The sequence below is a fragment of the Arvicanthis niloticus genome, chromosome 6 (genome assembly GCF_011762505.2).
Source record: "Arvicanthis niloticus isolate mArvNil1 chromosome 6, mArvNil1.pat.X, whole genome shotgun sequence".
In the NCBI taxonomy this organism is placed as follows: domain Eukaryota; kingdom Metazoa; phylum Chordata; class Mammalia; order Rodentia; family Muridae; genus Arvicanthis; species Arvicanthis niloticus.
The window spans coordinates 54,940,592-55,012,680 of NC_047663.1; positions in this window are offsets into that span (position 1 = coordinate 54,940,592).

Below are 72,089 nucleotides of genomic sequence, written 5' to 3' on the forward strand. Positions count from 1 at the left end.
TCTGAGGTTCAATGGATGGTTAGACAAGATGATTAGTTAATTAATAGAAGCTAAGAAAAATAAGGACTGAAGCCTGATTGCAAAACCTCTATCTATTTTAGACCGTAGTGTTGCTGTTATGCGGTGATGTCTTTGTGGTCTTAGGATGACTTAGGCCTGAAGTTTTCCATTTTCCTTGGCTTCTAAGAAAGTTTGCAAAGCAGGGAAAGGCTGCAGGACTTAGCTATATCTCCAAATATCCTCATTGTTTTTCAGACTCAGTTTATAATTTAGGAGGGTATAAAAGCTCAGATTAGAAATCTATTTTCCCTCTGAATTTTGAAAGCTATGCCTCCTTACATTTTGGCCTCTGATGTTGCTTGCAAGAGAACTTTCTGGTTTCTCATTTCTTACCCTTACAATGTGACCCATTCTCTTCTCTTTTCGGGACACACGTAGATCCTCTTCTTTGTTCTCAGAGGTTTTAAAATTTAAAAATGACTTTTTGTTGTTCTCTTTGTTTTACACTTCATGGGCCACTTTACTCTAGAAGCCTATTGGCTGTGAAGAATGTTTTACTAGAATTTTCTTTATCTTTTTTGCTGTTTGTAGTCCAGGCATTTTGAGAGTTCAATTTCTGTCCAATCCAAGTCTGAAGAATATATTCTTTTCTCCACATCTTTCTATTTTTCTTTATTCTTTTGAGACAGGATCTATACAATCCAGGCTGGCTTCAAACTTGCCATTTAGCCCAGGATGACTGAATTCTTGACCCTTCTGCCTCCACCTCCCTAGAATTATGAATAGTGTTTACCAGGCCTGGGGCATTTCCTCCATCTTGATTTTTTTTTAGTTCACTTCTGAGTTATTTCCTCAATCTTTTACTCAGTTGTTGAATTCTTCTAATTAAACATTTTCATTTTTACAAGTTCTTTTTCTTTTGGGGCTTGCTATGCCTTCTGTAATCTGGACTGTCTCTGTGTTCACTTCACTAAAGAAACAGATAAAGACACAAAAAAGTTTTTCTCGAGTCATCTCCATGTATTCTAGGTAGTTTACACGTATCTGTTTTTTAAAAAATATTATTTATTTATTTTTATGAGTACACTATAGCTTTTTTCAGACACACACCATAAGAGGGCATCAGATCCCATTACAGATGGTTGTGAGCCACCATGTGGTTGCTGGGAATTGAACTCAGGACCTCTGGAAGAGTAGTTAGTGTTCTTAACCGCTGAGCCATCCTCTCCAGCCAATATCTGTGTTTTTTTTTTTTTTTTAAATCTCTCTACTAGAAGTCTTTTTAATGTGTCTGCTTGTCTTTCTCAGTTTCTTTCTTTTGTGTTTTCAAATGCACCTAATGCCAAAATTGTAGCCCTATCTAGGCTATGTTTCAGGGGCACTAAATTCATTTACATTTTTGGGCAAACGCCATACCAGCCATCTCCAGTACTGCTTCATTATTCCAAACTAAAACTTTGTACCTATTAAATATAAAATTCTCATATTCTTTCTCCCAGCCCTTAGATAACTTACATCTACTTGCTTCATAAGTTCAACTATTCTTAGTGTCTCCTCTAAGCGGGGCTTGTGTATCCTTTACTCTTTTTGTGCCTGGATGGTTTCTGGTTACAAATTGTCCTTGATCTGTTTTAGCATTATTAGAATTTCATTTTACAATATAGGGTCTCACTACATAGCCCAGATTTACTTTGAACTCATAATTCTTCTTCCTCAGCCTCCCCTGGTGCTGGGATAAAAGTATATATGGCACTATAGTCAGGGTGAGTAGTACCTGCTTACATTTACATAGCCGTATTTTAAAAACACATTCTTCATTGGTTGACATTTGATTTGCTTCAATCTTTTGGTTATTGGCTATGATGCAGCTATAAACACAGGTATACAAATGTCTGTCCAAGCCCCTGCCTTCAACTTCTGATTTACTGTTTGAAGTGAGACATAAAAAATATGCTAGAGGTGGTGTGTATATGTATCTGTCACTTGCCAGGAGCACACAGTGGGGAGCCACATGCAGCAGGCTTCAGTTTTCTGTTCTGTACTTAGCAACTAGTGCAGCATTTACCATATATGACCCAGCACCGAGGATGATGTCTGGAACTTCCTGAAAGCATGGCAAGTGGACAACATCCTTTCTCTACTTGCAGATGCAATTTTTCCATATTTGGATATTTCATTGGTAATTTTAATTGCAATCTGAGAGACAAGGAACAGGAGTGGAAACAATCACATTTGTCCTCAAAATACACTGAAGGTTGAATTTGGATTTGCCTATGATACTTCTCCTCTCTGAGAACAGACACTTTAAAAAAAAATTTATGTATTGCTGAAATAATGAAACTGTGCTTTCACCCAAAGCAGTAACTTCTAAGCATGCTACAGGAAGGAACACAAAGTGACCTGAGAGCCCTTATGCTGCAGAGCAGTCTCAGTCTTGCTTGGGGTCTCCCATTTACAGATGCTCCATACTGGCCTTTTACTGAGTGATCTCCCTGGGTTTGCAGGTTTCCCAAGGCAGTTTCACTTCTGTATATGTTTTTTAAAAATTTAATGCACTTTTTGCTTTTTGAATAGGAAGACTAGTTTCTACTTGTGCTTTCTCACAGACAGGATCAATGTATCATTGTGTGGATTCTGCAGGCTTTTGAGCCAAGTTCAGGCCTAAGGTTGGTGGAGGGAAGGGAAGAGGAAAGGAGGGGAAGGGAAGAAAAAGGAGAAGGGAGGGGAATGGAGCCCCTGCAGCTGCTGAGGCCTCAGCCTCTTGGAGAATAGGAATGAGCCATTGCCATTCCCAGCACGGTGCCAGCTCTGCTGGGATGTGCGGATATGGAGGATGCTTGCACTGGCTTCTAAATCGTGTTCTTCCTTCTAATCTCCTTTTTCTGCTGCAGGGGATTTATGTAAAAAATCTATGCATGTCTACTTAAGTTCCGCTCCCATTGATGTTATTGGTATTCATTTATTTACTTTACAAGTTCCTAGATGGATTATGCAAGATTGGGCAGTTTTTTATTTTTTTTTTTCCTCTCCAAGTCTCCACTTTTACCAGCAGAACACCATCTGCCATCATTAGAGAGGTGGCTGTGAATGTGGTCGATGTCCTGCACAGCAGATTTGCATAAGACATTGCAAGCTCGGCTAATGAGTGTGGGCTGGTCCTGTATCAGACGGGGATTTTTTTTTTAGACCTGCCTAAGTCTAATACCCCTATTGAAAGCAGCAATGCAGATCCCAAGGGAAAAAAATGACCTCGGTTCCTTCCCCTTCATCCTTTGTCAACCCCAGGAAATCTAACCTTTTTAAACTCCATTTTATTTTAGCCTTACTAAGTTGAAATTTTACTAATGATGAATGCTCAGATCTTAATCTTGTTGTGTGGTAAGTTCTGGCAAAATGTATTCACTCACGCTACCTATCAACAGCTGTCAAGGTCTAGAATATTCTGTCACCCTAGCTGGTTCATTGTCTCAATCCAACCATGCCTACTCTACCTCTATTCTGATTTCTTTCTCTGGGAGATGCATGGCTCAAGTTTTAAACCTTCTAGGCTACAGACCCATTCACCCTTTGCTCCATTGCATCTTGCTTCTGTGGTCCATTCATGTAATTGTAGCTTGTGTTTTTAGCTGTTGCATAGCCACACTATTCTATAATATTTTTTTTTATTTCTCTTCCCATTAATGGACACTTACATTGCTTCTGGTTGGGAGCTGTCCTGAATGCAGCTGCCATAAATGTATTTGTTCAGATTTTATTAAATCAGTGCAAGTTTTTGTGTCTGTTGAGTAAATATCTGAGAACTGAATGGTGACCAGAAGGCCGGGTTGCCTTCACAGTGCCTGGTGTATTGCTTTCTAGTAGCTGTACCATTCATATTACTACAAACAGGACCCTGAAATACTTTCCAAACATTTAGTTCCAGTTTAAAATAGACAGTCATGACATAAATATTCATGTGATAATTAGTGTCTTAACTTTTGAAATATTTTATTATTTATTTATGTCTATGTGTTTGTGTCTGTCTATGTACATGTATAAAAATATGTGAGTGGAGGTGCCCACAAAAACCAGAAGAAGGTGTCAGACCTCCAGATCTGGAATTACAAGCAGTTTTATCCAAGACATTAACATATCATAAAGGATTCAGATATTAAAAAGATTAAGAAACTCATGTGATCACCTTGCCTACATGCGCACACACACACACACACACACACACACACACACAGACACAGATACACACAGACACAGAAACACACACAGACACCACAGATTCACAGACAGACAGACACACACACATATACACATAGATATAGACAAACACAGACTCAGAGACACACACAGACACATAGACACTGCAGATACATAGACAGACACACACATATATACAGAGACACAGACACACACAGACTTACATACAGATACACACAGACACATAGACACATACACAGACACAGATATATGTCTGTGTATATATATGGAGACAGAGACATACACAGATACACACATGCACACACACACACATACACACACACACACACACACACACACTCATGGCCACCCTAGGGAATGCTGAATCTAGAAGTCTGGTGTTTGTCTCAGCACTTCAGTACTATGGCTTTGCATGCAGAGCATGCACTGCAAAGGAGTCTTCGATGCTTTTATGAATGAGATATGAGCTCCATGAGATATGAATACATATCTCAGGGAGCCACCTGGAGGTATGGAGATCTGTGTGCTTATGACAGTGTTTTAGAAGAAGACAGCAAATGTCTTGTTCTAACAGAATAAGGATGTCACAATTTCATAACAGCTAGAAGCCAAATGTCTTGAGAAAGGCGGGCTGTCCTGTAATTTACTCCAAGATCTTACTTAGAGTTAATATTTATAAGATACATATACAGATGTCTTTTGTTAAAACACGTCTGTCAACAAGTAAGTGAAATTGTAAAATGTTTGTTATCTAGTGACAAGAAATACATTTTTAAGTTACCAATAAACCTTGAATAGCCTTGTATGGTCATACATATACATTTAGTTTATTAAAAAATGTATTTATTTTAGTTAACATGAAAGTGTTAGGTTTCATTTAGACATTTTCAAGCAAATTAGTTGCTCTCTCTCTCTGTCTCTCTCTGTCTCAGTCTCTGTCTTTTTCTGTGTTTCTGTGTGTGTCTGTGCTGATGAACATGCATGTGAGTGCACATACGTATGGGGCTGGTGGACAACCTCATGAGCCTCCTTTCTTGTTTGTAAAACAAGTCTCTCATTGGCTGGAGACTCATCAAGCAGGCTAAGCCCTGTGGTCAGCAAGCCCCAGGCATCTGTCTGTCCCTGCTTCTCCAACATTGGGATTACAAGTGCTTGCTAGCATACCAGATTTTCCTCTTTTTAAAAAATGGTTTCTGGGGATGGACTCTAGTATAATTTGAGTTCAGGCATGGTAATGCCTCCAGATGTGTTCTTTACATAGGATTGCTTTGTCTGGATGTGGATTTTTGGCTTAAGAGAATTTTTTGGATTTTTTTTTCTAATTCAGAACTGAGTGCCACTAATATTAGTGGAGATTGCATTGGGTTCATAGATCACTTTTGGTAGTACATTATTCACGGTAGTAATAGTTCAGATCCAGGTGCAGCTCATTTTTTGCTAAATTGATGCATATGTTTTATTTTATCTGTAAATTAAATTTCATTTAGATTATTCTCATATTTACAAACTATTCCAAATAGTCTTAAGTGTAAACCCTTTTACACATATGTGTCTTTTTAGTGAGTAAGAAGAATTCCTAAAAGGGCAAACTCTCTCTCTCTCTCTCTCTCTCTCTCTCTCTCTCTCTCTCTCTCTCTCTCTCCCCTCTCTTTCCCCCTCACTCTTTCTCTCTCTCTCATGAAGCAGCATCTTGCCATGTAACCCAGGCTTGACAGTCTTTCTGCTTCAGCCTCCTAAGTTCTAGGACTTTAGCTATTTACCACCATATCTGGTTCTAAGGGATGAACTTTTTAAAAAGATATATACACTTAAGACTGTTTGACATTACCATTTATGACCCTAGTGAGTATCACCATAGAACATTTCAAATACATTTCTGTCTGTTGTTTGGGATTTTCCTGTATGAAGAATTTATTTATTTATTTATTTATCTATTTATTTAAAGGTTATTGTTATGTAGTACCTGCTGACCTGGTATTGCTATCAAAACATCCTGAGCTCTGGGATTATAGGTTTCTACCACCATCTGGTTGAGAGAATTTATTTTGAAAAAATTATTATTGTTATTATTAGTTTTAGTATTTTGTTGTGCTGAAGATATTCTGGTCTTTTCCAAAGAAGGTTTTTCTGAATCCTAACTTATAAGTGTGACCATTTTTGCTCTTGTTAGGTTTAATTCATAATGTATTTGGTATTTACTTTTGTTAAAGCCATGAGACAGGGGTTCAACTTTATTTTTCCCCTTTGAAATCCTAATTCATGAAAGAGGAACGTCATTCTTGACTATCTTTCATGTCCTTGAAGTGATGCTAATTGCTATGGCAACAAGAGAACAACAGAGATAGGGATCTTGTTCTCATGTGGCTTATGTTCTAATGGACAGACACAGACTGTAGACTAACATTTAAAGAACATACTGATTTCATGTTCTTTAAATGTGTGTGCATGGTGCTTAGAGAAGCCCAGGTTTTGCATTTGCTAGGCAAGCATCCTACGACTGAGCTACATTCCAGTACAAGATTCTACTTTTTAAAATAAAACGCTTAGTAGAAAATCGATAGGTTCTGATGCTGGAGAGTGGCTACTTTTGATTGTTGAGGGAAGTCCTCTTTGAAAGCTTGACATTAGAGAATGAGATAGAGCTGGCCAGCAGATTCCTGAATGTCAGGTAGGACCATTAATGGGGCAGGATATAATGACTTAGCATCCTAACTTCCCCATGTTATTTCTCTGACAGGAAAACAGGAAGGACCATGAACACAGGCAGGTTTTTCTCTACCCAGTTCTGTCTGCTGTGTGCTCAACCCTATTCTTTGGCAATTGTTTCCTGAGTGGCCTAAATGTTCAAACTTCTCAGCCTTCATGGAAATTTAAATGGCAATCTTTAGAAAAATCTTTAAACTTTCAATTGGCATGTAAAAATTGTACATATATGTGGAGAATAGTTTGACATTTCAATTCGTGTACACAGTGCGACCAGATCTATCAAACATTTGCAATTTGTTTGTATTGGGAATATTCAAAATTCTTTAGAGCACCTATTTAGAACTATACAACTAACTGTGACCATACAGTGCATTAGAAGATTTTCCGTTTGCCTTACTGCTCCCCTGTACTCATGAGCATTGTCTTACCCGACCTACCTTCCCAGCCTCTATCTGTTCTCCACTTTACCTTCTACACATAAGTGAGAGCACTTGCTATTAACTGGGTGATAACCAATTTTTTTTGTTTGTTTTAAATTATAATATTTGTGTGTATGCACACATGTTTGTGTGCGTGTGTTCTCTGTATCAATGTATGTGTATCATATGCCTAGTGCCTGTGGAGGTCAGAAAAGTTCTGGAACTTGAGGTATGGATGGTTGTGAGCCATTATGTGGATGCTGGCAACTGAACCCAGATCCTCTGCAAGAGTAATAATTGCCCTAAACCATGAATTGTCTCTCCAGGTAGATCCTTCCTTTCTTCCTCCTTTCCTTTCTTCCTCCCTTTCTTTCTTCCTCCCTTTCTTTCTTCCTCCCTTTCTTCCTTTCTTCCTTCCTTCCTTTCTTTCTTTCTTTCTTTCTTTCTTTCTTTCTTTCTTTCTTTCTTTCTTTCTTTCTTTTTTCCTTCCTTTCTTTCTTTCTAGATGGCTTCTCATGTGACCCAGGCTGACATCAGACTTACTTTGTAGCTGAGGATATCTTTGAACTCTTGGCCTGCCTGACTCTACTTCCCAGGTATTGCGATTACAGGCATACACCAGCAGGCAAGACTGTTGAATGGCAATCTTAAAGAAGTTACATTGGAGGTTGTTGTTGTATATCTTCCCTTCCCCCCCCCCCCTCCTTTCCTTCTTCTTTTTTTGAAGCTGAGACTTGCTATGTAGCCTAGACTGGTCTTGAACTCATAATCCTCCTTCATCAGCGTCTAGAATTACAGGTGTGTACCATCATTCCTGGCCTGATATCATTTTTAAAAATAAATCTCAACTGGGCTTTTGTTGTGTTGAGTGGCAATGTCTTTCACAGGTGTATTCCCTGACAAGCGCTTACTTGTACAATTATCCTAGTTTACTAATTAAAGACAAAACAATTGGGACTTATTAAATTATCTTACAGACGCAGAGCGCTTAAAATGAAATACACCTGGCTATAAGTTCGCACCAGGGCCACACTCCGCACCCCACAGCATTGTTTAGAATAAATTACTTACTTAATCTTTTCCTTTTTCTCAAGGTCAACATATTCCTCAAAAAATAGGAGCTGATAGCAGCATGAGTAATTGCAGCCCAAGTGTGTAAACCATGGGTCATAGCTGTAAAAAGTTTATTCTGAAGCCACTGAAAAGCAGATTCAAAAGCTGTGTAAGTAAAATGCTCTTATAGGCCAGGCATGGTCACAAGCACCTATAATTTCTACATTCATGGGGCCAAGGGAGGAGTGTGACTTTAAGTTCGAGGCCAATGAATTTCAGGACAGCTGGGGTTACACTGACAGACCCCCATCTCAAAACAACAGACAGTACAAAAACAATTTACAAACAATTCTGAGATGTCTAATTTTGACAAATTCAAATTCTTGTATATCTAACAAAATAAACCCATTTGTAAAATGCAGTTGTCAAAAGGGATTATGCACTGTTTTCTAAGACCTTGCAACTTAGCAAAAATACATCAAAAAGCAACCAACCTTAGCCAGTCTTTCAGAGACTCAGCAGGAGCTGATCAGACTTACCTCTGTGGGGTGAATGAGACAGAGCTGGTGATGGAGAGGTGGGGGTAGGGAGCCTTTCCAGTTAGCTGAAGAAGGAGAGAGGAGGCCTGCAGGTGAGAGAGAAGCCAGCAAAAGCAAAGAACAGAGAGCTGTTCTAAAGTAGCTAAGACGGCAACTCCACTAGATCACAGCTATCTTTATTTGGGTTTATAAAGGTTGGTAACTAGGGCCTGAGGTTGTAGCCATCTGTATGTGGGCAAAGTGGCAATAATAAAAAATTTCTGAATGGGTGAAATGCACACTTGAACCCCAAGCCAAACACGTGAAACTGCCAATGATTGCTGCTTGAAACACATCTGCTCAGGTCTGAGAGTATGTTAAAGGTTGCAGTGTTTTTAATTGGACATAGAACGTTTTCTGCTATTACAGAAACAAAATGGAGACAATATTTTTAAGGTGTTCCTATAATTCCTCACTCAGCATGCATGTTTGGGTTGTTCTGTGTCAAAATGTTTGAGTTTAAAGTTGCTGCTTCAGTCACTGCCTTGAGTTTTATATATAAAAGATTACATGAATTGTGGTTTGGGATTAGGACAGGATTTCTAAGAGCTTCTGAAATGGTTTTAAATACACTCCTGTCAGGCTGTGCTACGTGTTTATATGAAATGACATCTCATCGTTGATGATTATAAAATCAACATATTGTTAACTATAAAAACTCTTGCCATGCAATAACAAATACTCAGTACAAACCAACCATGGGGTGGGTGAAGAGTGGCTACACAGTGAAGATCAGATTTCCTCAGCTACTCAGAGCTAGATAGCGGTGGCAATGGATAATGCTGCCAATCTACCTAATGCTATTGAATGTATACTTTAAAATAAATAGCATGCCGAATTTCATGAAAAATGTGTTTCAGGTATGTGAAGACCTCTCACTGTCACACAGTCAGAGCTGGGGACTACTCGGGTCCTCCAGGAAGGCAGTAGCTTAGCCAAGGTGTTGAGTGTTGAGGATACTATAATGAAGAACAGGGTCCTTGGTCATTTTTTCCATCTTAAACCACCTTCACATGTCCTTCTGAGTTTTTCTCTGCTTGGGTTGGGCCAGCAGATGCCCAGAGCACAACACAAGGCCACACTGTCATCTCTATTTTCCTGGATAACAGGTTGCAGCTGGCCAACTCCTTGTGCTCAGAAACCCAGATTGTTCAGGATCTTGGGCCAATCTTCCTGCTCTCCAAGCTAGCATCCCTTCTGAAATCGCAAAGACCTCTTTATCAGAAGATTGTGCTCAGTCTGGGAGTCTGTCCTGTCTTCATGTGGTCCTGATTCTCGTATGAGGACAGAAAAATCCAACCATAACATCTCTTACCAACCATTTTGTCAATCACGATTTTTCTTTCTTTCTTTTTTTTATTTATTCACTTTACATCTCAACCACAGCCCCCTCCCAGTCCTACCCTCACAACCCCCTTCCCCCATTACCCATCCTTTTTTTCTCAGAGAAGGGGAGATCCCCAACCTACCCTGGCACATCAAGCCTCAACAGGACTAAGTATATTCTCTCCCACTAAAGCCAGAGAAGGCAGCCCATCTAGGAGCTAGAGATCCAAAGGCAGGTAACAGAATTAGAGACAGGCTCCACCCCATTAGATGACACAGAGACCAAACCACACATCTGCTATGATTACTAGTTCTTACTCAAGCCTTTGCTACGCATTCTTTAATTTTCTGGACTTTTGTCTCTGATACTCTTAACTTCTAGAGCTTTTTTGGATGCTAAATAGCTGGAGTGAATCCAAAATGGTAGCTCAGCTGAACTATCCAAGGGTTTAATCTTTACTTCCCTTCTCAGTTCCACCCCATTACGTTGTCTCTTTATGTGAGTCTGAGGATTTTTTGTGATATGCATCGTATCCTTCTCTCTCGAACCTCAGCCTGTAAAAGAGTCTCCCCAAGGGTTGGTGTCTTAGGCTTTTCTTACTGTGAATAGACACCAAGACCAAGGCAACTTTTATAAGGACATCATTTAATTGGGGCTGACTTACAGCTTCAGAGGTTCAGTCCATTATCATGGCAGCATCCAGGCAGGCATTGTGCAGGAGGAGCTGAGAGCTCTACATCTTCATCTAAAGGCTGCTAGGAGAAGACTGGCTTCCAGGCAGCTAGGATGAGGAACTTGAAGCTCACACCCACAGTGACACACCTACTCCAACAAGGCCACACCTTCTAACAGTGCCACTCCCTGGGCCAAGCATATGTAAACCATCACGATTGGAAGAGCCTGATTAGGGTAGGGTTGGAATTATCTGTGAATGACCATTTTGTATTTGTAGTATATCTAGATTCTGTTTGCTTAGCATTGATAAAAATCAATAAACCTTCCAAGAAAGAAAGAAAGAAAGAAAGGAAGTTTTGGGGCATTTTGACAGTCAAGGAGTCTTAACTAGAAGCAAGGAAGAGGGGCATATAGAAGGGTTCTTCCTTTATGCTTGACCTCTTCGTTCCTTGTCTTGGTTGGGAATTGTCCTGTGTACATTCATATACTGACACTCTAAAACAGAGGGACCTTCCTGAAACATAGCTTGTACTTCCCAGAGGATAGCTAAGGGGGAAGATATGTATATATATCTTATAATATAGGTATTAGACCCTCAGTAATTATGGGAGCTGATCTGGGGCATGTTCTCTGTAGACAAGCTCAATTAGACAGATTGGATAAGATATGACAATGAGTTTAAGAGGGATATTATACAAAAGTTCCCATGAGTTTCCATGTCAGCCTTAGCCTTTAATTTATGCACAACAATTTTGGTCTTTTCTATCTTTCCTTCCTTCTTTTCTTTCTTCCCCCCTCTTTGTTTTTTGTTTGTTTCTTTGTTTGTTTCTCTTTTTCTTAGTAGGTTTATTGATTTTCAATCAATGCTAAAAAGACAGATTCTAGATATACTCAAGGCAAAAAAAAAAATACATGAATTAATTTTATTTCTTTCTGACCTAGAAAGGGAGACTCACTGGAGCTTGGTGAAGGATTTTATGCAGCTTTCTTTCCATGCACCAGAAGGCCAAAGAGCTAAGGAGTCCTTCCTGAAGGTGACTTCTTCGCTCCTTTCCCCAAAGCCCAAGCCACAGGGCTCTCAGGTTTCTAAGAGAAGCTGTGCATCCCAGAGCTTAGCCCAGGCACCCCACACAGCAGGAATTCAAAGCATGCAGCAAAGCCTGCCTTGCTTAATGCATTCAGCTCTTTTGTCCGTGGGAGCTAATATCCTTTTGGGAAATGCTGTCATTTAAACTGAAATGTGGAGGAAGGGGAGGGTTGGGAGGGAATGTAGCCTCATGCCATATAACCCCCTATCTCCAACCACTTAATAAGTTGGCTAAATGCCACAATCAATACAGAACCATCAGCCAGGCTCCAGCCCCTTGATGTCTCCCCAATCAATCAACAAGATTTAGTAAGCCACCAGTTGGAATCTATGTCACTTAAAAAGTGTGGGTTCCTGGACTAGTCCTACAGAGACTGAATAATTCCTCCTGGGCACTTTGATTAGCTTCCATTTGGAGCGCAGTAACCTATTGACAGAAGCCCAGCTGGTAGACCTCCCCCTGTATGCTGAGGATACACAGGCACTTAGCACAGGAACCATTCATGTCTACATTTTCTCATCCAATATCACTCTTCTATCAATTAATAGTACGTTCTCCCCGTGGACCAGAGACCTGTCAGATGCGCTAAGCTTATGGTACTCATTCTTTTTGCATTTATTATCTCCCAGGTTCATTATCATTTTAGTTTTCTAAGTAGTTTTGATTGGGCCTAAGTTTTCAGGAGGAAACAGGTAAGGTAAGGATGACCTTTCTCTCAGTTGGAGCCGAGTGATCCCTGTGCTGTGGTCTGTGATCTCACCTACCCACAAAACTATCCACAGTGACAGGGGCCAAGAAGGAGCTTGTGGGCTCCTGGGAGGGGAGCTACAGTCAGCTGCAGACACTCATCCTAATTCCTCAACGCTTTCAGTTCTACCATTAACACATTAATACTTTCACAGCTACTCCGATCTCTTCCTCTAGCCTCATTATGTCCACTGATATCAAAACCCCGTATTCACAGGTTATGGTGAGTCTGACACACAAGGTGCTTCATAACCCCAGTCTCTCTCACCACTTACCCCCAACTCAAGACCATCATTTGCTGTGACCTCTGGAATTTCAGATTCTTTACTTGCAAAATCTCTGTGCTCAGCCTCCTCTCTGGATACCCAATTTCTTCCTGTACTAAAGAGGACCTTGCCTCAGGGGACTATGAATTCGTTGTTCTTTGAATTTGTCAGCTCCAATCTTCTGTTTCGCGTTATTTGGCCATGATGGTCACTAATGATATTTCCAGCAACTCTGTTTCACATCGCTCTGACCACCACCTTTTACCTTCTAACTCTGCATCCTACATGCAACTCCAGCGATCCTTCAGGGTGACAGGAACATTATCCCGTATGCCAGTCTAATCCTGTCCCTGCCTATAGCATCTAGTCATAGCTTCCCGTGGAAGCCAGATGGAGGAAAGTAAGCAGAACAGCCGATTCGTGTGTTTCAACTTCTGGTTTCCAATGCAAAGCCATCGGCAGCACACTCTTGACTCTGTCATTTGTTCACCCTCTTTCCTGCCAGGTGACTATTTAATACCTTCCCCTCCAACCTTGCTGAATATCCTCATCCAGTTCGAAGCAGAGCTGTCCGCTGTGGAGCTGTTTGAAGAGAGGGTCTCCTCAAACGCCACCACCAACTTCATCAACGGACCTGCATCATATGATCTGCCTTCTGTTCTGTTTCTCTGGCTGCACTGGCTGTGCTCTCCCCACCCCACCCCCCACCCCCCAATAAATACAAGCGCACCTTGCCTGGCCTGCAATGCGAGCCCTTTTCCTTGCTGTGTTTTACAATATCATTCTGTTCCAGCTGGAAGAACAAAGCCTTCAGCGGCCTCTATTTTCTCACTGTCTACTATCTCCTTTCTCCCTTCGGATTCAGCAAGGGCCTTGACAAGCTCGTTTTCAGTGGGATGATTGGAGCAAGCGCTGAACTAAAGCTGGTTAAAGAGAGAAGTCGATGCCTCTCTTTCAAGGTGTTTGCTTCAGGGAGCTCAGCAGATCCTGTACACTGACGGTAGGTTAGTAGGTTTAGATTTAGTGAGTTACAGTCACGGGGAAAGAACCTGGAGAAAGCAGGTTAACGTTTATGTGATGCTCACTAGAAACTTTGCATGCTCGACACGCTCGACATCTGCCCCAGAGTTCAGATACAGTGAGACTGAGAAGTTGTTTCTACTAAGAGTTCTCGCCAAATGGAAGAGAAAGAGGTGAATCAAGTAGGACAAGCTGTCTGAGGGCTTAGTTAATCACTGACAAGCAGACAGCGCCGTTGACCTACCTTCTTTTGTCCTGGCCAAGCAGCTATTAAATCCATTATCACAGATACAGTTTTGCTTTCTCAGGTCTTCTCACTAGACATGAAGGTAAGCTCAGGACTGTGGTGATTTGAGGACACATATCTGTCTGCAAGGGGCAGAAACGAACTTTCTTCAAGCCACGGCTTCTGTCCATGGTCCACTCATGCTCTACTTGGTGTACTGTCTAGAGAAACCAATTTTTAAGATACTAGTAAGCAAAACTCTTCAACAATCTTGCACGCTGCAAGATGCAACTGTCAGCTGTGTTTGATCCATGGGCAACTGTCCTTTCAACTCTGCTGGCATCCTTAAGCCAGAGAATTCCCAGGATGATACCTTCCAGTTGCCTCAGCTCTGTATGGCTACCTAGGGTTCCTCAGAACCCCAGACCAGTATTATGCCATGCTGGCACACACCATAAATCCCAGCTCAAGTGGTAGCTATCTGTGAGTTCCCTTAGTCGGCAATGACATTTCCAGGACAGCCAGAGCTGCATAGTGAGACCCTGTGTCACAAAACAAAACACAAAGACCCTCCAACAAATCCAAGTTCCTGACAAAGTATATCTGCATTTGACCTTTGGTCTGTATGACCAGGTACACACATGTACACATAGCCCTGTACATACATGTGTGTGTACACAGAGAACAGAATACTTGTGACTTTTCATATCTCACAGCCTAAGGTCCCTTATCTAAGAAAGAGGAAGCAGATTTACAGTGATGTTTCCAGAGAACAGAGAGTTGAGCTCCTAAGAGACTCACCCTGGGTCCTGTGAACTTTGGGGTGCCTAGGAGCAGGGATGAAGAGAAGGGGAGATTGTATGGTGTTGATGACCTTGTGGAGAAGAAGGTCATTCTCTAAATGGAACCTCCATATAGTTAGAGGCTAGCCTTTGGGACTTCATCTGGCTCTGCTCAGTGGTGGGTATCACAGAGATTTAAAAGACATTGTATGGACAGAAGAAAGAATGCAAAGAAGGAAAGGAGAAAATATGAACGTGGGAAGGAGCCACGTAGATAGAGGGGATATTTACGGGGGCTGGTCCTGCATGTGGAGCCTTGAGAGGTGTATGACAAAGTCTATTGCTTTTCGGGATGGGGCAGGGTGATGGTGGTAGAAAGTAGGTCAGTCCCTTTGCAATGTAACACTGCCAGAGTGGAAAGGAAAACTTGAATAGAATTATTATTATTATTTGCTAGCAGACAATTAGGCAGGTTCTTGTTTTATTTTTTTTCTTCTTAAACATCTAAAGCTTCCCCCACCCCCCATCTGGAGAGAAACAGATTCCCCTTTGTGACCATTTCAGTTGTGAGCCAAAGAAGTCATTCAAGAGAAACATGAAATATTTCTTTGAGAATGAGCATATAATTTTAAGTCCGAAATGACTACATTAAGGTTTTATTTAATATTGTGCCTCCTTTGGACGAGGAAAAGGTCAGAGTGGCTGATGTGTGGTATGTGCTTCAGAGTTGACTCCCCTTTTATTGCATTGGGCATTGGCTCTAAGAGTTGCCTCAGCTCGCTGAATGTGATGTGACTGGGATAAATGAATAGAGGGTATACATTTCCCTGGCCTCTCTACGTGAAGCGTAGTGTAGGGTGGGCATTCGTTTTTCATCTCATCATGAATACAAACCAGAAGCACTCATTGTGTGATGTATGAGCAAGTCAGTTTCATCCCCTCTAAATGGAGAAAGAGACTTCCATCATGCTCTACAAAGGTGGGCATTTAGTTTTTGTTTTTGCTTTTCCTTTTATCCTTGTGAACCCTGGAACAGGCTATATCTACTGTATATCCAGTGACTCTTTGGGGACATCCTCCATGTTCTGTATATTATGTGACAGGAATTTCCTGGGGAGACACGATTCATCACACGTGTCTACTCACATCAGAAAGGGGACCAAAGACAGACCAGTGTGTCGATTGTACCAGTGTCCAATCTGGTGAACCGATAAGTGACTTATTTATATATTTATTTAATATGAGTACATTGTCTCTGTCTTTAGACACACCAGAAGAGTGCAGCAGATCCTGTTACAGATGGTTGTGAGCCACCATGTGGGTGCTGGGAATTGAATGCAGGACCTTTGGAAGAATGGTCAGTGCTCTTAACCACTGTGAGGAATTGTTTACAAGGAACGGTGATAACTCAAAAGCATCTATATGACCAGAAAGCCCAACCCAGCATGGATAAGAACTCCTGAAAACCTGTAACCTGGGAGCTCTTGGCTTGCAGGCAGCTTGACAATCTAAATCTCTCTTTTCTTTCTGGTCAGGGGGTTCTCAAGAATCTTTTAAGTTTCTGATTCCTTGAAATGTTTCTTTTTAAAAAAAACCTCCTTAGTCTCTCCAACCTCTTTTTATTTTCTGGAGGAAACTTTCCAATATGGATGGAAAGTTGCAGTAAATGCCATGTAACACTGCCAGAGTGGTCTTCCGCTAAGCTCACACAGTGAACTTATTGCTTGCTGTACAAGGAGACTGATTTCTTCTCACAGGCAGAAAGTGTTCACCCTCTGTTTCCACGTCACTGCTGCTTCATGTCCAGAGGAAGTGAGTCTGGCCTATTCATCTGCCCAGATGGGAACTTGGCCAGTGTTGCTTGAGTCCCTGCTCGCCTTTCTTTTGGATTTCTCTTGTGTGCACTCTTATTAATTCCATGTATAAAATGTCTGTCCTCTCTCCACCCATGGTACGTGTGTGATCAGTTGATCTCCAAGTTGAGCTGGGAGGCCATTTCCAGTGACTGTGGGGATGATCATTTGAAGGAAAGCACTAGGCTGCTTTTTCTCACAGGATGCACTGCTGACAAACTGAGTGTTATAGATTCCAATTTGGGTTTTGTTTCAGTTGATTACAACCTTGAAAGAGGAGGAGGTATAAGCATTGTAGGTGACTTTTTTGGGCTACTTTATTGGGTTCTTTTACCCACTGCCCTTCTCTACCCCAATCCCTTCCAACTTCTGAATCCTAGGTAGGTGAGAAAAAAGGTTAGAGGGAAAAGGAGGCATAGATCTCTTTAGACTACTTCCTGCTGATTAGGGGCATTGAGTTCCTAGGGAGAAATCCAATCTCCATCATCAGAATATCTCCAACCAGCGAACATCAATCCTGCAATCCAGCAATAGCAAAAGCAGCAAACATGACAGCAACAGCAGGAACCAGCAGCAGTGGGGGTAGTAGCAGGAAGAGCAGCTGCTGCCATAGCCCCTTCTCCATACCCTTTCAAGAGTCTCCAGAATTCCAAACGTAAACTATCTGCAGCTGACAAAATCATGCCCCCGTCAGACCATGAGACAAATCATAGATAGCTGCTGTGGACAATCTGAAGTAGCTCCATATTCCACAGTTGGAATTAATGCAAAAACATATTCACATAAAATAACTGGGTTTTTAAAGAAACCAAAGTTCTCACTACAAATCATTGGTGCATTGAAAGTCTAGAGTTAGTCTTCAGGGTGCTCATAGTCTGGGATTATAAACAGGTAGCCATTACCAATAACAGGAGGTAGCATTTAGTTCATGGCTGCTGTTATTGCTAATCAGGATTTAAACTGTATAATGTGAGGTCACACAATTCAGAGAGGAAAAAAAACTAGCATGCTTTTTTTTTTTTTTCATATGAATCTAGCAAGTAATACAGGTACATATGTATATATGTAAATGAATATGTTACATATGTATACATGGATAATAGTATAACATGAAGAAAAGAGAAGAAAGACTACATATAAAAGATTCTGCAAGGACCAAACACAGGGAATAGACATGAATTATGAGAGAGGATATAAGGTTAATTGTTTTTCCAATTTTAATTCTGTCATGGATTTTTCATTTTGGTGGTGGGTAGATACATAAAAAATACATTCAATGGTGAAAGTGTGTTCAAAAGAGCAGAAAGAGAGTGGGAGATATAGTTCAGTCTACAAGGAGCATCAGGGTGCATGGGAAGGTTACTGGGAAATATTGAGGGACTACTTGCATTTTGAGGCAGTCAGGGGATTGGGTATAAGTCTAGTTATTGAATCATCTCAACCCACAGTCACCACCACTCCTTCCTGACATTCCTTCTTCTATGTTCAGCCCTACTGTTAGCCACATTTTTATAGTAGGACTCATTGGCGCTGGTTAGGTGGGGACCTTCAGAGCCTCTGTGCTGGTTATCTTTTTGTCAACTTGACACAAGCTTGAGCCATTTGGGAAAAAGGAACTTTAATTGAGAGATTGGCTCCATTAGGTTGGTCATCAGCCAAACCTGAAGGGACATTACCTTAGCCAATGCTTGACATGGGAGGGCACAGCCCACTATGATAGTGCCGCCCCTGAGCAAGTGATACTGAACCATAAAGAAAAGCAAGTTGAGCAAGCCAAGAGGAGCAAGCCAGTAAATAGCACTCCTCCGTGGCTTCTGCATCAGTTCCTGTCTCCAGGTTCCTGCCTTGAGTTCCTGCCCTTACTCCCCTCAGTGAAACTGTAAGCCAAAGAGACTCTTTCTTCTCCAAGTTTCTTTTTGGTTATGATGTTCATCGCAGCAACAGAAGTGCTTATTATGACAACCTATAAGAAATAATCGGTTCACTATGTCTCTGTGTTTAAGCAATGACTCCTTCTCCTTCCCATCAAGGTGGTCCATTCTGTACTTTCTCTAGCTAGTATTCATCAGAGGCAGACAGGAAGATTTTAGACACCTCAGTAGCTCTGTGCCCCCCTCTGCCTCTATACTAGAATCTCTTTGATGGAACATTGACATTTTTTAAAAGCTCCCCTAGGAGTTTCTAATGGATGGTCAGACTTGCAAACTACTGATCCAGGCAGACTCAAACCCCATGAGTCATTAACCTTTACCAAGTTAAACAACAGACCTTCTGCGAAGGGAAAATCCTCTTAATTTGGAAGGGTTGTCAATAGTGTTATAGAAAGAGAGTGATTTTTTTTCTCTCATGGAATTTTCCAGCCGTGAGATAAACCAATGGCTTGTATAAATTTAAGGAGGGCTAGGACAATGCCCATGCTTGTTTTCTGGGCTCCCCTTAACTTCTGGCTACATGGCAGGTGTTCCCCCTAATAAGGACAGTACATATATTCAAAGAGCACAGGGTGGAGATTTTAGCACGCCTTGGGAGCTTAAGTCCAAGGAGATTAGAATCAGTTCACACCATTCTGGAGAGCCCACTGGAGCCAGTATTCTAGGTTGTCTGGTTCCAGATACCATGTTCTTGGACATGCCTTCATCAGTGGTGTGCTTGGAGCTGAGAATCTGTGTGCTATACTGGGAGCTGATTTTGAGGTTCATTATTATACAGTACAGCTTAATTAGTTTGAAACTCCTACGAACCACAGGGTTGTTCTCTGTATATGGGCTGGTCCCCACCTGTACTCTGCTGACATAAATCCATACTCCTCTCACACAGGACTCTGCAGTCCTGGGAACACTTGTCTGGGTGGGTACTGCACCCCAGGGGCAGTGTCCTTAAGGCTTCACAGGTAAGAAGATAAATGCACTGTTTTCCTGGCTACACCAGCTTTCCTCAACCACCAATTTTCTGCCTTTTCAACAACCAAATGAGCTTTGTCCTGCACTCAACCCAGGTTGTAATTCATCACATCCAATCACCTCCTTCCCTTTTGCTTTTTGCCCAGACAAAGAATGCAGCAGGGAGGTCATTAAACCCTTTTCTAGGGGTGAACTACATAGAAAAGCTGTGTGCAGCAGTAATGCACTCCAAGAATTTAAGGAAATTTGCTATGCTTGATCTCACTGCTATGAAGCCAAATGTGCCACTCTACAAAATAATACACAAAAAGTATTTCCAGCACACATATCCCCTAAGAGTCCCTGCTGCTCCCAACAATGGGAACTGAGCTTCCTGATTGAGTTCATATTTTTCTCAATAAGAGGAAATGTATAGACAATTTCTGTCCCTTTCCCCTGTTTCTGGAATCTCAACTTCATCCCCAGAATGTGCTCTGGTGGTTGTCTCCTACAGTTTAGTGTTTCAGCCTATTATCATATGTATTATCTACATTTCATAGATAAACACTTGAAAACTGTACAATAAGTGATCAGCATAGGTGAGGTTGTGTTTTACTTCTGTGTACAAGCAAGTAAATGTCTCTCTCTCTCTCTCTATGTATATATATATATATATATATATATATATATATATATGCAAGTGTTACATATCTGTGTGCATACACATTTGTATATTTGTACATGTGTATATTTGTGCATGTGTAAGCATGTGCAAGCAAGTAAATGGCTCTCTCTCTCTATGTATATATATGTACAAGTGTCACATATCTGTGTGCATACACACTTGTATATTTGTACATGTGTATATTTGTGCATGTGTATGCAGTATGTGTGTGTATATGTTTGTGTAAGTGCTCATGTTTGTATGTGTGTATATGTTTTTACATGTGTAGTCATATGTTTCTGAGTGTGTATTTCTGTGGATGTGTGTATTTGTGTGTGATCATATGTATGTGTGAATGTCTGAGAGTTTGCATGCATATTTATGTATGCTTTTGTGTACATATGTGCTTGTATATACAAGTGTGCATTATGTGCCAGTTTTTGTACATATGTAAGTGTATATTTGTATAAACACGAATGTTGTTGTGATTATGTATATATTTGTGTATCTGCATCAGTATGTGAGTGTAGGTGTGCATCTATGTGTTCTGTGTACATGTATTGGTAATACAGTAATTAGTGTATATATGTACATGTGGATATTAGTATGTTTGCATGCACATACATGAAAGCACACTTGTCCTTTTGTTTGTGTGCATGACCCTATGTGTAAGTGTACATGTTTCCTTATTTGAAGCATGAGTTTATTTGTTTAAATATGTATATACACATATGCATATTTGTATGTGTTTACTTAAGTTTATATGAGACTTTTCCTGCAGAGACATGATACAAGCATCTAGATAGGGAACCAACAGACAAAACCCACCTTGGTGAACCAGTGAGTTTATTGGGCTTACTCACAGAAGCAGGGATGACTCAAAGCCAGTTGCATCACCAAAAGTCCCCCTGTGTTGCCTGTAGCTTTTGCTACCCCGCCTAAGCTCTGTGAACAGACCTCGCTACCAGCCTCTACCCAGAGAATATTGGATCTGTGGATGAAAAACACGGACACACACAGTTGTTCAATTTCAACTTGCCTTATTGGCACAATTGCCGGGTACCCCTAATCTACTTTGGCGAGCGTGCCCTTCCCAGAACTCCCAGCTTAGCACCCTAAATCAGCACTCACCTTCAGTTTCTCTGCTACTTTCAGTCCCAGTCGACATCCCCAACTTCCCACCTGTAGAAGTGGCCTGTGGTTGCTCCATCCGAGATCTCACATGGCTGCTTGGCTTTTCTCCCTCCCAAGCATGGTGAAATCCCTCTCTCCTCTCTTATGTTTGCCAGCTTGCCTGTGGGACCTGTAAATTCTGCTTATTTTGCCCAGCTCACTGGCTGCTAGCATCTTTATTGATCAATTGAGACCCCTGCCCTCAGCACTGGTGTCAACTCATAAAAATTACAGTTTGGGGCTCTCTGCTGACAGATTGACATATTAGGAAGTCTCCTTACTTGGAAGTTCTTTTTGCTTCTATAGGCTTTTGGAGGAGGAATCTTGTGCATCTTGTCAGTTTTGGTGATTTCCTGAGACTTGTGCATTGTTTACTTTTTAAGTATTAAAGAGCCTCCTTTTAGAACTTTCAGAGTCTTAATGTGCCTCACCTCAGAATGAACTGTTTCAGCTCAGAGAAAACTAGATCACAATGTATGTGTGTACATGAGAATCAGTGCATATGCATATTCTTATGTATGCATATACACACATGCTTGTATGTATATGCACATATGTATACATGGTTGTGAGAATATGTTTGTGTTTATGATATTTGGCTATTTATGTACTGTCAAATGGCTGTGTGCATACATATGTATTGATACATATGTAAGCTATTATGTGACACTATTCCTGGAGAGTTATGAACAAGCACCTAGTCATCCCATAGAAGGAATTAATGACAGACCAAAGTGAGGATACCACCAAAGTTCAAGCAGGTATACCAATGAATAATACTGGGGCTTGTAACAGGAGTATGTGTGAGGGGTTACTTAAGAAGCAGAAACAACTCAGAGACAGCTATATCATTAAAATAAATCAGCATGGGTGATAGTTCATAAAAGCTGAAACCCTGGAGTCTTCTGCATGACTTGAAGGCAGCTTAACAGATCATAGAGTATCTCTTCCAGGTAGCTCACCTGGGTTCTCTGAGTTTCAGGCAACTTAACTAGCATGAGCCTGTTATAGACAATTTAGTTTGTCTGAGAATATTTCTTATCAGTATTTGCTGCTTATAGTAAAGCTTCAGAAAAGCATAGCATAGTGCATCTGATCAGTTTTAGGGACTTCCTGAAGTTTCTGAGTTGCTTATTTCCTGAGTCTTAAGAAGTCTCCCTTTAACATCTTGAGACCTATCAAGCTTCAATGAAGAATGAGATGTTTCATCTTGGAAGAAATCTCTACACAGAACTCTACCCCTTCCTCTAGCTCCTACATTCTTTCCACCCTTTCTTTTACAATAGTCCTCGCATCTTGGAGGGGTTGACATAGAAGTTTAACTATTTTCCTCTAACTCTAGTGAGGTACAAAACCCTCTGTCCTTGCATTTATCCCTCCATTTTCAGAGCATGGCACATTGGGGGGACCCAACCTAGCCTTTTGGAGCCATTGGAACCTAGGCTTTGGGCCAAAAGTCACTAGTTACAACACCACTGATAACCAAGAACTGGGCAGTGTATTACCAGAGATTTGAAAGTGGATATGTCTAGATCATCTGCTTTGTCCTCCCCATGGTCTAGGTCAGTGGCTATTACCAAGTGACAATTTTGCTCCTCCCCTTAGAGAATATTTGGAAATAGCTGAACATTTATTTTTTGGTTGTGACAGCTAGAAAATGGGTGATATGAGCATGTGGTAGACAGAAACCAGTGATTTTGACAGCCATCCTCCATGCATAAGATGGTCCCCTCTCAAATGAAGATCTAAATGTCAACAGATTAAGGCTCAGATAATTGTGCAAGAAGAGAGGCATGGGTAAAGTAAGGAAGAGAGAGAAAAAGAAAATTCAGATAAAAGATATGGAAGAAATAAAATACAGTAAGAAGCAGACACAGAATCAAGGTCCAGAAGTGGGGTGACTTTAAGAAAAAGAATACATGCTTCTTCCAGGCAATGTCTTTCCTTTACACTGATGCTGTATGGATAATGACATTTATCTTGGAGAAATTACATAAGACAAACCTCCCACATACAAAGTTACTGTATCTAAGGGATAGAAGACTGTTTACAGACTAGCATCTTGCTTTGACCCTCTCAAATCTTGCTTTGACTCCAATGGCCTTTCCCATTCCTCTGCTGAGTGTTGTAGGGTATGCTTACAGTGACACAACTCTGGCTCTGCACCATGCTATACAAGTCAAGATGTTGTGATTAGCATAGTGGGTAATACTTCCTGGAGGCCATTCCTATGTCAAGAGAGTCAGCAATATCTTTATTATACACTGAAGTAATCATGAACGATATAAACATGTCCCATTAACTCCAAGCTGTATTTCTAACTCATCTTCAATTATATCCCCTCAATGTTCCTGTCATTCCGTTAAAATAGGACAAGAGAGAATGTTTGATGGAGAGGGCCAGCCAGCACTGAGAATATAGACAGAGGGCTTGGGTAACATGCCAGCTCAGGACTGGCTCATGAGAGATCAAGGTGGTATTACCCCTACCGGAGTTGGACCATTCACAAAAGTGATCTCTCCTCCCCATGATCACTCATTGCCTCTGGAAGTTGGAGCTGTCTGGGGAAAAAGAAGGGAGTTCAGAGAGAAATAAGGTTAAAACCAACCTTGGAAAGAGTTCTATATTTAATTTCAAAACTCACATTGGGAGCTGGGGAACCAGCCTGGTTGTCGAGTATCTACCTAGCCTCTGCTGGGCTCTGGGTTTGATCCCTATCACCACAAGAAGGAGAACTTGTATTTTTTTAAAATATGAGGCAGGGTAGCACCTACGAGTTCTTTTCCACAAAATATGGGGCTCAAATCTCTTGCTTTGTCTTTGGGAGTAGGTGTAGCCTCCTTAGGAACAAAGCAAGGATTATCTGGGCCCAGATTCTCAGTTCTAAGCAGGAATGAGCCATTCACACTACACTATGATTCATGTGTCCACCAATCAGTATAAAATGTTCTGTACTCTGTTTCGTTGAGAGCATTAAATACATGTCTACTTGTACTTGGCTTTGGGGTTCCTGGACCTGAGACAAGGCTAGGAATGGTCTGATTCTCAGGTGCTTGGGCACCCAGGCATCGCTAGGAGCCATGGAAGAGCTGAGAACAAAGTAGGGGCCACGGGCTGAATTGGCCCGCAGCTTAAGGGGAGAAAGGGAGAGAAGCTCCGGCTGCACGCAGTGGGGAGGAGTCCTTGGCTTGGTGCATTGGGCCACCTGGCTGGGAATGCAGAGAGGTCTTCTGCAGGAGATTAGACAGGCTCTGTAGGCGAAGGCCTGTTCCATTAATCCCCATGGCAGATCGTATGGCAATAAAAAGAAGCAGTCCATGGTTTTAAGGCTTTTATTGTCATGGCAGAAAGTAGATGAGAAACCATACCTCAGTTTTTCAGGGCAGGCCTGAGGTTAAATACCTTTTGTAGGAAAGAGTGTCTGGGAAGGAAAGTTTAATTGGCTATACCCATCTGGCCTTTAGACGCCTCATTAATATGGAGATCTGTCTTGAAGCTTCCTGACTGAAAGACACCAATCTATGGAGGACTGCAGCCTTGCGTCAGGAGCCTAGAGTCTGGGGGTGTGGTAAAATGCCTGCCGTCCCTTAGGATCATCTGGGTCCCACCTGGGGCCTCTCAGAATCACTTGGGGGTCTCTGGTGGTTTCTAGCCTGTGCTCAACCAGAAACAAGCTGCCTGTCCTACAGGGTTGTTGCATCTCACACTCTGAGAGCTAAGTCTCCTTCAGCCTGGTTCAGATACTTCCATTGCATGGGCATTGAGTAGGAACAAGGAGCATTTCTCTTGCAAGAGAAGGAGTGTTGAAGACTGAGTGGGAATGGCTCAAGAGCCCTGGATCTCACTAAATGGAGACATCTTGGGCTCAAAAAAGAGACCAATCAAACACACTATTTTGTTGGGTATCTGTGTAACTTTTGAACTACAGCCAGAGCAACTGGTCCAACAACAGCTTCTATTCTGTTTTCTGCTTGGAGATCTGAGCTCAAGGGAAGGCAGGAGAGATGGTGTTATATCATTGAATGAATACACTTTCTGATTTCCTGTCGCCAGGAGGCTCCTGAAGAACATTATGAACAGCGAGGGGGAGTCTTATGGAGTTTGGAAGTGTTACAAGCTCCATGATAAAGTAGAGCAGCCCCTGGCAGCCTTTCCAAGGATGGTATGAAGCAGTTGGGCTCTGGTTTTTATCTACTGGGAGGAGCAGAGAACACTCATGCTTTGCAAATGGATCCTGAGACAGTGGAGTGCAACAGAAACTGCCTCGGGTTTATAAGAAGAAGATAGGGTGAAAGTTCCTAAGCGCTGGGGTGGTGTGTGCGTGCAACATAGGTGGGGAAATGAAACTTAGCATGGTCATCCTTTGTTCCTGAGTGGAGATGGATGACTGTATCTCTTCTGACTCAGTTTCCCTATCTGCATAGTTCATCCATTCAAACCATGTTTGTGGAGCCCCACTTTGTGGCAGTCTTCTTCCTTTTAAGGCACACAACATTCTCTGGTGGATTAGAGGATATAGTCTCAAAGGGCTTTCTAGGTGATGACACTTGCTTTGTTCTCAGTTTAAACCTCTTCCCATGAGTTTCTTATAGAATCTGTTCTACATTAGTCTCTTCTGTTGATGAACCTAACAAAAGTTGTGGTTAGTCCTCATCCCTTATTCTTCCTTCTCCTGAAGCATCACCCTACCCCCACCAGATTCCTGGAGAGCACTGCTCTTTCTGTGGCCCACCTACTGATTTCCTTTCATGTCACTGCATAGTCTGTAGGGTCAGATGGGACACACCAATCAAGCCCAAGTATCTGCTTTTGCCTTGCATGCTTGCACATCTAATCTGCTACTCCTTTCAGGTAACATTTGCCTATTAACAGCAATTTCCAGAACATTGATCTGAACATCTACTCTCAAGAAGGATTTGATAGTGCTTGAAAACTCATTGATTAGACAAAAAGAGGCGGGGAGGGCAGTGTCAGGGCACTAATATTATGGATCGGAGTCTGAGTTATTCAAACAGGATGACAGTGTTGGTTGATAAGGGATTGAGTGGGAGAATCATATTCTTTCAAAGGAATATTTATTATTCAAACACTTCCTTCAAACAAAACATTTGTTATTATTGATTACTTCCCAATAAACCCGATTCTTTTCTTTGAGACAGACATGTTATTTTGACATGTGATTTCTCTGACCTTTCTCTGCACAGTTATTACAATTTGAATGTGAAATGTCTCCCTCAGGCTCATGAGTTTCAGCATTTGGTCCTTAGCTGGCAGTGGTGTGTTGGGAAGCTGTGGAACCTTTGTATACTGGGCTGTAATTTGGGCACTAGTTTTCTCCTGGACAGGTATTGAATTCGGTGCTCTCTCCCTGAATTTATCTGAAAGTACTAGTGATTCCAGGCTTTTGTGTATACCATTGGATCACAGTGTTTGTATCACCTTGTGGGAGCTGTGCTGCTGCTGCTGCTGCTGCTGCTGCTGGAAGACCAGCTTTCCAGTTTGGTCTCCTTCCATGACTGACAGTTTTGTGATACCTTTATCTCCTAAGATGGTGTAGGTGGAAGAAGTAAGTCTTGAGGGTGAGTCTTGAGGATTTGTAGCTTGGCTATACTTCTAGCCCGATCCCTGTTTTCTAATCTTCCAAGTATGGGCAAGCTCCTAAAGCTTCAGCTACCAACCACTTTTGTCTTTATGCCTTCCTTGTCATGATGTACTGTGCTCTCTTGAACCATAAGGCAAAATAAAACCTTTCTTCCTTAATTTGAACCTTTTAGGTATGTGATCAAAACAATGGGAAAAGTAACTCATATAATACCTGAGAACTTGAACCAGTCCCACCGCATAACAAGTTAGGTTGTAATAGTTCTTCATGGCTGAGTAGGAGTCTACAATAAGGATCTAACAAAAACCATGTACGTGTTACCTCTCATTTACTTTCCTTAAAGTTTTGCCTTTGAAAATAACACTTCAAGGGGTGTCTTTTTGCCTGCTTGCTTTATGCATATGAAAGTGTTTCTCCAGGCTAAATGTGGCATCTCAGTATTTATTATCAGTCCTTTGAGATATGTTGTCTCCAAAGTGACAGTGGGTATCTACACTGAACATGGGTATCTGTGGGGTGTATAGATGAAGAGTGGAGATATGGATTTCTGTTGATGCCTCCATAAGCTCTCAGAGGGTATGAGAAGATGGGTTAGGAGCAGGTGTTCAGAACAAAGGAATAAGTGCTTGTTCAAGGTAGAGAGAATTGGGAGGATAGCTCTGTGAGTGTGACCGTATTTCTCTCTTTCTATTGTTGTAATAAAACCACTGGTTTAAGAAGAGAGGTTTGATTAGGTAACAGATTTGGATGTTAGAAGTCCAAGCAGAATTTGAATCTCAAATGTCCTTGTCTGATGGAGCTGGTTTGGGAGGTCCCAGGACATTTGGGATATAGGACCTTGATAGCAGTTAGGTCACGAGGGAAGAAAGACTTGAGGGCTATTTCTGGCTCTAGTTCTGATCTACTACGTTCTTTGTTTCCTGTGTGAGGAGTTGGGCACAGGCATCCATCACCATAGACAGAGCCTCAAGTCTGCTGAGTGTTCTCTGCAGTGATAGATTGAACTTCCTCAGAAACAGGAAGCCAGAATAAACCTTCCTCCCTTGTTTCTGTCAGATATTTGTCACAGCAATGCAGACGGTAAAACAAATACAGCCACCCTATTTGTTTGGCCTCTGGCAAAAGCCTCATGGCAGACAGAATCACACAACGAAAGGAAGTCAGAGAGAGAGAGAGAGAGAGAGAGAGAGAGAGAGAGAGAGAGAGAGAGATTCAGAGGCTGGCTAGCTTAAGGGCAATGCACCTGATGGATGGCCTAGTTACTGCCCATGAAGCCCCACCTTTTAAAGGCCCATTATCTTTTGGGTATATGCCCAGGGACAGTATAGCCGAGTCTTCATGTAGAACTATTTGCAATTTTCTGAGAAACTGCCAGATTGATTTCCAGAGTGGCTGTGCATTCCCACCAGCAACAGATCCTCGTTTCCCACATCCTCACCAGCATGTGCTTCTCCTTGGGTTTTTATTTTTTATCTTAGCTACTCTAGTTGGTGTGAGGTGGAATCTCAGAGTCATTTTGATTTGCATTTCCTTGATGACTAAGGATGTTGAACATTTCTTTAAGTGCTTTTTAGCTATTCAAGACTTCTCTGTTGAGAATTCTCTGTTTAGCTCTGTACCCCATTTTTAATAGGTTATTTGGTTTGTTGGAGTCTAACTTCTTGAGTTCTTGATATATTTTGGGTATTAACTCTCTGTTGAATGTAGGGTTAGTGCAAATCTTTTTCCAATCTGTTGGCTGACATTTTGTCCTATTGACTGTTTCCTTGGCTTTTCAGAAGCTTTTCAGTTTCAAGAGGTCCCATTTATCAATCATTGATCCTGAACTATTGGTGCTCTGTTCAGGAAATTTTCTCCTGTGCCAATACCACTCCTGAGAATATACCCAAAGGATTCTCTACCATACCACAAGGACAGGTGCTGTGTTCATAATAGCCTTCTTCATAATAGCCAGAAACCGGAAATAACCCAGATGTCCAACTGAAGACTGGATACAGAAAATGTGGTTTGTTTACACAATGGAATACTATTCAGCTATTAAAAACAAAAGACATCATGAATTTTGCAGGTAAATGGATGAAACTAGAAAATATTATCCTGAGTGAGGTAACACAGACATGGTATGTACTCACTAATAAGTGAATATTACCCAAAAAGTACAGAATACCCATAATATATCCCTCAGACCTGGAGAAGCTAAACAAGAAGGAAGATTCACTTAAATCTCACTTAGAAGGGGGAACAAAATAGTAATGGGAGGCAGAGGGAGGGAGAGATCTGGGTGTGAGAGAAGAGGGGGAAGGAAATGGGCGGGGGGCAAGATCATGTATGGGGAGAACAGGAGAGAGGCCCAGAGGGCCAGGAGAATGAATGGAAATATGTAGCTACTAGGAATGGGGGTTAGGGTGAGAGTGGGGTAGGGGGAATCTCTAGGCAGTCCCAGAGACCTAGGATGGGGGAGGTTCCCAGGACTCATTGTGGGTGACCTTAGCCAAAAATGCCCAACAGTGGGGATATGGAACCTGAAGAGACTTCCTCCAGTCATCAGACAGGACCTCCAGTGGAAGGATGGTAACACCAACCCACCTACAAAACTTTTGACCCAAAATTGTTCCTCTCTAAAAGAAATGCAGGGATAAAAATGAAGCAGAGACTGAAGGAATGGCCAGCCAGTGACAGCCCAACTTGGGATCTACCCCATGGATGGGCACCAAACCCTGACACTATTACTGATGCTATGTTGTACTTGCAGATAGGAGCCATAGGCTAACCTATGAGAGGTTTTACCCAGCATCTGACTGAGACAGATGCGGAAACCCACAGCCAAGCATTGGACTGGAGTTGGGGACCGATATGGAAGAGAAAGAGATGGCAACCGCACAGGAAGACCAACAGTGTCAAATAACCTGTACCCCTCAGAGCTCCCAGAGACTGAGCCATCATCCAAAGAGCATACATATGTTGGACAGAGGTCTGTCGCACATATGTAGCAGAGGGCTACCTTGTTTGGCCTCAGTGGGAGAGGATGCACCTAATCCTGTAGAGACCTGATGCCCCAGGGTGGGGGGTTATACAGAGGGCATACCCTCTCAGAGGCAAAGGGGAGAGAGCATAGGGGAAGAACTCTGTGATGGGGAACTCAGAGGGGGGCAGCATTTGGGATATAAATAAATAAAACAAATAATTAAAAAAAACAGCAACAAAAAAACCAACCAACCAATCAAACAAACAAATAAAGGCAGATTATCTCTTATTACGGTCTTGTTGGGGACCAAGCCTTTAGCACATGGACTTTTGAAAGTCAGCCACATTCAAACAATAGCACTTGCCATGTCAGTTTACTGAACATGAAGGAGTTGCCAGGATCTGAAACCTAAACTGCTAAAAGTGGATAAGCAACAGGCAAATCTAAATGAATTAGTTACTGTAGTGAGGGCATCAAACTAAAAGATGAGGGACACGTCCTCAAATAAAGTGACTTGGAAGCAGTTGGAGAATGTACAGATTTTCCAAATCTTTGTTAGCAAAGCTTTGTTAGTCTCTTTGATAGAACGTTTTTTAAGGCTCTGCATAAAGTCTTAAGGTCTATACCAGACCCTATGCTAACTTAATTATAAATAACAGCCAATGACTGGCGCTAACTTAGGTAACAGTGAATGTGCTGGTTAGTCACAGAAGGGCATCATACTGGGAAGCTGGCTTTCCAACACCAGATTTGGAGCAGAGGAACAGCTTTCATGACGTAGCATGAACACCATACATAGTCCAATGGTGCACTAAGAAGCATCGAATCGGCAGCACTCAGATGAACTCATAGAGGGGTTTGGGGTGAGCAAGCACAGAACCTGTTCAATAATTGTCCAGGAGACAATGGGTACCAAAATCCCACAAGAGCCTAAGGAGAGCAGTAAGGCAGAGGTGGGGGCAGGGCTTTGAGCAGAAACTGAGGCACTTGAGGAAGTAAAGGTTTGTGATGGTAGCAAATGTCAGCTAAATCCCACCGTCAGCCCTTTCTAAAGGCTGGTGTTCATGCCACATGTCTCACAGATGTGTGGATCCAGTCGGCGCACAGAAGTGCTTAGCACAAAGTTATTGGATCTCTATAAGGATCAGTACTCCCACGCTTCAAACAGGTTAACACTTTCACTTCGTAAAAGCTCTTGCCATTCAACCGAATATGCTCTGTAGTCATACAAACCAGGCAACTCAGCCCATGGGAATCTACAGTCTTTGTCTTTACATGGAGAGTGACCCTATGGAAGAATGTATTAAATATCCCAGCTCTGTACACACACACACACACACACACACACACACACACACACACACACACACCCCTCCCATAAATGGTCATTTTTTTTTGTCACTGAATTTTTCAAGATTGTTTTAAAGAATATGTTTTTGGATGAGGATAAATTTAGATTCAGTAAAGAACTTTGTATAGATATATATTAGTAAATCTTTGTGTATGCTGTTTTGTGTGGATGCGAGCACATGTGAACATGTATACGGGTGCATATAGAGGCCACAGGTTTATATTGGGTATGCTTCCTTGATTACTTTCATAATTCATATATGGGTACACACACATATAAAATCTCAAACAAACCAAATAAATACATAAATTGTTTGAGATAACCCTTCCCTGTGTAGCCCTAGATGTCCTGGAACTTGTTTTGTAGACCAAGGTGGCCTCAAACACAGAGGTCTGTCTGTCTTTGCCTTTGTTTGGATCAAAGATGCGTACTTCTACACCTGGCTTTTCCACCTTTATTTTTTTGAGACACAGCCTCTCAATGACTTGTCTAGAACTGAATGTCTGTTTGTGACCCTGGGCTCCACCTGTCCTCATCTTTACCCAGGTTTGAGGTTACAAAAGTATGTCACCATGTATTGCCCTTGCCCTTAGCCTCCCCCTGCGCCCCGCCCCTCCCCCCCCCCCCCCCCCCCCCCCCCCCCCCCCCCCCCCCCCCCGGTCCTTGAGGGTAGAGGGTAAGTGCAGAATCAATGGCACAGATTCCAGGAGCCAGATGAGATGCAGAAGCAGACCTATGTAATGTTAAGAGTGGAGAATGCCTTTATACCCTCCGCTGTAACTACTTGTCCTTCGAAGGTGGTGCCAGCTGATTGGCTGCCTCAGTAACATGCTCTGTCTTTGTCTCTGGGGTACTGCTACGCATGCGTGGGCCAAATGGCTCTCTAGTCAGAACATGCTGATTCACTCCTCTTACAACCATGCTTTACTTTTTATGTCAGCTCTGAGGATCTGAACTTGGGTCCTAGTGCTTGTCCAACAATACTTTACCTCATGAGCCATCTTATAAACCCAGGAAATTTTTTGTAGTTTGTAATTTACTTTATAAGTCTAGGTTTACATTGTAGATTTTACCAGTTTAAGGCAAAATAAACTCTCCCTTTGGAGGGAGGGCTAGGTGAGTCTACTTTTTCAAAACAAACAAACAAACAAACCGAACTGTTCCCTTATTATACGTGATTTCAGATGCCTACATCACCACTAGTTGCTGACAAGGTGTTCCGGCTGAGAGGTCCTGGAAGACTGCTTTGGAAAGTGACTGTAATTGGTTATATCCATCTTTATTTCAGCAGCTGGTGTGCTGAAATCCTTGAACTCAGTCTGTCCTCCTAACTCCCTTAAATATGATTCATGTAGTCCATTGTACCTAACAAATCCCTCTGAGTGGGAAACAAAACCCTAAGCTTCATTCCCAGCACAGAGGACTTGAACAACACACAGATGGATTTTCAAACAGCAAAGTCTCAGAGCTCCTCACGCTGGAGACTCCTCTGTGCCAGTCGTATGAGCCACCCAACTGGCCTAGGAAAGAAGCATTCAGGCTTAAAAGCCCAGCCTCAGTGTTTGCTGTTTGCTTCTCTTTGCAACTCCTCACACAGACGAGCTTTGAGCTCTAGTGTGGGTTTCCCCAGATGTCACAGTTTGTACTCTCAACCCCAATCTACATCATTGTGTTATTTTCCACTTGTCTTGTTATTGGGGTCATAAATAGATCCAGGAAATAGTATCAACACCAAGATCCCGGGTCCAAACCAACATGGCAGTGCATGCCAGTGATGCCATCACTTCTGAGATGGAGGTCGGAGGATCCAGAGTGCAAAGTCAGTCTTTGGCTATGCAGTTTGAGGTCAGTGTGGGTTACAACAACAACAAATGCCACCAAAGCAACCCCAACAAAACTAGGCTTACCAATAAAACTCCTGGGTACATTAAGACATTTCTAAAGCTTATATTTGGGAACTTTCATATATCTCAAATGAATTTAAAAGAAATACTATGTATGACAGATCTATTTTTAGTTTCTTGAGAAACTTCCACAATGATTTGTAAGGTAGCTGCACAAGTTTGCACTGTCACTAACAATAAACAAAGTGTTCCCTTCTGCAGGCATCTGCACCAGCATTTCTTGTTTTTCTTCTTCTATTTTAGCTGTTTTGACTGGGGTAATATAAAATCTAAAAGTAGTTTTAAGTTGGGTTTCTCTGATGGCTAAGAGTGTTGAACATAAAAAAAAAAAAAGAAGAAGAAAGAGAGAGAGAAAAAAAGGACAAAACTAACCAATCAAACAACCAGAACCCCAAATCACCACATTTCCTAGTCACTTGTAGTTCTTCTGTTGATGGTTACTGAGGTAAGAAATCAGTTTTCTTCAAGCATGCAGAGTCTGCCTACGCTTCTGCAGCGTGGTCTTGAACATGCAGGCAACACTAAGTGGATTCAGTGGGGGAGAAAAAAGCACATGAAGTTTGAAGGGAAAGTGGTGTGATCAGTAGGGGGACTGGAAAGGAGGGATTGGGGTGAATTGGGTGGAAACATTGAATGTATGTATGAGACTCTCAAATGATAAAAAGATTAAAAAAGAAATACTACAGTAAGTGATATTTTATGAGGCAATTTCCAAGGAAAAGATATTCAGATTTGGGGGGGTGCAGATCCAACAGAAACCTTTGTCAAAAAATTATTTCTTATGACTTGAACTATGAGGTCTTATTACCTATATACGAATTGCTAGCCAGGGGACCAATAACGCTTTAACAAGTTTCATTCAACCTGGTTTCTGCCTGTCGTATGTCATCCCAGAGGTGACAGGGCCGGACCCATTTAGTAGAAAGAGATCTTATTACCAGAAGCATTGCTGACAGCTGAACTCAGGAAGTAAATACCTGCAGAAAGGATGCTAGAGAGCCTGCCACAGCCCTTGTCAACTGTCACAGGGCATACTTTCCCCACTAACTCAAGTGGGTGACTTTCTAAACTCTAAGCCAAGGAGCTTCATGCTCATTACGGATGGGCTTTTCCACTGAAATCTACGAGAATCCCAGTTAAGGTCACAGGGTCTAGGGATAAGATTCTGACATCTGGCAGGATACAAGTTCTGATAACCTGGAATATTTTGTACACTAAAGACCTAGGATTCCACAGCTGGGCAACATTAGTGTGCTACTAAAACAAACGCACACATGCACAAGCACTCACAATCATTTGTCATAGCCCAATAGCATTTCTAGCTGTTTTGATGGAGATATGCAGGGGCAGGGTGACCTTGCACAGGTCGGCACTTCTGTCTTAGGTGCTTCAGCTAGAAAGTCATCTGCTACTTTTTGTAGCTGTCACTCAGAGTAGACTCCCCAGCTGATCAAAGCCGTGCTCTTTCTGAACATGAAATGAAGGCTGAACAACAAGGCTATGTTTCTGACACCTTTTGGGCAAAGCCTTTTATGAGGGGGGGAAATGTCACACTGGTGGGTCCAACTTTCATATCTTGCTTGAGTCCCGGCAGCCCAGCTGGCAGCTGGCAGCAGCTGAGAGGCACCAGGAGAGTGGAAAATCAAAGCTCTCTCTTGACACCAGAGAGTTAAGCCCCTGAGGGCCTGTACAGAGTGATTACTCTGAATGCTGCAAGGGGCTTTTTATTCTCTTTCAGGTCAGCTTTGCTGATATCTGGGGGGCTAAGTATAACTGTAAGCATGCGAATTTCAATAAATATGTTTCCTTCAATTACCCAGCTGGACAGTTTAGTTCACCAGAGCCTGCAATCATACAAAAGCTGCCAGGGAATTGTTGTGATTTAGATAATTTCTAATCTCCTCTCTGCTTAACCTGAAGGGGCTATGGGCAACATCAGAGACAAGGGTGGGGTGGGGCGGTGAGAGTCTGCCGAGAAGGGGAAGTGAGAAGAGCCTGTTCTCTCTCATCAAACAGGGATGCAACCCTTGGCTCAGTCTCAAGGATGTGACTGCGTTCAGACACAGAGGCTGTCAGCTTTGGAGGAAGGTGAAGATATGTTGGTGTGGCTGGGAATATGGAGTTCAGTCATCAGGGGATGTCGAGCCAACTATCCGGCTTGGGTGAGAAAAAGCAGGTGCTTCCATTGAGGAATAGGATTTACCTCTTGACCTTACACCCAGTACCTTGTTTGTAAATTCTCCAAAGGTTGTCCCCAGTCAACAGCGATCACTCTTTTACTGCAATTTGGTAGAATATTTCAAACCATGGTATTGACTGCAGCGTCAGCTTGTTTAAGCTCATAACATGATGAGATTCTGTTCAAGTTCTTGGTGGTAATGGTGAGGGTTTATCACCAGGAGGTTCTTAGTCTTTATGGAACACCGTAGAGGAAAGTGGAGAGCCTTCTGGAGTAAGAACAATTGCTTTGGGGCTGAGTCAACATGGCATTGCCTTGGCATTGTCTGTGGGTGCACATGTGGTCTCTGGTGGCCTTGACATTGTCTGTGGATTTATATGTGGTCCTGGCCTGTTGGGATTTTAGGTTTGTGGTAGAAGCTATAATGACATCTGTCTTTACTCTTTCATTAATTCTTTTTTTATTCCTAGCATCTGCTTTCATTGTGAAGGTCCTTACAGTTTCCTTTAAGACATACTCTTTTTGTTTTCCTTGTTAGACATATAGTATCATGAAAACTTTATGATGGTCTAGCCATCTATGGCCTAGTTTGAGGAGTTATTTTTCCCTGTCAGAGATCAGGCCTCTGTCATGGCTACGGTCATAGTGCATCCCAGTGGTAGGTCCCGTTATTGGAAACAGTTAGAGATGTATTGGATGGGAAGAAGAGGGCAAGATGGAGTGAATCAGTTACAACCATGACATGGCAGAACTCCTCTCCAGCCATGTAACTGCTGCAAGTCTCAGCCTGCTGTCTCACTCCTGTGTTTTTCCAGATTGGCTCTGAATCCTGCCATTCCCCAAGCCTGGCATCCCAAAGTTTTCAATCTCCTATGTCCCCAGTGGCTCCTGTCTTTTACTTAGTCAGAGTTGCAACCTGAGAACTCAAGGAAACCAATGATCTCCCCCTGTTGACAAGAGCTTTTGTTTATTTTTTCCTTCTATAATTTTTTGTTTTAATTTTTAAAAACGAATGAATACATCTATTTTGATCATATTTGCCCAATTTCACCCAGATCCACCTCCCTTCTTCACTCAACTTTGTCTTTTATTTTCCTTTTATACCAATTTGTGCTGCCTAAAGATTCTGCTATGCATGGTCCTCCACTAGGGAGTGGTTAACTTGCTACACTCTTTGAGAAAATTCTCCCTCACTATTGCAACATTAATGACTGCTAATAGCCTTCAGGTAGGTGTGGGATTGCATGCCCAGCTCCCTTCTTCATGTTGAAGTTTGGTCTGACTTGGGTTTGCACAGATTTTTGTGCATGCTGTCAAAGGGTTATTATTTCTTATTTTTAAAATTCATGCCAAGACAGAGACTTCATCACTAATAGACTCTGTTATGGTTTTGTTTTAATTTTTAACAGGTAATGAAATGAAGAGCTAGGTGGACTGCTGTGCTTGAGTTCTCAGCATGTGACTTAAACTCAGAACTTCTGCAAAGTCTGCTGTACTTCCTGCTGTGAGTCAGGGCCTCCTCGGTGTGAACATCTGGTCAACATTCTGGCCAGGCCAGTCCATTTATTTATTTATTTATTTATTTATTTATTTGGTGATGGAGCAATAAGAGGACCCACGAAGGGTATTTATTTAGACTCTTCTGCAGTGTGTGTGTGTGTGTGCACGCATATGTATAGAGACAGAGGCACAGGCAGAGACAGAGACAGAAGTAGAAGGGATGAAGTAGAGAAGAGCGGGCAGGGCTTGGAAAGACAGAAGAGAAGCACATTTTAGAAAGCACCTTCATCTGCCCTCTTGCTTGGTTGGAAGACTCCTGTCTATCATGGTTAGAAGTTGCATATAATAAGGGCACATTAATATAAATGGAAAATAAATAAGCAATAACCACAATATGCACATTTCACAATCACCTTGCAAAAAAGTTCTTAGAATCCCCCAGGGGACCATAGAGTGAGGCAGAGCTGGAGTCTGCCCCCTGATGCCCTTTCTCCCACTGCCTCATTTCTTAGTTAGGCAAGTACCAGAGCCTCACTCCTAGGCTCCCTTGTCTCTTCTTGCTGACACTCCTTTCAGTTTCTATCCAGTAGTAGCCTGGTGTCTGACACTCACCAGGACCCTGGGTTGGCCCTTCTTCCTGTGAATGGCTGTGTTAATGAGGGTGACATTTCCATCTCCTTCCTGTTAGCTTTGTCTTCCTGCAGCATCCCAGGTCTGATCTCCTGGGATATCTAATTAAAAAGATGGCAATGTTTAACATTGGCTATGTTTGGAGCTGAAAGCTGTTATCATTTAAAAAGAAAATAAAAAAGAAATGGAAGCTTCGGGTATTTCCCAGAGGTCCATATGCCATACGGTAGCATCATTAGCATCCAGGGGACCATGGGCATTATGTGTTATTGACCAGTACTATATACATGTCGTCTGAAGACATCATGCACTAATTAGGGTACAAGGTGTCAGTGAGCGATTATAATGATAATTCTAACTGTAGTAATTTGTTCAAATGAGTAACTTATTAAACTAAACTTCCTTCTACATTCTTGCTGTGACAGTCATGTAAATATCAACCTTTTATCCAACAGCAGGCTCCATATCCAGCAGTCCCATGCACTTATAATGAAGCTAAAAATTCCCATCACCCAGTGATACTGTAGCCCAAAGTGATATTGCAATACCATAGCCCAAAGCATTCTCCCTGTGTTTGCGCTGTTGCTGGCAGAAACACTCCTACTACATTGTAAATCATAGAAAAGCACATTTCATATGCTCGGGAATGATAATAAATTACGTTACTGGTGTCAGTATCCACGTACTATATTTTTATTACTTTATACTATTATTATTTTAGAGTATACTGTTTCTAATTGCACAGAGAACTTACTGTAAAATCCTATGCTGTGTTGTGTGATAGTGTCTCTCAACTACAAGAAGAAGCCATGTTGAGCGGTTGTCCTATACCATCTGGGGTTGTGTTCACACAATGATAGTTACTGATGACTTTTCCAGAAAGTAGCTAGGCTGTTAAGCTATTTGCAGCTGAACTGCAGGTTAAGAGATTGGGATACAGGACAGTAAAAAAGAGTTCCTGCTCTCAAGGGGACCAGCTGTACTGGTCTTGTTGGTGGTAGTTGGCATAGTATGTTTCTCCTTGTTTTGATAACTTCAAGTTAGCCTCCTCCTAAGGAACATTCCCTTTCACATTTTGTTTCCACCTGGATTTGGAAGAATGTTACTCTTGGCTCAAGGGCTGGGCAAGTGAATGTGATCCAGCGAATCAGAGCATAATTTTATTTTTCTAACCATAGTGGTTGGTTCATGGAGGGTACATGACAGTGATGCGTTTGAGACAGAATCTTCTCTATTCATGTCTGTGGAGAGTTCTAAAGCCTCTTGTGTTTTGATGTTGATGTCTTGCTTCAGGTTTAGGAAGCTTTCTACATAATCTTACTAACGAGTTTACTTTTTTCCTTTTGACTTTAATCTCATTTTTCTTCTACTCCATGGATTCTCAAGTTTGGTCTTCTGGTTGTATCCCAGACTTCTTGGAAGGATTGGTCTTGTTCAGGATAGTTTTCCTGTATGCATGTCTGAGTGTGTTATTTTCTTGATTTTGTTCTGCATGAAACTCATTCCTTCTTCATAGACTGTTAGTGATGCTTCCTGGTGTGGTTTTTATTTTTATTTTATTTTTTTTTATTTTATAAGTTGCTTTTGTGATTTCTAGAATTTCTGCTTGGTTATTTTTCAGTGTTTCAATTTCCTTGCTGAATCTTTTGGACTTTTTCTTTAGTGTGCCCACCGTTTTGTCCATTTCAGAAACTGGCTTATTGAGGTCTTCAGTAGATATCCTTAGTTTTCATAGTTTTACTTGAGTCTGTTATATGGTCATAGATTCTTTTTGAAAGCAAGAATTTGCAATTTTTTTATAAGACACTTCACTTATCTTGGGTTAAGGGGAACTGGGGAGTTGGGAATGAACCACGGTGGGTCATAGACTTTTGTTTTTGTGTTTGTTTGTTGTATGTATGCCATCTGCTGGAATGAATGAGTCTTCTAGTTTTAACTTTTTATTAATACTTAAAAAAAAAACCATCAACTCTGTTTGTTAGCTTGCTTTATTTCCTGTGAGACCTCCTGGAGAGTTAGCTTCACTAGGAATTCATTTCCTGCAGCTGTTTAGGCAGGAGACACAATAGTGTCTCCCATCCCCCTTTATCTATTACTTCTCATGTTTTGGCCTGGCTGTAGGGAACACTTTTGGTATATGTTGTCTACCTGTTGTGTTTCAGAGAGAGTAGCATCACGGTATGATTAAAGATGAAGCGTGGTTCAATTGGATTTTTTTTTTTCTTTCTTCTTTTGTTAAGAGCATCGGTACCAGTAGTGAAGAAGAAATGAGGAGAGGAGAAAAGAAGGGTATCGTATGAACAAGAAGGAAGAAATATGGGTAAGAGGTATGGGAGGTGGCAGGGCAATTATTTTACATGCACAAATGTAGAAGGCATGTTTTTAAAATAGGTGTATTAAAGCAAGGGGTGGTAATGAGGACCTTTTTCTGGTAATAAAGAGGTTAAAACACTGCTGCTTAACCATGTAGAAAACTGCAAGTAGATAGAAAAATAAACTAATTAGAAAAAGAAAATAAACCGCTAAGATGTTAGGAAAAAGATGTAACACATATAAAATAACAGAACTACAACATACATATTGAACAGCCAAGCAAGGATGGCCACCCCTGCCACAAAGGGCAATGAGTCTGTTCCCACCTGCATCCTGGTTGTTTGTTTGTGAGCTGCACCTGTATGAAGTCCAACTGGGTGAACTGGTGGAGCAATACAATGGTCGGGGCTGATACCTCAGCACAGTTGCTGACCTTATGGGAAGGCTGGAGAGACTGGAGCCTCAGTATGTGCATGCCGTGCTCACGGGGAAGATGGCTAGACATAAAGACATTGGTGAGGACATTGGTCACGGTGGATAGCAGGCAGAACTGAAGTATTAACTTTCCTGTGATGCTTATGAGGTGATTGGCTGGGTCTCGGTATATTTGATGTTTAGTTATGTTTGCCTTGATGTGACCAAATGTCTGACAGAAGGCAGAAAAGATTTATTGTGATTGCAGAGGGTTTAGTCCATGAAGGTTTGGCCCCAGATGCTTGTGCAGGCCAAGCGTATACTTACTACACATATATCTTTGTGTTTCTTTGTTATATTTTATGTCATCTGCTGGAATAAGTGTCTTCTAGTTTTTACTTTTTATTATTACTTAAAAAAAAAAAAACAAACAAACCAACTCTGTTTGTTAGCTTGCTTCATTTCCTGTGAGAGCTCCTGGAGAGTTAGTGTCACTAGGAATTCATTTCCTGCAGCTACTTAGTGGTTGGAATGTGTGGTGGAGATTATTTTTCACTAGTGTTGGTGCACAGGAAGTAGAGATTCACAACAGGAAGCAATTGTGGTAAGGTATAGCAGCTGAGAACATGTCCAATGAATGTTTTCCAAGTACGCCTCTCCTACTTTTAACCATTTCCCAATAATTCCATCATATTATGCCCTACTATGAATCCATAAGAGCGTTATCCTATTATTATTATCTGAAGTCTGTAAGTGTCTCTGGAAATACCATTGCACACAGAGCTGGGCCTTACTAACCTTCGATCAATCAATCAATCCAATCGAGTTGACAACCAAGATTAATCATCACAGTGGGGCTCTATCTTCTGAAGCCAAAACATTCCTTACTAATAATGCCAGAGGAAAATTGAGGAGGGAGATGAACCAATTACTCATCGAACCACATTGTGAGAGTGGATGACACACAGCAGCTTGAGATCTAGATGGGGGCTTTGGGGGTGGATATATTTTATGGAAAAATAATGACCGTGGGGCAGCTCACTCCTTCCTGATGACACATAGTTTCTGTAGTCAAAGACGTTTTTTCACTTTCTTAAAAACTTCAGAAAGTAAGGGGCTGGAGACATGGCCCAGCAGTTAAGTGTGTTTGCTGTTGTTTCAGAGGACCAGAGTTGGGATCACAGCATCCATACTGGGTGGCTTGAAACCACTTGTAACTCTAACTCTAGGTATCAGGTACCGCCTTCTGGCCTCATGAGGCACATGCACACCCCACCCTCTCTCACATACAAATACACACACACACCCCTTTAAAATTGCAGCATTACCACCAACAAAAACTAGATGGAGACCGTTAGGAAAGATTATGAAAATGAGTAAGGTATATGTGTAGTAAGGTGTATGTGTAGTAGGGTATATGTGTAGTAGGGTATATGTGTAGTAGGGTATATATGTAGTAGGGTATATATGTAGTAAGGTGTATGTGTAGTAAGTTATAGGTGTAATAGGGTATATGTGTAGTAAGGTGTATATGTAGTAAGTTGTATGTGTAGTAGGGTATATGTAGCCACAAAATAAGTGCAAAGATCAACACAAGGAAATGAAGAGTGTGAGGGCTGCTTGTACATTACATAGCGAGACTTCAATGACAAGATGGGTTACCTGAGGATTTGAGGGAAGGAAGGACATTTGCTATCTGTTTCTCTAAGGAATCCTTCTAAAACAAGAATCTGGACCTTATAGCACCATCAGCTGTGATACAACACTATTTCGCTGAGTTCCGATGGCACAGTAAAGCTGAGGAAAGGGAGCTTCAGATGATCTCTGTAAAACCTCTAGTTTCTAAGGCTTGTGTCCCTGGGCTGTAGCCTCCATAGCTGTTTTCAGGATTTTTTATTTTTCTTCCGAGTAACAGAGGATGAGCATAGGAGGATGCAATTGGAGATATCCCCTGGGGAGAGGTGGGATTGAGGTTCTGGGCTGCTCTTTGTCCTGTGGCTTATGTTATAGGATTGCTCTGAGTGTTTCACAGACTACTCTTCTTACCACAATGGCACAGCCAGGAGGAACCATTTTCACTGTAAGAGCCTGGTGAAATCCTTAGGAATAAAACTAGGCAATTGTGTTTCTTCCTATAGAAACTCCCAGGAGTTTCTTTTCAACATTTATATTAACATATATTAATTCTATATGGTAACAAGTTTGTTATGACATTTTCAGACATGTGCATAATGTATTTCAGTCATATTCAATGTCTCTGGAGATGCAATGACTTTCATTAGGATGCTTGACAGGCCCTTGGGTGAGAGGTTATTTACAGATGCACTTAACTGGTAGCTATATCACTGAAGACAATTTCTCTCCCTCACCAAGCATTAGCTACATCTATAGTCTTAGGATGATGGGGAACAAGGAGCTCTTTCCCCTACATAGGGTATTGATAGGATCAATGGGGACCCAAGAGATCCTTCACCTACATCTGGTATTGATAGGATCAATCTTGTGGAGATCTTGTGCAGGCAATTACAGTTGCTTTGTGCTCAGGAGTACAACATTCATGTCATGCTCAGAAGTCAACATTTTACACACACACACACACACACACACACACAAACACACACACACACTCACACACACACCCTCTTCCTCTGACTCTTCCATTTTTTTCTACACTTTCAGTGGTATTGTCTGAACCCTGGCTAGTCCCCAGAAGTTTTTTGCTCTCAAGTTTCTCCATCCCCTCTGGCAATTCATGGAGTGACTATTTTAGTGTCCTTGCTAGTTTAGTCTCCTTCAACCTTCACTCCAGGTAAGCAGGTCTCAGCTCTGACTTTCTGGACGCCCTTGTCACTTACTATTCTAAGATGGCAGTTCTCAGTGCAATCTCTAGGAAATGTCCTTGAATTATTCATCTCTTATTTTTTGCAAGGAGGAGGTGTGAATATTTCTAAGAATTTTTGATGTTAGAGCTGAGATAAAAGTCACCTCATTTTATACTTTAAAGTATAAATGGATAGTTAGACCTGTGATGAAGTTATGTTGGTTAAAATTCAAGCCTGAACTTCAGTTGGTACCTGACTTGTGAACTATCTGATGTAGGCTGTGGCAGCTTGCTCCAGCTCGGTTACTTTCACTTTGTATTCTATCCCATTGGTCACCATTTTCTGTGTTCTCCTTGCAAATCTTCACATATAAGTGGGGATTTTTTTTTTCATGTAATTCAGCTGACTATGCAGAGCACAGTAATGTAGTTACATGGAGATTATTCCTGGCTCTGTGATTGGCAGGCAAAAGACATGGGGAAGATAAAGAAGAGGAGAAAGAGATGCAGGAGGAGGAAAAGAGAAGGAAGGGGGGCAGATGCAGAAGAAAGAGAAGACAATATCACCTTTAGCTCTTATAATATGCTGCTCCTGAGCTCGAGGAAGTGATTCTAATTTCCATCCTTCTCAATTTACATGAACCTCTGATGTTTAGGAGAGATTTTCTATGTGCTCTGCACCCAGCTTCTCAGAAACTGGAGATGGGGTGGGAGGGGAAATGATGGAGTTTTTACTCTGGCCCCACTTCTTGTCAGTGACCTCTGACCTTAGGCAAGTAGCCAAGCATCTCTGAGACTCATATTTTAACAAAGATGTATTTATTTATTTATAATATATTTTTATTTTATGTGCATTGGTGTTTTGTCTGCATGTTTTTCTGTGTGATCTCAGATACCCTGGAACTGTTATACAGAGTTGTAAACTGCCATGTAGGTGCTGGGAATTGACCTCAGGTCTTCTGGAAGAGTAACCAGTGGTCTCAACCATTGAGCCATCTCTCTAGCCCTTGTCTGTCTGTCTGTCTATCTATCTATCTATCTATCTATCTATCTATCTATCTATCTATCTATCTACGTGTCTCTCTGAGTGTGTGGATTGCACCCATATATGCATTCAAAGAGGAGAGAAGAGGGTGTCCAATGGCCCTTTGTATCTACATCCACGCCTTTGAGTCAGCATCTCTTCCTGGGGTTTATGTTTCCTTTTTTCTTTTTTCTGTTTTTTTTTTTTTTTTTTTTTTTTCCAGCTAGCCTGGAAGCCAGCAAGCCCCAGTGATTCTCTGGTTTCTGCTTCACTCAGAGCTGGGCTTACAGGTGTGTACTTGATATCTGGATTTCTATGTAGGTGCTAGCATCTGGACTCTGGTCCTCATGATTGTTCAACAACTGCTTTTGACCACTGATCAATCTCTGCAATCTCTGACACTCAGATTCCTATCAGTAAAGTATTTGAACTTATTTTGTATGGTTAAAGTGAGATGTTTTATGTAGAATGAGTGGTGCTATGGCCAGTGCATTAAGTAAACTATTGTTTGTTATTAGCAAATGTCCATGGGCTCAACCCTGGGAAGTTTCTGATGAATAGATTTTTACCAAAATAAACTACTTTAGATAAATATGAGCCCAAGGACACCTGCTTTCCCTCCTTCATCCAAACTCAATTACTCCCTTCTTTTAAATTTTAATCTTTTGGCAAACAAGCTTTTGTCGTTGTTGTTGCTGTTTGGGTCACTTATATTTGGCTGCTGGCCTGTCCAAACAGACTATAACAAACTGAGTGGTTTTGCTGAAGTTTCAGAAGTGTAAAGTCTGTGATCAGGTTCAAGATAAAACCGGTCTGGTCTGTAGATTTGTTTCCTTCGACGGCTGTGAGAGAGACTCTGCTCTGGGTCCTTGCCTTGGGCTTCTGTGTGTGTTCATATGGTACCTTCCTTCCATGTAGATCTTTGTGTCCCACTGCCCCTTGTTGAAAGGACGTGAGTCATATTGGATTCAAGTCTATTCCCATGATCCCGTTTTAACTTTGGTACCTTTGTGAAGACGCTGTCTCAGAATAAGGTCTCCTTCTGAAATATGCAAGGGTTACAACCTCAAATTGTGTATTTTCTGAGAGGGGAATAATTCATTCTGTAGCAAATACCTTGTTTTAATCCTTCTCTGCTGCTGTCTTCTATGTCAAGTTCCCTCAGCTTGAGAGCTCTTCAGATTCCCCGTAAGACTCTGCCACCTGCCACACATACAGTTTCCAGTTTCAAACATGTTGTTCAATTTAGTCCCTGCCCTTGGGCTGTCATTCCACTTCCGGATCCAATGAGGGGAAATGTTGTTACTAGTTGGCTGTTCTCCTGTAGTTACTGTGCTTGTCTTGGCTTTTGAAAGAATTCCAGAAAAATCCCCCAGTAACTTGTAATTTTATCTCTAAGTTGTCTTTTGTTGAGCTGCACACTACTGGATACATGTCAGAGGATTCTTAGTGTTATGTCCAATCAGCATACATTCATGACATCTGTAAAGGTTATTGTCTCTTTAGGTGGACACATCTGTACTTTACATGTCTCAGAACTACTGGCTCCCAGGTTTAAAGGTGAAACAATTTTCAGACAGGACATAGAACGCATGTATGATACTGTCTTTGAGATTCTTTGTATTTGCATGCTTAGATAGTCTGCATTCACTTCAATTCATTGAGTATATCCTGAGGACCTACTGTGCTCCAAATACTGGGCATAAAAGAATCCATAAGATGTGGCTGGTGATCTGTAGGAGCTTTTGTTCCAGGAGAAGGGACGGGCTGAGGAGACTTAGAATGGCATGGATCTCATGACGTGACCCTCTGAATTTTATTTAATTTTAGAGAGTACTTTGGACTCTCTCTCTCTCTCTCTCTCTCTCTCTCTCTCTCTCTCTCTCTCCCTCCACTGCTTCAGCATGGCTGTGATGATTTCACTTGACTTTATACCTTTGCCGTGTTTCTAGAATGTATTTAAAATCTCAGAGTGGACAGTGGGTTATTTGGGCTGTGTGACCTGGCCTTACCGAAGACCCTGTTTCAACTTTAGTCACTCTATTTCTAGGTTGCTGTTTTTGTTTGTTTGTTTGTTTGTTTGTTTGTTTTTCCCAGCACAGGCAACCTTTCAGCTTGTCAAAGCTGGATAGTCCTCTCCATTCCAAGGGCTGGGTAGGCAGCTTGTCTATAGAACCTGGCCAATGCCTCACTTTCTCTGGCCTTCTGAAAAAGATGCCACTTCTTTCAAAGGGATGCACTGGGAATCCCCTGAGTTCATCTCAGATATTTGCTTTTCTTTATTCTCTTACAATACCCTGTGCTTCTCATCATGGTTCATGCCTGTGTATTTGTGTGGGGGCTTATTTTATGTCTACTTTTCCCAGTGGATTTTGATCCATAGACCCAGGCAGTCTCCTTCTTTAGTTCAGTATCCTATGCCCAGAACAGAGTCCACAGGAAATGAGATCGCCTGTGAGATATCCCTTTAATCTTTCCTGTCCATCTTGCTCACCACACTCAGTGATTCCGAGTTCTAGAGTGTCCCAAATCAGGTCTTCTGGTTCCCAGTTTTCTGTTCTGTTGTTCAACTCCAGTTTCTGTGTGTCCTTTAATAGTTACCTAGTCAACCATAGTTACATCCTGAGGTCACTTCTTTGTCTACTTGTGTGGTTCAAAACATATTCTCTGGAAAGTGTTGAGTTTGCAAAACAAGAGCCTGTGCAGGTATTTACATTTCCCCTACTTTATATGCGTATACCTTGCACTGGAGTGAATAAAACAAGACCGGTGGAAAGTGAAGCAACTGTCAACGCTGTCTACTCTCAGCCTAGGGCAATATAATGAGCAAAGTGCATGTTTGAGTTGAACTGGTTCTCACATATGGTCTTGCCTCATGCCAGTTCTTATGCAGTAGTGGCTGCCAAGAGCATGCTGTTGAAGGTCTTTCATGAGGCTCTGCCTGACTTATAGTAAAACAGTGTTGTGGTTGGTTGGCATTATCTATTTTGGGCTTGGCAAGCTGCAGCAGTGTGTGCCCAAGCCTCCTCCCACTGTCCTATCTTAGTGGTGGGTTCACTTACTAGCTAAGGGAAGATGGAAAGTCTCTGTATTTTCAACAAGCCCTGACTTTTTTCTACTTCCTAAGTAATAACATGTACATTATTCCCAGAAAGTAAGCTCTACACTTGTTTAGAGTTCTGCACTTTGGGAAATGTAACTGCCACCCAAGCAAGATTTAGAAGAGTTTTTGTTCTCCCCTACCAGTTTTCCTGTGCCATTTTGTAGCCCTTGTCTCCCTTCATTCCCAGATAACTTGTTTTCTATCTTGATACTTACACCTTTCCAAGAACCAAAAGCATGCTTTGAGTCTGTCTTCTTCTGCTCAATGCAATGTGTTTGACAATTGTATATATTAGTCTATGAAAGCAGTTTCAACACCAAGTTTATCAAGATATGAATCAAAGGGATAGAAACTCGGCAGAAAGACTAACGGAGTCAACTAATCTGAACCCTTGGGGGCTCCCAGAGACTAAACCACCAACCAAAGAGCCTACATGGGCTGGACCTAGCCCACCCCCTGCATGTAGCAGATGTGCAGCTCTGTTTTCCCGTGGGTCCCCAAGAAACTGAAGTGGGGGCTGTCCATAAAGCTGTTGCCTGTCTGTGGAATCTGTTCCCCTGGCTGGGCTGCCTGGTCTGACCTCAGTGGGAGAGGAGAGGGTGTGCCTAGCTCTGCAGAGACTTAATGTACTAGGGTGTGGGGGATCGACAGGGGCCTCCACCTTCTCAGAGAAGAAGGGAAGAGGGATAGTAGTGACTGGGATGTAAAGAGAATGCATACATACATACATACATACATACATCATACATATATACATACATACATATATACATACATACATACATACATACATGGAAAAAAAGAGAAATAAATCAGTGCAAAAGACTTACCAACTGGTTAAGGCTGGGATCAGAAATGTCCTCCAAGGTCTGTGTGTTGAAGGCTTATTTTCTAGCCCTGCTGTTGGGTGGTGATGGGACCTTTAGAAGGCAGGGCATAGTCTGAAGTCTTTCGGCCATGGGGATATGGCCTTGAGAGGAATTGTGTTGTCTTAATTGTTTCTGTATTTTGCTCTGGAGTAATTTTGTACTGCTATGTACTCCTGCTGTGGACTCACCAGAGACTCAAAGCAATGAGCTCAGCGGGTCACGAGCTAGAACCTCCAAAAATGGGAAGGTTTTCTCTTGATAAGTTGATGATTTCGGGTATTTGTTACAGTAACAGAAAGCTAACATAGTACTTAAAATAGTTTAACAGGTGAAGAGAGTCAGTGTCCTTCAGGGAGGAGGACTCTGGTAATATTCTCATACTTCTCCTGTGGCTAGCCCTGCTCTCAGTGGATAGTTGGATCAAGTGAGTTATGAAAAAGAAACATGAAAGGATATAGCAAGGGGGTTTGAGAGAGAGTTGGAGGGAGATGGGGTGCACGTGATTAAAATACACTGTGTACGTGCATGAAATTATAACATGAGTCAAAATATTTATTGAACATATTAAAATATAACTGCTAATATGCTTAGGAACACTAGATTATATACATGAGTATAGGTTCCCCTAATTTCAGATCTTTTTCCCTAACCTGTCTTTGTGTTTATATTTCGAGATATATTAGCATGAGACAAATTGTGAGCGAGTAATTGTACACAGGGAGGCATTTGGTTACCATCTGGGACTTTCACAAAGAAGGCAGATGACATTTGAGTGGTATTGAATAGTGGCTAGGCTATTCCTTCTTGGAAACTGTTTATCATTAATCAGAGTATCAAAGTATTCACTTTTGCCTTTCAGTGGCCCATTGGGCCTTTCTCATTTGCTGCTCAACCTTAAGGTCATGAATGAGCAGACAGACAATGGTTTCAGGCTGAGATGCTCATTTGCTTTTTCTTTATTGTAACAAATGTCGACTAGTCACGTGCTGCTTATACAGCTGAGCGCAAGGTGCTTTGGGTGATAAAAAAGGAAACCAGGTCTAGTTTCATTGGCTTAGCTTTTTCTATGCCATGCTTATTGTTGTTCTGTCCCCATGGTCCCCTTCTTCCCTACTTTTTTTCATAAAGATTTGAGTCAGTTTCCAAAGTTACTTGGGAAATGAATTATTGAAAATGTTGGAGTGAAGAGATAACATGGATAAGATACCATTTCAGGAGTCAGTGTACTTGCCTCTCAGAAACACGCGACAAATGATCTTATAGAGGCAAGAGAGATGGGCACACACCAAGGTGTGCATTTTCTGGAGACCTAAGTAAGCAGGGAAATGTGATCAATGGTCTGCTTGCAAAGACAACCCAGTTGTTTAAAGTTTCCATCTTGCTGAGCTGAGAAAAATGCCTCTCTTGGGTCTTCATAAAAAAGCAAACAAACAACCAAAATACATTTTGATTCAGCAGAAAGCATCTCAGACTCTACTCAGTAATAAATTCAAGAGCAAAGTTTGCTCAGCTGCTTCTTTCAGCATCACCCCCCCCCCCATGCAAGCCATACAGAACGACAAGGTTCAACTATGTCACAGCAGTCAGAAAGAGGCCACCCAGACGAGCAGCAGCAGTCCGATGGTGTGAGTTGACCCAGCAGGAAAATTCATGATTTCTGGAAAATAGATGAATAACATTCCTTCAGTTAATCCTTTGTGACTATCTAGTCTCAGAAACAGTGTCTTTGTAGGATATGGACAGCAGAGCCATCTGAAGAAACTATAACACATCTATTCCCTATTTCTATGAGGGGCTGATACACGTATGTTGACAACAGATAAGGCAGATGGCAGGATAAGAACGTTTATTTAAAGAAGGACGAAGATGATGGGAGGTGTGTTTGAACAGAGGCCATTTTCCCTTGACATGAAGATGTGCTAAGATCTTTAAATGCAGCCTGTCACCTCTGCCTTCTATTTTCCTCATCATTTTACTGGAAGCAAAATAACATGTAGAGACATCAGTGGCCTGAAAGCTTGTGGGGAATGGAAACACTTTCCTAAACCAGGTGTCTCTGGACTCAGAAATTGCACACTTCCTTGGTCTTGTCTGTTTTAAATGCCTCAGTGTAAAATAAGGTCTGATATACTGAGTGTGTTCTTGTTGCCTAGCTTATACCATGAAGGGTGAGGGGAGGAGTTTGTGTTCTTCTCATGTCCTTGATTGCATTCTTTTTTGCCCTTCTCTATTCAGAGATGGCTGCTCTTCTTGATTGGTACCATTCCTGTTAGTTTTATGTTACTATAACAGAATATCTGGGCTAAGTTATACACACACACACACACACACACACACACACACACACACACACACACACATATATATATATATATATATATATATATATATATATATACAGATTTATTTGAGCTCATGGTTTTGGTAGGCCCCAGTCTATTGTTGGTTAGTAAGGATCTGCATCTTCATGATGGAAGTATGTGGAAATGCATTAGCTAGGAAGCAAAAGAGAACAGAGAGCAGTGCAGAATCCTCTACGTCCTTTCAAACACTTCCCCCAATGGTCTTTCTTTAGGCCCTGTTTCCCATTAGCATCTCTCTGGGGCCTAAGCTCTTAGTCCAGAGATCTTTGAAAGACATCCTAGATCTAAACTGCAGCAATTCCCATGAATGGTTTTATATTTACAACTTTTTTGTATACAACACTGAATAATATGCAGTATTGAGGTTGGTGAGATGGTGCAATGGTTAAGTTGCTGATCGTGCAGAGGATCTAGGTTTGGTTCCCAGCACCCAGAGTGGGTGGTCACAATCGCCTGTAATTTCACCTCCAAGGGATCCAGTACCCTCTTCTAGTTTCTGTACTTGCATACTTACTCACCTAGATACACATACATACCCATAAAATAAAATAAATAAAAAAGAAACTAAAATCTATATACAATGTTATTTTTGACATTTCAAAATGTTGAATATCTAATGTTATATTATATGCATTTGTATACTTCTTATTTTTATTGCACAATTGTATGCATTTTGGCTTCACATCTTGATGGAATTTCCATCTGTTCATTTATACTGTTGGGTGACATTCCATTATGGGGCCTGAATTTTATTTTTTATGTAGTGGCTATTTTGGTTTTCGTCTTTTATTTATTTCTTCTAATGACTTTTACTTTTTGAGAGTATAATATAAATACATAATTTTAAACTTTTCTTTTTTGTAAACCTTTCTTATTAGTTCTTTGACAATTTAATACAAGTTTTAAAATTATATTTATCTTTTCCCCCAACTCCTCTCAAATATATCCCCTCTTTTCTACCCACCCAACGTTGTGTCATTTTTTTCTTATTTATTTTACACCTATTAAGGGCCAGTTTGTGCTGTCCATATGTTCCTGGATGTGTGTCTTTTGTTGAAGTGTGGTTGATTAGCCAGGGCTAATCTCTTAAAGGAAACTGATTGTCTCCCAGCTGTTATCAGTTGCCAATAGCTCTTAGGCTAGGAGAGGGATTTTGTGCTCATCTCCCTTCTCAGTGATAGAATTTGGTCCGGCTTGAGCTTGCACAGGTCTTGTGCATGCTGTCACAAACACTGTGGGTTGATATGTCAGCCACCCTGTTGTGTCCAAAAAGACATTGTTTCCTTATAGTCACTCACCAGCTTTGTCCCTTCCACTATATCTGTTCCATCTCCAATGATTCCTGATCCTTTTGAGGATGAACTGTTATAGAGAGGTCTTATTTAGGGCTGTACATTCTGTACAAGTCTTTTAATTCTGCGCCTTGACTAGTTCTAGGTCTCTGAGTTAATTATATTCCACTGCAAATGGAAGCATCTTCAGTGAGGGTTGGGAGATGCATGAATCTGGGATACTTAAGTGTCAGTTTAAAACTATAATACTATGTCCATTAGCAGAACAGTAGCAGTAGGCTCTCTGCTATTATGATCTGTCTACTTTGATCATTTTGAGCATTTTGCTATTACAACAATGCCACTCTGAAAATTCTGGTGGGAATGTTTAAGAGCTTTTCTAGAATAGTAAAATTTTCTCTTTTTAAAGAAAACAATGGGGTGTTGTTTCTATTTGCTTGTTTTATGTTACTGTGATTATGGTATAAAGTGAGAGCAAGAAAAGCCAGTGTCTTCTGCGGTGTGAGACTCTCATGGGACAGATGTATCCTGAGATCTCATGAGACTCTGAAGCATTATGCCAGGTATTCAGATGAAAAACTAATTTGTAATTAATAGCATCTATAAAATAGCTACTCTAAATTAACATATAAAATATTCATCATAACTTTGATTTGCATGAGTTTTCTAAAAATACAACTGCCATAGACTTTCCTTAAAGTATTTTGTTGAGTTAAAGATTTTGTCAAGTGTCCACCCTCCTGGAAGCTAACCTCTCTAGCAGCTGTTCCACTGGGGCACTTGGGATTTTCATTCCACATGTCTGACCTGATAACAGATTGTGTGATTCTACACCAAAGTGTGTTCTAAATCAGTTAAGAAATCTTTTTTTAATGGAATGATATGGGAGGAAGCATTCTCAAATCACTTGTCAAGCAAAAGACTAATAGTAGCCACAATATATAAAGAACTCCTCTATTTGAACAACAATAAATAGGAAAAGTCTATGAAAGTCCTTTTTGAAAACAGGCAAAGAACCTGAATAGACAAACATTTCTCCAAAACAAGACACATGGAAGGCCAGGAAGCACTTGAAAGGATGCAAACTGTCAATCCACAGAGAAATGCACATGAAGATCGCAGGAAAATGCCACTTGGCACCTGGTACAGGTGCTGCAGAGCCGGTACAGCGGTTCCTCAGTAGGACGCATGATTTCCAAATGATCCAGAAATTCTAACTCAGATTTCCTACCCCTAAAATGGAAACTAGGAATTGGTTGGACATTTATACAGCCATATTTAAGGCATGCTCACAGTAGTCAAAAGATGAAAATGGTCTAATGATCCACTGGCATATGAAAGGCTAAATGAAACGTGGCATTCATACACAAAGAGGATTAGCCAGTAGTCAAAAAAGAAGGAAGTTCTGATATTACATTATGAATAAACTTTGAAGATATAATGTTAAATAAAGTAAGTCTCAAATGGATATATTGCATACTTTCATTTATGTTAGAGCAGTCAAATTCATAATATGCTAGTAGACTAGCATTTGGCAGATGCTGGTGTGTGTGTGTGTGTGTGTGTGTGTGTGTGTGTGTGTAGAATTTAGTGGATACAATGTTTCATCCAAGGAAGATGTGAAAGTTTGAGAGAAGGTTGTTAAAGTGGTGACAGTCTCCAATGATTTTAAACTGTTTCCAAGTTCACTGAACTGTACATTTTATGTCATATATAGTTTATCGCAATAAGACACATTGTCTTCAAAAAGATGCATGTGTATTAAAACATTTTCTCATATGGCCTACTTCTCTTTAATACACAGTTTTGGAAGCTGAGGCTGTAGCTCAGTCAAGAAAGTGCTTGTCATGTGAGCATGAGAACATGATATCAACCTCAAGAATTAATATAAAAAAAGTAGGTGTAGTGGTGCATGTGTGTGCTCCCTTTACTGAGGAGGCAGAGACAGAGGGATCCCTGGGGCTTACTGGCCAGTCAGTCTGGCTGAATAAGAGATATTTGAGTTCTGTGAGAGACTCTTGTCTCAAATAAAATGTAGAGCAAGTAAGGAAGCCACCCGGTATCACAGATCGCTGGCTTCCACACACAGGTGTGCATGCCTCCCCCAATAGACACATACACTCACATACATAAGAAATATAATAAAATATAATTTGATGTTAATCTATTTTTCTCCCTCTTCCACTGACCCTCTCTTTCATGTTGCTAGGTAGCTCAAGCTGGCCTGGAACTTTCTATGTAGTCCAGGTTGGCCTCACAGTCAGGATCCTCAGCTTTCTTTGTGCTAGAATTGCAGATATGTGACAGCATGCCTGGCTTAAAGAAATCTACACCTGACAAATCATGTTTCAGAAGGCCCTTTCTTTCACAGGTCTAATACCCTTGAATGAACAGTGTTCTTTTCTCCAGGGAATAGGGGCTAGCCAACACATTATCAGCTGGTAAGTAAGAGTCTCTTTTAAGACACTTGAGCCTTGTTTGGTAAAATATGTCTCCCTTTCTCCTATGAGGTTAGGTAAGGATCAGAGGTGTCAAGCACTTTATATTACATGTGATTTTTGCATGCAGGGGTAAGGTCAGTGCTGGCCAGGAGTGCTGGCTGAGACACCAATAATAAATTATTTTGCCAGTGCTCACACATTTATAGCTTGTTGATATTCATCCAGAGAGGGCCTGTTTGAAGGGAGAGGGAAAACTTATTTGGTTCTTGAAGAACAAATTCTTTCCCTACTGAAAGTTTCAAGCATGTGTAGATGGCTATAGTCACAAGAATGCACAGTAGCTCTTGCTGCTGTCTGAAGGTGTTCCTAAAAATGTGTACATTGAAATCTTATCCATAATGTGATAGTATTAAAAGCTCGACCTCCAGGGAAGTAATGAAGTCATGAAGACTCTTTTTTTTCTTTGTCTGTAACATTTTTTTTTAGTGGATATTTTCTTTATTTACATTTCAAATGTTTTCCCCTTTCCAGGTCTCCCCTTTGGAAACCCCCTATCCTATCCTCTCTCCCCCTGCCTCTATGAGGGTGCTCCCCCACCTACCTACCCACTCTAGTCTTCCCACCCTGACATTCCCCTACACTGGATCGTCAAACACTGTCAGGCCCAAGGGCGGCTCCTCTCACTGATGTCTGCCAAAATCATCCTCTGTCACATATGCGGCCAGAGCCATGGGTCCCTCCATGTGTACTCTTTGGTTGGCTGTCCAGTTCCTGGGAACTCCTGGGGTTCTGGCTGCTTGACACTGTTGCTCCCCCCATGGGAAGCTCAAACCCCCTCAGCTCTTTCAGTCCCTTCTCCAACTCCTCCATTGGGGACCCCATGCTCAGTCAAAGGGTTGGCTGTGAGCATCTGCCTCTGTATTTGTCAGGCTCTGACAGAGCCTCTCATGAGACAGCCATATCAGGCTTCTGTCAGCAAGCACTTCCCAGCATCCACAATAGTGTCCCTTTGGTGACTGTATATGGGATGGATCCCCAGGTGGCACAGTCTCTGGATGGCCTTTCCTTCAGTCTCTGTTCCACTTTTTGTCTCCATATTTCCTCCTGTGGGTATTTTGTTCCCCCTTCTAAGAAGCACTGAAGCACCCACACTTTGGTTTGCCTTCTTCTCGGGCTTCATATGGTTTGTGAATTGAATCTTGGGTATTCTGAACTTTTGGGCTAATATACACTTATCAGTGAGTGCATACAGTGTGTGTTCCACTTTTAATTAACTGGAATTAATGCCATTCATGAAGTAGACTTGTAGACTGCTATCCAGCCCCTTCCACAATGCTGTAAGGAGTTGTAGTCTCTGCACCGGAAGGCAGGCCCTCACTAAATCTGCCTGCATCTTGGCCATGCTTTTTCAACCTCTGGAACTGTGAATAATGTCTCTGTTGATATATGCTTCTCAGTATGTGATAGTCTTGCTGTAACATCATAACAGGACCAAGGCACTGCTCAAAGGGGAATAATGTTTGTGCTCTGGAGTATTTCGGATCAATTATATTTAATGATAACTTAATACATGAGTGTGAGAAACCTACTTTTATCTTGAACCTACCATTAATGTTGTTTTTTCTTACATGATGCCACATATTAAGCGAAAACTACAAAACCCACTCAGGAAGGACTTTCTGCAAATGCAATTTTCTGTATTTTTATCAGGTAATCCACAGATATTTCAGCAGTTTTGGAGGAAAAAATAGTCAAGACGTAACTTCTTTATTTGTGAGAAACAAATTTCACAACAGGGAAATGAGTTCATCGTGCTCTTTCTTCTTCTTGGAAATACCACCACTTTTTAATCCGAACACCTCGAAGACTGCAGGGGTCCCCAGGAGAGTCTCATCAGTCTTTTTGTAGCCAAGAAACCATTTACAGGATACAGTCCTCCTGCCACTAGTGACTCATGTTTGTCATTGTTATTGCTCATTGGGTTTGCCTTTCTGTGGTCACATTGTACTGAGTTATACACAGAAATCGACCAACGAATCATAGTGACGCATTGAGGTATGGAAATAGTACAAAGGGACCATTTCCAATATCAAGTATGGAAATGTCACTGCCATGTTTAAAGTAAGGAAAGGCTAGACGCATGAAAAAAATCAATCCTCCCCCTTTTGATTCATCAAAAGCTTAAATAACAGGAATAATTGCTGAATGTGGGCAGCTATGGTCTCTCAAGCACTAGGTGCATTCAGGAAAGTCAGGTATGAGACCTGTTGACTTGCATCAGAAGCCACTGGCCACAGAAATGGATGTAACCATCCAAATACCAGGTTACTCCAACCATCTTTGGAGGTTGAACCTGCTGTGGTTCAAGAGTGCTAAGCTTGGTTACCGTCCCCTTTAGGAGCTCCACCAAGCTTCCCAAGGTGAAAACCCAACAAAGATGACCTGCTGACCCCAACTGATGGGTGAACATGTTAACCAGTTTATTTTATTATTTTTCCCAATGAGCCCTTTCCCCCAACAAATCTGGGTCCCTCTTGAAGCTAATCATTTAAAAACATGATAGGAATATCCTCAGTTGCAAAGTCTTCCTCACTCCATGGCTGGCTGGCTTTGCCTCTCCACGGTTCTGAAAAAGTTTTCCTTCTTTGAGAAAGCTATTCATCCCCATTCCAGTCTCCTAAGAAAAAAAAACTAGTTCAGAAAGGACAAGACTCTGAAGAAATTGGTTTAAAATGCCACAAGAAAAGAAGTAGGAACAGGAGTTTGGTGAGAAGAGAGGATCAGCAGAAGAAAGAAATGTCACACCACTGGGAACTGCATAGGAAAATCTGTAAGCAAAGCAGAGACTTACATAGAAAAAAATCATAAAATATCATTTTTCTGTTCCCCAATACAAACAGTTGCAAGACATGGAGTCTCTGTACAATGACCACCACACTTGGAAAATAAAACCAAAGAGAAGAGATCATTATATGGACACCAGAGGAATTTGAATCCCTGAATATATCCTAAACTCTAGTGAAATTCACATTAAACCTTATACTAAAGACCTACTTGCCTTGTTTACTATTGCCCAACACAGTAGAATTGGTTTCCGAGGAAGCTGAAGGGCAGCCAAGCATGGTGGAAGGGGCTTTGTAAACCCAGCTACTTGGGAGTCTGAGTCATATGCATTACGTATCTTAGATCTTTGAGGCCACCATGGTAAAATCGTGTTTCCAAAATAACCCATCAAAACTAACAGAAATCAAGCCAAATATAATAGGATAAAAAAGGAGATAGCAAACAAATATGCTAACATTATCCCGGCTGGGGACAGGGTGAGAACAGGGAGGGTTCGATACTGTCTCTGCTGCTGCCTCCACCCGTGTCTCCACTGTCTATCAGTCTCGGGTCCAGCTTGGTGCAGGAGGTCCAGGACAAAGGGCACAGAGTGCGATCAGGGAGGGGAGACTGCCTGCCCCGCTGCTGCCTCTGCTCGCTGGCCGCTGTCACCGCCCTGTCACTCCCAGGTGCTGTACATGTCTCTTCATGCTCAGCCGGCCCAGGTGGGGCAGATAGGAAGCCAGCTAGCTGGCAAGGAGGCAGCTTGGTGTTCCAGGCAGGTTCTGTGACATCTCTCCCTAAGTGTTACAGCTCTTGTGACAGAAACTCTCGGACACCAGGATGATTCTCGCATACCTTTTACTTCTCTTGAATACAGCCCTTATATACAGTTTCAGGGTGGGTTAGGGTCTGGCAGCAGATAACGCTTATTGGCTTGGTCTGAGAGCTTGGAGATACCTCATCTATGTGTGGGAGAGCCTGAGGCACTGTTCCTAGTGACTGATGGCTATAGACCTCTCTGTGGGCGGGGCTGTAGAGGGCTGAAGCTTAATGAAAAGAACCAGGGCCAGGGAGCAGAGCCGAACACCTGCCGTCCAATAAGGGTCCGGGGTTCCAGGTCTATGCTCGACCAAGCACTCAGCTGCTTCTCACAGCCCACCGCCCCACAAAAGTCGATAAGGGGTCTTGCAGGGTGGCTCATGCTTGTAATTCCAGTAGCTTGAGAGCCTGAGGAAAGATGATTTCAACTTCATCAGATCTGCTTCACATAGTGAATTCTAGATAGCCTGGGCTACAAAGTAACATCTTGTTTCACAAAACAAAACAAAAACAATAAAATAAAATAAAATAAAAAGATAAGGAAATTACAAACAACTTATGATCAGATGAAATAACGTCATAAAAGATATAGACCACAAAGTCTCATTCAAGAAAAGACAAGTAAACATATATCTATTAAGGGAATGAAATCAATAGTTAAAATCTTCCACTGAAAAATGCACTCATAGCAGTCCCAGAGTTCTATCAAACACTGAAAGAAAAAAAAAAAAAGCAAGTTTCCAACTCCTTCCATGTATATCATTCTATAAGACTATCATTGTACTAACATCAAACTCTATTATACATCTCAACCCAAAATAGTTTAAAATAAGTCAAATCTAGCAAAGTATATGAAGGATAACAAATTATGACCATGTGTGGTTTGCCACAGGAATGCTAGGCTAGTTTGATGCTTGTAAGTTAGTAAAGGCAATTCAATCCACAAAACAAAACAAAGCAAAGCAAAAACAAAACAAAAACATCATAGAAAAGGAAAACTCAATGAACACAACAGTAAATGCAAAAAAAAAGCTTCTTGACAGAACTTAACAGCAGTTTCAAACAAAACTCATGATTCTAGAAATGAAGTGAGTTTACTTTAGTGACTAGAGGAAGCATAGGAAACGCATACAACTAACACCAGGATCGACTCTAAGAATCTTTGTGCTTTCCCTTAGTATCTGGGATAAGGAATAGATGTTCTTTTCAACATCTGTTCTGTCAACACTTAGTCGACATCTTTCTGGAGGACCTACCTAGTGCAATAAGATAATAAAGAGAAATAGAAGGTGTACAGATGATAAAGAAAGCAATAGAACTGCTTTTATTTTCAAACAACCTAATTGCCTAAATAGAACACTTAAAAAAAAATCACAAAACATCTGCTGGAACTAGTTAATGAAGATGTCACAGGCACAGAGCCCATAGTAAACACATAAAATATACTGCTTCTCTATACCTTAGGAAAGAACAAACAGAATTATGAATTTTAAAAGGCAACAGTGGAAAAATGATGTATTCACTATAGATCTAATAGAATGTATTTACAGACTCAGGACAATCTATGAAGAAAAATATGAAACACTGATGAAAGAACTCTGGCAGATCACAGTGGTGTGTAGGTGTATTTTTTAAAAGTTATTTTATTGGGTCCTTGTACCTATCACCCTTCCAACCCTTATTCCACCTTAGTCCCTTCCAACCCACCAACACTAGGTAGTGGAAAGGGGGCACAGATCTCTTTAGACTAACTACTTCCTTTTGATTAGGGGCATTGGGTTCCTTGGGGCAAGTTCAATCTTCGTTGTCGGGATATCTAATTTCTTCTTTCTTTACTCACAACTGCTTGACAAACTACAACAATAGAAACCAGCAGCAGCCGCAGCTGGCCTTCACAGGGCTATCCCATTTATTCTCACTCCAGAGTCTCCAGAATTAAACTATCTACAGCTGACAAAAATCATGCCCCTGCTAGTATATGAAGCAAATCATAATCACCTGCTGAGAAGCTTGGGATTAAAACAAAACATATTCACAAAACATAAAAACTTCATGTACAGATAAATGGCAATATCAATCAAAACCTAAAAAGTTATTTGATGATATTGACAAACTGAATCTGAAATACACATGGAAAGGTGAAGATCTTTCTCAAAGCCCTTAGAAGTCTGATATGGTGGCTCATTCTTGCAATTCTAGCACTCGGTGGCTGTGTTAGGAAGACTGATGTCAGCCTGGGATACATGTAGAATACCAGGGCAGCCTGGGTTATAGACTGAGACACTGTATCAGAAGCAAAGCAAAGCAAAGCAAAGCAAAGCAAAGCAAAGCAAAGCAAAGCAAAGCAAAGCAAAGCAAAGCAAAGCAAACCAGGGTTACAGAGTGGGACATTATATCCAAACCAAACCAAACCAAACCAAACCAAACCAAACCAAACCAAACCAAACCAAACCTAAAACCAAGAAAGAGAAAAGGAATCCAGCAAAGGCACGATAGTGCAGAAAAATAAAGTTAAAGGACTCACATGACCTATTAAAGACTTAATAGAAAGTTATCATATTCAAGACAATATAATATTGCTCACTGTAAAAACACATACATTAGTGGAAGAGACAGGGAACTACACAGAAATACAACTATCCAGATACAGAAATACACACACACACACACACACACACACACACACACACACACACACAGAGAGAGAGAGAGAGAGAGAGAGAGAGAGAGAGAGCACTAACTGAATTTTTGATGAAGGTGCTCAGTCAACTCAAAGAGGATGTACAAACTTTTCAACAAATGGTACTGAAGCAGCTGATTGTTCACATGTGAAAACACTGAATCAGAAATATAACAACCACAAACCTAAGTCTTTACATCCTACAAAAACTAGTTCAAAATAGATCATAGATATAAGTAGAAACTATAAAGCATCCAGAAAAAATATAAGAGAAAATTGAGGCAACCTATATTTTCTGATGGGTTTTACTGTGTGGATTAGCCACATATGAAAAGAAACACTTCAAAAGTGATTTTTTTTCTCATAAAAGTCTCAACTCTAAACTATATAAGAGGTGTATATAAAAAGAACTCAATTGAAAAATGGGAAAAATAATCTAAGAAACATTTAGTCAGAAGGATTGCAGATAGCAAATAAACAAATGAAAAGATGCATAGCATCATTAGTTACCATGAAATTGCAAATTAAAATCACAACAAGATACCATCATACCAACAATGAGGGTGGCTAAGCTCCACAGCTTTGGAAATAGTAATTTCTGAAAGCTGTTTAGAAATGAGAATTCTAATTCCATGCTTGTGGGAATACTAAATGGCATAGTTACTTTGAAAGACAACTTCTCATAAAGCTAAAAACAATTTTACTGTACGTATCAACTGCTTCCCTAGGTATTTACCTAACTGATGCAAAACTTAGGCCTACATGTGCACTTACAGCATCTCTCTTCATAATCAACAAATATTGGAAGCAAGATGCCTATCAATAGGTTATTGAATAAGACAATGTTGTACATGTGATATTATTGACTGATTAAAAGAAATGGGGTACTGAGCCCTGAGAAAACATGAATGAATATTACATGTACATGGCAAAGTGACAGGGAAATCTGTCAGAAAATCCTATAAAGGTTATGAAAAGGAGAAATATATGAGGCAGTGAACAGATTATAATGAGAAATTTGGGGAGGGGCCACGTTGGTAGGAGTATAAGAGTGTTTTTTTTAGAGAGGTAAAAAATTTCTTGTGTTTCTGGAAAAAATGAGAAAAGGACAGTACATATTTGTCTAAACTAATATTTCATGAAAAGAATGGAATTTGCAATGTGAATCTAGAATTTGGGAAGTGCCAAGGCAGAATACATACTATGTTGCCATATATATCATAAATGTCATAAATGCATACATATCAGAGTTAGTTTAATGCAATTATATGTACTGACTGTTATACATACAGAAACTGAGGGTAGCCTGGCCTACACAGTGAGACACTGTTTCAAAAGAAAGTTCTCTTGTGTAGAGGAATTTTAAGCAATTTATGTAGTTTCTACACCTTCAAGGAGGTAGAACATAGGAGCTCACATCCTAAATATGGGCTCTGGATGGTACTGTCCTCTCTAAAATATGTACCATAAAAAGAGGAAAAGGACTAACTCTTGAGTGGGAAAAACATAACAAATGCTTTCCTCCTCAGATGATCAGCACCAGCAACAACAGTGACAAGCCAAGCTAATGTCATATCCTCACAATATGATGTGACACACCTCTGTGGCCTTCTTGAAAACTCCAAACTCTGGAGTAATCATAAGACACATCAGTCAAAGCACAAGAGAAAGATTTTTCAAAATACAGAAGTGTCAGGGTTAGGGCTGGAGAGATAGCTTAGTGGTAAAGAGGACTGACTGCTCTTCCAGAGGTCTTGAGTTCAACTCCCAGCCACATGGTGGCTCACAACCATCTGTAATGGGATCCAATGCTCTCTTCTGGTGTGCCTGAGGAGAGCAACAGTGTACTCGAATACATAAGATAAATAAATAAATCGAAGAAGAAGAGGAAGAAGGAGGAGGAGGAGAAGGAGGAGGAGGAAGAGGAAGAAGAAGAGGAGGAAGAAGAGGAGGAAGAAGAGGAGAAGAAGAAGTGGTGTCAGGGTTATTCAAGAGAAGCCAAGTCCAATAAACTGCCACAGACCTGAGGAGCTATGAGGAGCTATGGAGACACAATACCAGACGGGAAGTGGTAAGCTGGGCAGGGCCTGGAGTGGAACTTAAAAAATGCAAGGTAAAGAATGAAGGGAACAGAGGCAGTGTATAGACATTGAGCTGCTAAATAGTGAATGAATCAGTGTTGCCTTCCTTGCTGTGGCTGGTGAGAACTTGTAATTGTGTAGTGATATAACACATCAGTCAATGGGAAAATTAGGAGTGGCACTCAGTGCTCTCTTAACTTCTTTATGAATCAGAAATTATTCTTAGGAAAGGGTCTTAAAAAGGGAAATGAAAGTAATAAAAGTAACATTACACGTCCAAATACTGTCTTAAAAACAGAAAACTGAACCTATTGAGTCCAGTGATTTTAAACAAGCAGCCCAAAGAGGAAAGGGGGAAAGAGGTGACTGAGTACTGGCTTTTATTGGGTCCATACCTCCCTGGGTTCCAACCCTGTGTTATACAATGCCTATTACAAGGTTAGGATAAGGCCATCAACATTGCTGTGTCACCTGCAAACAAAACCCATGACTTTTCACTAAATTAATTGAAGTTTTGAAGAACAAGCCTGGTTTCCAGTTTAGAGTATGTAGTACGCTTTCTCCAAATGATAGGGGGTGGGGTCAGGGGAAGAAGGCTAAAATTATACAGGCAGCATTCAAGGTTACACTCTGATAGCAAGAAGGGGTCTAAGTCACATCATCACTGAGGACATTCTAAAGTCAACTTCAAAATAACGACAAATACCATGGTACAATGAAAAGGAGTACATGTCATTGGCCAGCTTCCTTCATTGGCATTTTTTGGTATTATATACATACACGTATATCTAGATAGATTTGAAGGAGACATATGTGTTCAACATATTGAAAAAAAAAATTTCCGTTAATGACTAAAACCCATGCAATGAAGGATACATTTTTCAAAATCTTATTTTCTTTACTTTTAAATTTGTGTCTATGTCTCAATGTGGATATAAGCACTCTAGCCACTGCAGGTATTGTTTTTGTTATATGGATGAACTACTTTTCAAAAGACGATATTTGCATTATACAAGTTACAAAGTTTATACCCTCAGATAAATATTAATCTTTTCTTCTACATGATACATTATATATTACAGGATTGTCAGTGGGAACCTGAAATTGTGGAGCGGACAGAAGCTTCTATGACCTATGTTTTCTACATGCAAACATGCAAAAATTTAATGCCCTTTTCCATTTTTTTGCTAAGCAAGTGCACAATCTGACCATAACCTTTACAGGCTGAGGCGTAACAGCAGACCAGCACAATTTTTTTTCATATCTCACAGTTTCCTAGATAGTAAATTCATTTCTATCATAGATTTTAGCAACAGAGGCGTGTGATGTCTTTCCTCTCTTTGACCGGTCTTGCCTTTTCACTTAACAGAGGTATTTTGTGTTTTCTCTTTAATGTATCTGAGATACCAGCCTCTCTACCCTTGTGCTTTGGGATCATAATTAAGTAAAACAAGCATTGCATGAACACAAACAATATGATACAATAATAATTGACAACTGAGATGGCTACTAAGTGACGTGTGAGCCGGAACCACAGAAGGTGTGGCTAGGCTAGATCAAGAGCTAACTCCATTCCAGGAGACACAAAGCAGGAAGGAGTGAGATTTCATCACACCCTGAGGATGACACACAATTTAAAGCTTATGAATGATTTATCTCTGCAATTTTCTGCTTAATATTTTCAGACTGCAGATTATTGAAACTATGAAAAGTGAAACCCTGGATAAGAGGAGGCCTGCCTTACCCAGAATATGGACGTTTTCACTTTGGCTTCCAACCTGCCAGCAGCCACTGCTATCATTTTCTTCCTATAAATTGTTGACATGAAAAATGAAATAAAAACTCAATGTATGTGACTTTTTATTAAATATGTTAGATGGAACATCTGATTTTGGTATAACTTCCTACTGAAATCTCTCAGATATGAAAATGGAACATGGACCCAAGAGGCAAAAAGAACTAGAAAGGAAACCGACAAAGATTGGAAACCCAGACAGCAGACAAATGTCTATGTGTGAATTTGTCAGGACAGGGAACTTTGAGGCTTTCTTTAGTTGATAGTGGAGGAAAACTGGAAGTGACTCCTCTTGAAAGGTTTTTGGATCTCTGAACTGTAAGTACCAGAACCATCTGGAGATGGTATTGCAAAAAACGTGGAAATGGGAAACAGTGTATAGGATGCGGGCAGACCAGATTCATCCTCCCAAGTCTCTGTTCTAAGTCTTTGGAAAGTTGAATCGGAGAGACTCAAGGGCAGAGCTGTGGACACAGTGCTGTGTTAGTTTTTCATTGTTATAACCCAAGTACACAATACACTACCTAAGGGAGGAGGGATCAGTTAAGTTCTTGGTTTCAGAGGTGTTAGTCCATCATGATGAACACAGTGCATCAGAGCAGAGCAGCTCACTTTGTGGCAGCCACACACAGACAAAGGGATGTACAAGAATTCAGTGGAATAGAGGGTCCTCAAGGACACACTCCAGTGATACTCCTCTTCTGACAAGGCCCCACCTCCTACCTTTCACCCCTCCTAATAATGTCACCAGAGTATGAATCCATCAAGGGATTAATTCATTCATTAGGTCATTGCTCTCATGATCTAATTGTTTCTGGAAGAACCATTAGAGAGGCTCACAGAGGCATACTTAATTAATCTCTAAGACATTTCTTAATGTAATAAAATGGACAAGATTAGCCTTCATAGGTGCATTAAATGGAAGGAGAGGGAAAGTATGAATCCATAAATAATTAGATCACTTGGCTTTCATTCTCTCCTTGCTTCTGGTAGGCTGTCAGGCTACACCTCCAGGGAAGAACTAGAACTGGGTATCTCAGTATCTCTGAAATATGAATCAAGCAAGAGAAAAGATATGCTAAAGCTGGGACCATTTTTACAAAAATGTCTCTACCTGGTTGCCTCAGTCAAAAGAGTTCCTGACTGAGGATTTGGCTAGAAGAGTCTGGTGCTGAGGAATTTAACTCTGAAAAGTATAGCAGACAAAAGAAGCAATACCAATGGCCTGGGAAAGACCATGAAGGTACTCCATGTGCTGGATAGTTTTATGTCACCTTGTCACATGCTAGAGTCATCTGAACATAGAGAACCTTGATTGGAAAAAAAAAATGCCTCCTTAAGATCTGGTTGTGGGGCATTTTCTTAATTAGTGATCCATGGGGGAGGGCCCAGGTTAGTATAGATGGAATAGTTTGAGGTCCTTATTCCCCACCATTCTCCAAGGGTCTGTAGGTAGGTAACAATTTCTGCAGTAGGAAGATACTTTCTTCAGTGGTGTAGCCATTGGTGTGGTGTTCAATCTCCTTTAATTTCTCACCTGTGCTCCTGTAAGCAACCCTGGTATAGCTTGCAGGGTCTCTCTCCTCTCTCCCTCTCTCTCTCTCCTCTCTCTCTCTTTCTCTCTCCCTCTCTCTCTCTCCTCTCTCTCTCTTTCTCTCTCCCCTCTCTCTCCTTCTCTCTCTTTCTCTCTCCTCTCTCTCTTTCTCTCTCTCTCTTTCTCTCTTTCTCTCTCCCCTCTCTCTCCTTCTCTCTCTTTCTCTCTTCTCTCTCTCTCTCTCTCTCTCTCTCTCTCTCATGTAAGCCCCAAGAGATGCACTTGTGGCAAGGCCCTGCTCCCGAGGATTTTCACCCACCAGGCTCCATCCACAGAACACTCAAACAACCATAACAGCTGAACCCAGTCCCTCCAGATACAGGTAGCCAAGCTCTGCCCTGCAGTAAAAAGCTCAGGATTTGAAAACCCATCAACCCCTGGGCTTGAAGTCCTACCAGTTGCCACCCTGGAAATTTTTGCCCTGGAAAGCTCCATCCTCCCAACCCCAAGAAACCCTATATAAGCCTTGTGTTCTGTTCAGTTTTCTTCTGTTTCTTGCCCAAGTAGAGGCAGCCACATTTCTGGACTTGTGGGTTTTTCCTTCTCAATAGATCTCTTGTGACTTTGTAGTATTCTTTGGCTCCTGATTGTCAGAATACCTTCCTCCTCAGAGCTGTATCTCTCTTTCTGTGTCTCTGTCTCTCTCTTTCTCTGTCTTTCTCTCTCTCTCTCTCTCTCACACACACACATGCACACTCACACACACAACATGAAAGTAGGAGGAACACTAATTTGGAACAGGAGAAGAGGAAGGTAGAAGGTGTAAGCAGATATGGGAAGAAGAGTGGGTAATGGAGAATTAATTTAGTTATTATTCATAGTATATACACATATGAAATGGCACAATGAAACACATTACTGTATTAAATTAATATATACTGATAAAACATAAATTAAAAAATTAAAGTACCTTGCATCACTTATATGAAGATTCCTTTACTACTGGGGATAACCAGTCACCAGTGGAAACCCTCTGATGCCAGGCCAGGCAGACAAGAGTCTCAGAGGAAGCAGAGATAGCAGGAGCAGAAGCGAAGCTTGCAAAATCTTCTGCTTATAAAAGGTAAATCTCCAAAGACACGTGGGAGAAACAGAAGTATAACAGGAATACTGGATGCGATGGAAAAACACTTAGGAGTTAAGAATACGATGCAAGATGAAATATTCAAAACACACTTCTGGAGGATAATGTTGAGAGACTCTTTTACAGGTGGAACAACAACAACAACAATAAACCAGTTTGGCAGGTTGAACAGCTGAAGAATAGGAGAGGGAGGATAAACAGAAGACTGTTTTGAAGACGCATCATAATAAATTCTCCATTTTTTGTGATGTATGAGTTCCTAGATTGCAAAGGAAAGCAGGTGTGTGTCAAAACAGAATTCCTCAAAAGAAAAAAAAGATAAATCCCCTTAATTTTAGAACATGTGAGAAGGAGATAATGAGATGGAAGAGGGAGGAAAAGAGAGATGGAGGGAGGAAGAGAAGCAAAGAGAGAGAAAGGCATCGCTTTGAAAACCTTGATCTAGTGCATCAGTTTATTTAGTGAGCCTGGTGACAAGAGCTCAACTGTGGACAGAGTTCTGCGATACATTTCCCACTTCCAGCTTCTACAATCACTCAAATTATTTTCCAGATGCAAATACAAAATTGGTATGTTTTCGATCTCATGAATGTTATCAATGTCCACTTGCCCATCTGTTCGAAAGTTAGTGGAAGTTCAACTGTTGAAAAGAAAAAAAGTAAACAGAAAAAAGATTCAAACATCTGATCCAGGAAAGCAGTGGCATCTGATGGGGGTGAAGGGAGGCCTGAAAGGTGGATGGTGACCTTAGGGACAGGAAGGGGGCAAGTTCATCCTCCATGTGGGTTTGAGTAGTAGGAGGAAGACAAGTAAACAGAGGTTACTTAGAAACTTAGAGTTCACTGTGGTTTGAAAAAAAAAAATCCTCCCCCCTACTCCCACAATCATGTGCAAGAAACAACCTTGTCATACCCGAGTAAGTGTAATTAGAGGCAGAGGTGTCAGGAAGTAATTAGTTAGCATCAAGTGTGCACAGGTCTCCATAATGGCATTAGTGATTGTGTAAAAGGAAGACAGATGCATGCTAGCTGACTTACCATGCATGTGCTCTGCCTTACCATGTGTGTCTCTCTGTCATGTTATACAGCAAGAAGGCTCTTGTCAGATGCCAAACAGAGGCATACATGCCACCGCTACATCCTTGGACTTCCAGCTTTCAGAACCCCAAGCCAAGGAAATTTCTGTTTTGTATACATTATCCAATCTGCGTTTTGTTATCACATTAGAAATTAAACTACAACGGGACCAAATTCACCATGAAAAGATATTCACATTGGTAAGAGAGGCAATAAGTAAGTGACAGATACTCAGAAACAAAGGAAGTAAGAAAGTCAGGAATATAAAGCAATAAGGGGCTACACGGATGTGGTGGTTTCAAGATGCTTAGCCTGTGGCAAGTGCTTCTATTAGGAGGTGTTGCCTTTTGGAGTAGGCATGGCCTTGTTGAAGGACGTGCGTTACTGTGGGGGGTAGGCTTTGAGATCTTATGCTCAAGCTCTGCCCAGTGCAGAAGAAACCCTCCTCCTAGCTGCCCTAGGAAAACAATCTCTCCTGATTGCCTTCTGATCAAGATGTAGAACTCTTGGCTCCTCCAACACCATGTCTGCCTGCAGGTTGCCATGCTTCCTGGCATGATGATAATGGACTGAACTTCTGAAACTGCAAGTCAGCCCCATTTAAATGTTGTCCTTTATAAGAGTTGCCTTGGTCATGGTGTTTCTTCACAGCAACGAAACAATGGATCAGCTAAAACTAATAGTATATAATAAAACAAGGTAAGTAATACATATGCCTCTTAACACACTATGTTGAGTCTACATTGAAAGGATGGAGGGGGGCGGGTACAATGTTTCTAAAGGGGCAGGAAGAGCTGCAGTGGGAGATCTGAACTCTCATTGCTTACAATAATAGCCAAGAAAGCAAAGCCCAGTGCCTGAAAAATCCAGCACTCAGGCATGACCTCTAGGAAGGTGGAGGTAAATAGAAGCGAAATGAATACATAACTGAGGAAATTGAAAGCTGATGACTCCACGGAATTGGAATTAAGGGTATATTATAATTTAAGCCGCATAAAACAACTTTTCAACAATAAATATATTGATACGTAAATAAGCAAAGAAAAATGAAGGAGATGAAGGAATTTTCCTAGTGGAAAATTTGGTATATTTTGGTCATTTTAAGAGGTGGTTCCTGAAGAGGTATTTTTCAATGACCTATTTAAATCTTAAGTGGCTTAAACTATCAATCTCGGGCATAGAATATCATAATTTTAAGGTTGAACAATCAGATATGAGGATTTTACAAACAGACCCGACTTAGTACAAAAAGTTCACTCATTGAAAAATGACTCTTTTTCCATCAATTGTGACTTCCTTTATAATTTTCTTGTCAGAAGAAAACTCAGTGATGCATTCTGTAAACTTATATACAGCGGCTGCAGCATACATAAACACAGAGAGTGGGCCAGATAAAGAACAGACAGGAACTCGGGCTGAGACACTCAATCTTTTGGTTTGGAGTCTGTTGTCCTTGTCTCTTACTTGAATGTGGCAAGCAGTTTTCAATAACACATCTTTAAATTTCTTCAGAATAAGTATACCTTGATCCTTGCCATTCACTGAGGATTAATGCTATATGACTCAGAAGAAATGATGTGTTTATCCTTTCCCCAATTCAACCACAGGGGTCCCCGGCTTCTGTCCATTGGTTGGGTGTAAGTATCTGCTTCTATCTCAAATCAGCTGCTTGTTGGGCCTCTCAGAGGGCAGTCATGCTAAGCTCCTGTCTGTAAGTACATCATAGCATCAGTAATAATGTTAGGCCTTGGAGCTTCCCATTGAGATGGGCCCCAATTTGGGCTGGTCACTGGACCTCCTTTCCCTCAGTCTCTTCTCCATTTCCGTCCCTGCAGTTCTTTTAGACAGAGACAATTCTGAGTCAGAGTTTGAAAGGCTGGAAGAAACTAAGGAGGAGAGTGACCCCATAGGAGGACCAGCAGTCTCAATCAACTTGGACCTTTGAGATCTCTCAGATACCGAGCCACCAACCAGGCAGTATACACTGGCTGGTCTGAGGCCCCCCGACAAATACACAGCAGAGGACTGCCTGCTTTGGCCTCAGTGAGAGAAGATGCACTTAACCCTTGAAAGACTTGAGGTCCCAGGTAATGGGGAGGCCTGACAGAGTGTGGGTGTGTGGGTGTGTGGGTGTGTGGAGACATCTTCTTGGAGATGGGGGAGGAGGAATGAGATAAGGAACTGTCAGAGGGCAGAATGGGAAGGGGAGAACAACTAGACTGTAAAAAAAAGATTAAAGATAATAAAATGCAATTTAAAAAAATGATGTTTTTTAAAAACCAAGAAGATGAAGAACTTAAACAAATCACCATTGAGATGGGTACCAGTAGCTCAGCCAAGATTGCAACCAGTACTATCTTACATCATGAAATGAAAGTTCATTGTTTATGTAGTTATGTATCATTTAATGATGGGCATATGTTCTATGAAATGCATAGTTAGAAACATCAGAGAGTATATTTACACACACCTACATGGTATGGGGTCAAATGCTGGACCTGGCCTCTTGATGTTATTATGAATAATAACATGCTGTTGGAATGATGGTTATAATTTTTATGTCAAGAAGAAACAAACTCCACAGTAATAATATGAAGTATAGTTCAATAATTTTGAATCTTGGTATCATATGTGCTTATTTCCATTGTTATGCATGGTGCATAATTGTACATGTTAGACATTCATATGACTGTTGATGCACTAGGTTGTTTATAACAGCATCACAGCAGACACATGAGTCATGTATTGAGACATTATGACATCACTGGCAGGTAGGGGATTTTTAGTTCCATTTTGGCCTCACAGGACCATTGTTGTATTCGGGGTTGTGATGGTCAGTTTTAAAGTATCAACCTGTCACGCAGAATCACTTGAGAAGAGTCTCAGTTGAGTAATTGTCTTTATCAGGTTCGTCTGTGAACATGTCTGTAGGGGATTGTCTTGCTTATTAATTGATGTAGGAAGACCAAGCTCATGTTTGTTCATTCTTCTTGTCCATTCTGGCTACAGAAGGCAGAAGCAGGTCATGTAGATGGTTCTATATTCAAAAGACAGCAAAAGTAGCTCACGGTCCCACTCTGAAGTCAGATGCCCTATGGTTGATTCCTGTTGTTGCTGTTTATTAGCAGTGGACTTTGACCTTGGACAAGTTACTTAAGTTATGAGTTGGGCTACCATCATCCACTTCACCATCATATCAGTTAATTCAAGAGGCAAACAGAATTTAGATTATGCCAGGCATCCAGTAGACATTCATTTATGCACTTTACAGAGAAGTGCATCTTAGGGCAGTATACAGAGGATGGATTTGACACGTGACTCTGAAAATCTATCACTCCTGGGTCACCAAAACAAATAGTTACATAGGGAAGAATAAGTAAGAACTGCAACAGGCATGACTCAGAATGTCCAGTCTTTCTGTGTTCACTTGCTGGATTCAGGATTTTGCTGTGTGGTCTTGAACTGTGTTAAGTGGACTCTTAGAGCTGACTTTCAGTATTCTATGCTGAAGGCCACTGCTCGGTGTTGCCTGGAGCTACTTTTCATGTAGACAGCTACAGTGGCATTACATTCCTAAATTTTTTAACTGCATAATGGGATGCAGTCTGTGGGATGAAATGCATCTATGCTAAGTCTTCAAAAACCTGAGTGTGATTTAGACAGTGATGGTAGCAGTTTTCCCCTTGGTACACACT